At 42.2% G+C, this 72,089-nt stretch overlaps 2 long non-coding RNA genes, 1 other non-coding gene and 1 pseudogene across 3 annotated transcripts; all 4 read right to left on the reverse strand.

Moving 5' to 3' along the window:
- Positions 1-531: 531 nt before the first annotated feature.
- Positions 532-4,722, reverse strand: LOC134481816 (uncharacterized). The gene is made up of 2 exons (XR_010057660.1): positions 1,880-4,722; positions 532-1,399 (listed from the first exon to the last, which is right to left on the reverse strand). It is a non-coding gene; the product is annotated as an uncharacterized LOC134481816 (long non-coding RNA).
- Positions 4,723-12,855: 8,133 nt separating this feature from the next.
- Positions 12,856-24,070, reverse strand: LOC134481815 (uncharacterized). The gene is made up of 3 exons (XR_010057658.1): positions 23,845-24,070; positions 14,377-14,466; positions 12,856-12,975 (listed from the first exon to the last, which is right to left on the reverse strand). It is a non-coding gene; the product is annotated as an uncharacterized LOC134481815 (long non-coding RNA).
- Positions 24,071-36,004: 11,934 nt separating this feature from the next.
- On the reverse strand, positions 36,005-36,111 carry LOC120096739 (U6 spliceosomal RNA). The gene has a single exon (XR_005493577.1). It is a non-coding gene; the product is annotated as a U6 spliceosomal RNA (small nuclear RNA).
- A 29,033-nt stretch (positions 36,112-65,144) lies between these two features.
- The window catches only part of Gbp6-ps1 (guanylate binding protein 6, pseudogene 1), a 17,220-nt pseudogene continuing 10,275 nt past the window's right edge, over positions 65,145-72,089 (reverse strand).

Genomic DNA, 72,089 nt, shown 5'->3' on the forward strand with positions numbered 1-72,089 from the left:
AAACCCTTTCCTCCCCAACTCGCTTTTTGCCATGGTGTTTTGTTTTAGCCACAGAAACTCTGAGACACTTCCCTTAAATCTCACTTCCTCAATGAGCTGACTGGGAATGTTTTTATAGTCACTCAGTATGTGTGGGCTTTGGCTTGTTTGTTTTGACATAGTGTCTTTTGTAGCCCAGGTTAGCCTCAAGCATAGTATGGAGCTGAGCATAACCTTGAACCTGATCTTCCCACCGCCAATCACGGATCATTGGCCATTTCATTCTCACTGTAGAGATGGAACTGATACCAATGGATGTAAAATTTTCTAGGACAAATTCTCCTTTTCCAGGTTAATTAAATTGATGAATTATGTCTCATGATTTTTATGGGTGAGACGAACTAGCATGCAATACTTCCTAATGTTAGTTTGGGGCTTGGACTCTGTAGTTTATCTTGTTGTTTTGTCAATTTTTAAAAACCATCGCTGATTTACAGAATGAGATACCAAAATTTTAAAAAGGAAAACTTCATTGGATACTTTACACGAAAGTTGCTTTTCTATAATTTTATTTTTAAAAATATACAATTCCATATATAATGCATTTCAGCCATTTCCCCCTCCGTCCCACCTCTCTCATTTTCCTTACACTCCCTTCAAATACTCTTCTTTACAAGTCTCTTTCTCACATCCACATCTTTGTCTTATGACCCACAGAGTTTAAACAGGGCTGTGTGTGGGATCAGAGTGTTCCGGACTTTCCACTGGAGTCTCTAGGCTCAAATGTGAACATACATGTGAAATCAATGACTGCCTCTCCCCCATGATCTGCCAGTAGCCAATAGTTGAGCAGAATGGGGGATGGACCCATTGAGTTCTCCTCTGCTCCTTCTGTGCTGATGAGGGATCCAGTCTTCTGTAGGTAGCCGTAGAGTTGAGACACAGACCATGGTTGCCTTGGCTGTGCAGGACCACAATATTGCATTTCCACTCCTTCTCATATTCTGGCTCTTGCACTCTTTCTACTCTACAATGCTCTGAGCTATAGACGGCACGCAATAGGTGTCCTGTTGGAGATAAGCACTGGAGTGTCCCTTAGCCCTGTACTGTGAGCAGCCATGAGTCTCTACATTCATCAGTGTTCACAGCAGAGGGATCCTCTCTGGGTCAGGCTGGATGTAGCATTTGTCCAGGAATACAATTACAGACATACAGAAGATACTTTGGTATTTAGTTAAACAACTGAAGAAAATTCCTCCCCCGCGATCTAAGAACTTCTAATGTCTTAACCTGTAATAACTGCACATAGGTAATTGTTAAGAGGATAATCATTATACAAGCTAAAGCCAGGTGATTCTCCCAGAAGCCCCACGATGAGAGATCGATGCCCTGGATCGTCAAGAATTCTTCACCAGCACATCTGTAATTCAACACACACAAAGGTAATGTCAGAGTTTATTCAATATATTTATTGTTGCTTCCCTTAAAAACTCATAATTTCAGCACATTAAAATTTTCATGAAAATTTTCTCCCTTTTATTTAAATGACAGTCGTCATGATATGCTTAGGAATTTGTTATGTAATAAGACAATTAACTGAAACTACTTGAGTCAGGCACCTGAGTTAATTTCAAAAACTATCCAGAGAAGAGTAGCTACCATATCTACTTGAAAGCCTGTAGGATGGAGACCTAATAACCACGGCAGCTTTACACAACTGCACTGTGATCCAACTCTGTTCACTTCATGGTGTTATTTGTTTCTAAATCCATAATGCTGCTCTCTACGAAGGGGAAAAGCATGGCAAAAGGACAGATTGTTAACCCTGGTCTTACCGGCAGGTCCCCTCTAAGTCTAATGCTAATTCTATGCCCCATCATGACCCTGAGCTCAAGCTTACATTACATAGTTATGGCATCTACTGAGTTCTTCCATCCTGTCTTCTGGACAGAAGTTTTGTCCAAGGAACTCATTGTGCAGCAAAGCCTGTAACAAAAGCAGGAGCAGGGAAAGGAAAACAGACTTATATTTCATTTTCATATGTTTCCAAAGAATAAACACAGCTATATCTTCAAGTACAATCTTTACCACTATTTGTAAAACATTAAAAAACAAAAACCTCAACCACGTTCACAGTCCGCTCAGTCCACCAGTGTCCCCATCTGGACTGCTCCAGAATCCAAAGGCTTATGATTGAAATAATGATGTTTCCCGTTGACTAAAATGTGAAATCTCTAACTAAATTACCCCACGCATCCTCCTTCTTTGCCCTCTAATTTTGCAACCATAAGAGCTATGATTAAAACAATACTATTGGGTTATAGGAGGAATATGTTCTTGCTTGTTTTCATCAAAACCAGCTGTAATTATGGGAGTAAAAGAACATTAAGATGCACTCCACTGCAGAGAAAGCGTGAGAGCCAATATAGCTGTGAGTATTACATGGTTTCTGTTTCCGGTAATTTCCTGATATGAACTATACATCGTACTCTCTGACCCGGTCATCAATTCTTCACTGGACAGAAATACTGTGGTTCCTTTTTAAAAATTGTATTGTCTATCTTTCCTCTTTGCTCTGAACTTTCTCTCCCCCTTCAGTTCTCAAATAACACGTGACATGGGAAAGGCACAGGTGACTTACTGACCTGAGGCCAAGTTAAACTAACAGGAAATTGTTCCTCTTTTGCTCCTGGAAGGACATTCCTAGGCAGGAACTGGTTAGAGATTATTGCTGATGGAAGGACCGGGTGGGACTCATTTTGGTTACTATAATTGGAGACCCCAAGTAGAGTGACAGAGAGGACAGCTTACCTTAAATCCATAATGAAGAATGCTAAAGTACTGAATCCATGAGAGCTGAGGCAGGAGGCTTCCGGAATATAGTGATAAGCCTGAAAAGATCTACAAAGAGCAGAACCAGTCCAGTGACTAAGAATCCTAGACAGTAACTTCCTCTTCAAGACCCCCACATCCTTCTGACCATCGCTGCTCTTGGCCTTCAGACCAGATCTTTAAAAACATTCTTTCAGTTAACTCTAATCCAAAGCCTGCACTCTTGGCAAAGCCAGGGTTCTCTGTGGTTTTTGAAGGAAGACCCTGTCACCCCACTCTGCAGAATCCAAACCATAGAGATGCTTATGCTGTCTTCAAGATGGCATGTAATCCGCACACACCCTTAACGCTTTAAATACCTCCATGCAACATACTTTTAATCATCCCAGATTCCTTATTAGATGTAATTCATGTAGCTACGTAGTTTATATTGTGTAATACTTGGAGTGGCGATATTCAGAACAGAAACATTATTTGATATATAGTTTAATATATTGTTAATATATGATTAGTTGAATCTCTGACAATATTACAAGTCAAGTGTAGTTACTTTTCTAATAAAACTAGGGACAGTTAGGAGCATATCCTGAAAGAATGCTTTCTTGGCTCATTTTATGTCAACTTGACAAAAAACTAAATTCAGTAGAATGGAGGGAATCTCAATTAAGAAAATGTCTCTATAAAACCATTTGGAGTCAAGTCAAAGGGACATTTTTTATTATTGATTAATAGGGCAGAGTCCAGCCCATTGTGGGTGTTACCATCCCTAAGCTGTGGTCCTGGTTTCTATAAGAAACAGGCTGAGCAAGCCATAGGGAGCAATCCCATAAGCAACACCCCTCCATTGCCTCTATATCATCAGTTCCTGCCTCACTGTTCCTGCTAAACGTGAGTTTCTGCCATGACCCCCTTTGCCAATGAACATATACAAGTATAACCTTAATAACCCTTTCTTCCCTAACATACTTGAGGCATAGTGTTCCCTTCCAGTAGTAGAAACCCTCACTAGGATGAACACTGAGCATCCTACACGCACTTCCACTTCCACAAACCAACAAGACGTTATTTATAAGAGTGTTGACTCTGTTCATGACCAGGAGTAATTTGGTATTCAATTAATCTACAGCCTTAAGACAATTTCAAGCCTAGAACTGATAAACTATGCTGATGAAGAACAGCAGAAAAAGTGCCCAATCCCTCATTTTAAAAGGCTACCAAACAGAATCATACAGAGTTGCCAGAAAGGACTGATGGGGATAAACAAGAGACAGTTCATACTTGTCCTGTCTCATCTTCAGTATACCAGAATAGTCAGAGGAATGACAGTGTGTGTGCATTCAGACTTGACCTGAACAAATGCTTATGTATAAAATACGACATTCAGCTTCAGAACTAGTTTTTAAGGTCACATATAGAAAATGTATACAATGACCAGTTGTCCTAATGTCTTAATTGCTGTGATAAAACACTGTGACAACACACACAGAAGTCAGAGCCTTTTCTAAACACAAATTATAAACATAATGGGAAAGAAATGAGGGGGGAAATTTCATTTACAGTAACTTCAAAAATGGGGAAGTGAATATCTTGGAAAAAATCCAACCAAGTGAAATATTTCTACAATAAAATGTTAAGAAACTGAAAATAAATAAATCGAAGAAGATACTAAAAGACAGAAAGACGTCCTATGCTTATATTCTATAAGATAAATATTATGAAACCTGCATCCAAAAAAAAGCAGTCATTAGATTCAATGCAGTCCCCATCAAACTTCCAATATAAATCACAAAAATTGAAAAAAAACCCTCAAATCTCACATAGAAATACAAAGAAAACCCCCAAACAAACAAACAAACAAACAAAACAAACAAAAAAAACAGATTAGCAAGAACAATGCTGAATAATAACAACAACAAGACTGCTGGAGATATCACTACCCACTAGGGGGGTCACCACCCACTGGGGGGATCACCACCTACTGCAGGGATCACCACCCACTGCAGGGATCACCACCCACTTGAGGGATCACCACCCACTGCAAGGATCACCACCCACTGGAGGGATCACAACCCTTTGGTGAGAGGATTCATCCCCCGCTTGTATGAGGAATAATTCATCTTCTCCACTGATAGGAGTGTTTCTGGAGGTTTGCCTGGACATCTGGGAAAAAGAGCAGCAGACTCTAGCAAGCTTTATCACCACATGTGCCCTTCTCTTATAAAGAATCGTGCATGCCCTTTGCTCTGTAGGATCAGTGTCCCATTCAAATCGAAGGATGCCTGAACCAGTGATTCCCTGCCTCACAAGCTTAACAAAGTGAACTCTAGCAACACTAGAGTGCTGTTAGGATGCTCCTGAGAATTAACTTTAAAGGCTGCCTGCATGATTCAAAGGGGAAAACTTGGGACATGTGAATTTGTCCCAAGAAAGCTTTCGGCTTTTTTTCTAAGTAAGTCTAAGACTTGATACTCACAGTTGAATACTTAGTAGAAAAGCTGCTTTAGTTACAATGAAAAATTTTTATTATCATTTCTAAAAATCATAAACAAGATTTTTAAATTATTAAGGCTTTTCCTGTGTGAGACCATCCGTTTCCCTGAGCATCGTTATGTTGAGACCCCCTCTGGAACCTTCTGAACGGTGGTTTCAGTTCACATCTCAGGAAAGGGGCCCTCACAGTTTAGCTTCATTTTGTTTTCTGTTTTGTTTTGTTTGGTCCCCTAGCAGGAAATGATGGGCTGGTAATTTTAGCAGAGAAATCTTGGCGAAACTGTAATCTAAGAGAGTTTCCCTGGGGAGAAGGCCTATAGATCTGCTGACATGCAGGAGGGCATTGGTTTCCCTTCTTTGATGGACAGAGACCCACAACATCAGTAGAAGGTGATGGATTGACGCAGAGACCCCCAACATGCAGAGGAAAGAGACTGCAAAGGATCCAACCCTGAACAGGAAATCTGCATCGCATCTCTCCTCCCAAGGCTTACGGATCACGGTGAGGTCAGGTGAAAGATTGTAAGAGCCAGAAGCAGTGGGTAACTACAGTGAAGCAGGGCCATCCAGTCACAATTGTGCAGTGACATATGTGAATGCAAAACAGTTGTGACAACATGTGAAACACTTGACCTAGATCAAGGCAGCAGCATCCCAGCATGGAAGTGAGAGGTGGACATGAAGTCCCACCCTTAGCTGGAGAGCTATTGGTAGCTGCTGGCTGCTGGGAATTGGGAGCCATTTTTCTTTAAATATGAAGCCTCTGGAAGCCAGACTTTGCTTCAGTATATGGCCCTATACACAGGCACCCGTAGACAGTCTACGGTGGCCCTCTTTATAAAAAGAGAAACAAAGCATGAGGCGGGATAGGAGGAGAACTGAGCGTGACAGGAAATGGAGCAGCTGCTTTTCAGATGCTCATACGGCGCCACTTGTAGAAGTTTGTTCAGCCTTCACTTTCCAGAGTGATGAGAGTCCATCTTGGCAGGGGGTTATGGCAGCAGGCGGCAGGCATGGATGTGGGATGAGGAAGCCGAATGCTCACGTGTTCCCATGAATGCACAAAGCAGGGAGAGATTCACAAGTGGGGCAAGACTATGACCATCCAATGCTGCCCAGTGACATACTTTCCCTATCAGGTCTCTACCTCACACAGCACAAGCAATTGTGAACCCAGCATCCCCTAAGGCTCAGGGACATTTCTCATTCAAAAATCCCCACGGAAGAGGAATTTGGTAGCAGGGAGAAGAATAGGGGTGGACTGGATCACCACACCTTACTTATATTTATATACCTCAAACAAGATTTAAATAAAAACATATTTATTGAAGATTTACGTCACTGGATGGCCATATGTATATGACCATATAGATAGGAAATAGAAACAAACTGAGCACTTTCTCAAAGCCACGCATCTCCCATTGCCAAGCTACAGGATGTCCTTGCACCAGAAGAAATGATGCAAATTGTAACACATTCAGTAGTTCTGTTCATCTGCTCTGCTTGGTGGGAAAGTGTAGAATCTGGTTCGCTTGTCTGTTGATTCCTATACACTAAGGGTATCATTTATGGATCTAAGACTGAACAATCATTTCTACAGAGATGAGCAGACATATGCTAACACAGAAGTCTGACTTACTGCTGAGGACTCTGGAATCTCCCGCTGTTTCTAATGCTTTTCAGGACACAAGGGAGCCCTGAGAGAGCCTCCTCCTGATGAACACTTACATTATCTTGACCCTTGCTTTCCCATTAGAGACCAATGAATAAACCAGGTCATCTCTGCTGTAGCTAACATGGCAGCAAATCTCTTACACCAGCATGAAGCAAGGCAGCAATCTGCTCCCTCAGTGAGGGAATCGGCCAACCGCAGCCTTTACTGAATTCCAAATTATTATGGTTTCTAATACAGTCCCAGGAAATGTCTTTTAAGAACCCACTAGAAATGGCCTGTTAGCTACATCCTAGGACTGACATTAGAGCAACAGTCACAGAAGAGGAAGAAGAGGAGGAGGGGAAGAGGAGGAGGAGAAGGAGGAGGAGGGGAAGAGGAGGAGGAGAAGGAGGAGGAGGGGAAGAGGAGGAGGAGGAGGAGGAGGGGAAGAGGAGGAGGAGGAGGAGGAGGAGGAGGAGGAGGAGGAGGAAAGGCAGCTCCTCCTCTATGACAATAAGCTTTAGCATGTGGCTTCATGTCCCAAGTACTGATTTATCAAGCAGGCTACATGTTCAACAAGAACAGAGGAAGTTTTTTTTCTCTTAGGAAAACATTCACCAAGATCAAAAACTCAGGTGACAGCAAATGCTGGCGAGATGTGGAGAAAGAGGAACACTCCTCCATTGTTGGTGGGATTGTAGACTGGTACAACCATTCTGGAAATCAGTCTGGAGGTTCCTCAGAAAATTGGACATTGAACTACCTGAGGATCCAGCTATACCTCTCTTGGGCATATACCCAAAAGCTGCCCCAACATATAACAAAGACACATGCTCCACTATGTTCAAAACAGCCTTATTTATAACAGCCAGAAGCTGGAAAGAACCCAGATGCCCTTCAACAGAGGAATGGATACAGAAAATGTGGTACATCTACACAATGGAATATAACTCAGCTATCAAAAACAATGACTTTATGAAATTCATAGGCAAGTGGATGGAACTGGAAAATATCATCCTGAGTGAGGTAACCCAATCACAGAAAAACACACATGGTATGCACTCATTGATAAGTGGCTATTAGCCAAATGCTTGAATTGCCCTAGATGCACAGAACACATGAAACTCAAGAAGGATGACTAAAATGCGAATGCTTCACTCCTTCTTTAAAAGGGGAACAAGAAGACCCTTGGGAGGGAATAGGGAGGCAAAATTTAGAACAGAGGCAGAAGGAACACCCATTCAGAGCCTGCCCCACATGTGACCCATACATATACAGCCACCCAATTAGATAAGATGGATGAAGCAAAGAAGTGCAGGCAGACAGGAACCGGATGTACATCTCTCCTGAGAGACACAGCCAGAATACAGCAAATATATAGGCGAATGCCAGCAGCAAATCACTGAACTGAGTACGGAACCCCCATTGAGGGAATCAGAGAAAGGACTGGAAGAGCTTGAAGGGGCTGGAGACCCCATATGAACAACAATGTCAAGCAACCAGAGCTTCCAGGGACTAAGCCACTACCCAAAGACTATACATGGACTGACCCTGGGCTCCATCCTCATAGGTAGCAATGAATAGCCTAGTAAGAGCACCAGTGGAAGGGGAAGCCCTTGGTCCTGCCAAGACTGAACCCCCAGTGAACGTGATTGTTGGGCGGAGGGTGGTAATGAGGGGAGGATGGGGAGGGGAACACCCATATAGAAGGGGAGGTGGAGGGGCTAGGGGGATGTTGGCCTGGAAACTGGGAAAGGGAATAACAATCGAAATGTAAATAAGAAATACTCAAGTTAATAAAGAAAAAAAAAAGAAGAAAAGAAAACACTCACGTGCATCAACACAAAGTAGATGGGCTCAACCAATTTTGGGACAGCCTCTGCATTCTTCCCGGTTCTTATAGACAGTGGCAGGGAGCTGACAGAAAAAAACAGCATCATGACGGTAAATAGCATAGCAAAGAAAGAGCTCATGCTCATTCTTCCTCCTTAAAGAAAAAAAATGAATTAGTCCAGCTACCCAAGTCAGGAGAACTGTACATTGTTCAAATAATACTTTAATAATCACAGGAACTGGTAACCATTCTAAAGCCACCCAACTACTCTGGGTCTCCCCTTTCATTATGTCCTTTCATGTGACCACAGAGAGTTATTAGACAGGTTTTTTATTCTATTTTTAAATGTGTATTTATTGTGTCTGTGTGGAAGTATGCCACACGTGTGCAGTTTCCCTATGGTGGCCAGAAGACAGCATCAGATCTTTCACAGCAGGAGTTCCAAGCCTTTGAAAGCTGACCAATGACGTGTGTGCTGGGAACCAGATGTGGTGACCCTGGAAGAGCAGCAAGTAGTCTTATCTGATGAGTCACCTACCCAGCCCCCATATGGCTTTCCTTCCTGACTCACCCGAAAAGTACCTTTCCATATAACACATGTTCTCATTTATACATAGTTAAGAACATCTTACGAGATCCCGACCTGGAGAGCTACAGGTACCACAGTTAGCCAAATTCTATGCCTTCTCTCACAGGAGACTCACCAGAGAAAACACTCCTGTCCACGTCCCCCTGTGTTTATTATAATTCCATTCATAAGGAAATTGAGATCAGGATTGTGCTGGTTAGTTTTTACCCATCTATTACAAGCTAGGGCCATGTGGGAAGAGGAACCTCAAGGAACAAATGCTTCTGGCCTTTATCACAAGCACTTGAGAGGCGGAGGCAGGTAAATCACTGTGAGTTCAAGGCTACCCTGATCTGCAGAGAGAGTCCAGACAGCCAGGGCTTGATACAGAGAATCTGTATGTTGGAAAGGAAAAGAAGAATAAACTACTCTGGGTTCCAATTTCATCAGTTCCTTCCACGTGACCACAGAGAATTCATATGCAGGGTTTTTAATTCTATTTTAAAATACGGGGTGCATGCGCCGTGCTGTGCCCCTGTCTTTAGGAGCAAGCCAGCTAGTAGGAAGCATTATTCTGTGGCCTCAGCTTCAGCTCCTGCCTCCAGGTTCCTGCTCGAGTTCCCACCCCGACTTCCTTTCTTGATGTGTGGTAAGTCGTCTAAGGCAACGATTTGAACAACCTTGCAGCTGGTGGTTTTCACACCTAGCGACGGGAGGGTGCCTCCAGCTTTATTTTTCTCTAGGAAATGGCACAACTACAGAGGAGGGCAGTAAGCTTCATAAGCTGATTCATAATCTTTACAGAGCTGATGCATGAGTCATAAATAGTTGTTTTTTTTATAATAGTCACAGGGAAACAAGATGGAATCTGGGGGAGCTGAATTCCATCCCTAATTGTTTAGAAATTATTCTTATTATTATCATGGTGTGGATATGGGTGTGTGTGTGTGTCATGGTGTGTGTGTTGTTTGTGGGCCATGGTGTTCATGCACCAGGGTGTGTCTATGGGACTGTGTGCATTTGCAATGGTGTGCATATGTCAGTGTGTGTGTGTGTGTGTGTGTGTGTGTGATGGTGTTCATGTGCCATGGTATGAATATGGGACTGTGTACACGTGCCAGGGTGTGCATATGTCATGGTGTGCATATTTGATGGTGTTCATGTGCCATGGTATAGATACAGGACTGTGTGCATGTGCCAGGGTGTGCATATGACATGCCATGCATGTGTGATTGTGTGTATGTGGCATGGAGTGCATATGTCATGGTGTGTGATGCGATGGTCTACAAGTGTCATGGTGTGTTCCATGGTGTGCATGTATCATGGTGTTTACTGTCAGGTTTGTATGTGCCACTGTACGCATGTATCATGGTGTGCAGGTGCCATGGTGTGCATCTGTCATGATGTACATGTGTCACAGTGTGTGTGTGGTATGGTTTTCATGCGTCATGGTGTGCATTTGGCATGGTATACATGTATCACGATGTGCATGTGTCAGAGAGTGAACGTGTTAGGATTTTCATGTGCCATGGTGTGCATTTATCATAGTGTGAATGTCATGGTGTGTATGTGCCAGAGTATGCACCTATCACTATACGCATGTGTCATAGTATACATGTGTTATGGTGTGCATGTGTCACGGTGTGCAAGTATTGTGTTTATGTCTCACACTGTGCTTATGCCATGGTGTGTATGTGCCATAGTATACATCTGTCATAGTGTGCGTGTGACATAGTGTGCACGTGTAATGGTGTGCATATGCCATGTTCTGCATGCATCATGGTGTGCACATGTGTTGATAATCATGTGTCATGGTGTTCATTGGCCATTCGTACATGAGCCATGGTCTGCATGTGTCATGGTGTGTGTGTGTCATGCTTTACGTGTGTCAAGATATGCATAAATACTGGTGTGATTATGGCTGGTATGCATGTGTCTGGTGTGCATGTGTCATAGTGTACATGTGTAATAGTGTACATGTGTCATGCTGTGCATGTGTCATTCTGTGCATGTGCCATGGTATACCTGTATCCTGGTGTGTACATGTGTCCTGCTGTGCTTGTGTTATGGTGTGTGTGTATCATGGTGTGCACATGTGTCAGGCTGTGTATGTGCCATTGTATATGTGTATCATGGTGTGCACATGTGTCATTGTGCACATGTGTCATGCTGTGCTTGTGTTATGGTATACGTGTATCCTGGTGTGCACATGTGTCATACTGTGTTTGTGTTATGGTACAGGTGTATCATTGTGTGTACATGTAATAGTGTACATGTTTCATGCTGTGCATGTGTCAGGCTGTGCATGTGCCATGGTATACGTGTATCATGGTATGCACATGTGTCATTGGGCACATGTGTCATGCTCTGCTTGTGTTATTGTATACATGTATCATGGTGTGCACATGTGTCATGCTGTGCTTGTGTCATGGTATAGGTGTATCCTGGTGTGCACATGTGTCATGATGTGCATGGTCATGGTATACATGTGTGCTGGTGTGCTTGTGTCCTGGTGAGGATGACTTTCTGGAGTGATTTCTCTTCTACTTTGGATTCTGAGTATCAGATTAAGGTTGTCAGGCTTGCAGGACAAGAAAATTTATCCAGAAGCCATACTATGGCCTAAATGACTGATTCTAGATGATGAATATTTTATTAAATGAACTCTAAGCTTTATCTGCAGTCATTTAGAAATGATGTATGTGTATGTTAAAAATTTGGAAATTCTAGAGTCGAGGATGAAGCCTAACCATAAAACACAAAAATGTGCACAAGTTCTAAGTAACTATCTCTATCATTTCCTTTCAACAAACCCCATCCACTGTCCTCCTTCTTGGCAAACTGGTACCATAAAACAGTGTACACATTAGTCTCCTTACACACATACATGTGTATGAGGTATTATCCACTTTTCAATATTTTACTCACATAAAGACACATACAAAAACAAAAATATATGACTTAGCTAGAGATGTGTCTCAGTGATTCAGAGCATGTGCCATTCTCGCAGAGGCCCTGGATTCAGTGCCCAGCACCCACATGGTAGCTCACATTCCCCTGTAACACCAGTTCTAGGTGATTTAGCATCCTCCTCTGGTCTCCCAGGTGCTGCATTCAGTTAGGACACACACACACACATACACAAACACACACACAGAAAAAGAGGAGGGCACAAACACACAAAAGAAAATTAATCTTTAAAATACATATGGAGAGATAACTAATAATAAATGTTGGTCCATTAGCTCTGCCTCAAATTTGAGAGCTATTTCTACATTCGTCATAATGTACAAAATCAGTAAGAACAAAGTTTCATAAACAGCTTTTGGTGTTTTTTTGTTAAGGAGTCTTGGAGACTGTACTCACATCAATCACCTATTGTAGACCACACACAGTGGAGAAACCATTTCTCACTTTAAGACATATCACGGTTGTACAAAGCAAAACATGCTCATCAAAGCCTAAAGATGCATTCTCTGGTTTTGTTGCTCACCTGCTATGAAGTATGTTATAAGAGTAAATATCATATTTGACAACAGTCTTCTGGGTATTAGCTCAGCCAGCAATTTCCCAAAGAAATAGGATGACACTCTGTAGTATCCACTGGTGTGCTCATATCTATAGAAACAAAAGTCCTCGTTATACATCCATAGATTGATCCAACAAGCACAGGTGAGGTGATGGGTAGTCTGACCTCTGATACTACAGGGAGACTATGAAGACAGTGTCCTTGTGCTCCAGGCTGACTCCCATACACCTCCCATTCTTTGAACCAGCATCTCTAGGCCACCACCCTTGTGGCATTCTCACTGTGACTCCCATCAAAGAAATCCCATTTGGTCCACTAGGCCACAGAGCAGCCCCCATGGGGAAACAGTCTGATGTTTGCACTCTCCTCAGAGACTCTGCTCCTCTGAGGCTGGCTCCCTGAAGTACTTCAGCTCTCAGTACCTCACTTCAGGCAGTAGTCATGGAGACTCCTCTCCATGCCCTTCTTATGAGGAAGGTGACACTGGCCCTCTGAGGTCACCCTACAGCCTCTACATCCTTCTCTTCTGCATCTCTCATTTAAGGAAAGACTTCTTCCTCCAATAATCTCACTTTACAACCATGAAAACTTACCAGTTACCACACCTAGTCCTTCCCCTTCCTAGCAGCTACCCCTAAGCCATTCCAAACTCCAGGCTCGTCCCTGCCGGTGTCTTCATTACATCTCTGATTTTGTTTTGTTTTGTTTTTGAGAAAGGACCACTAGTGCAGGCTGACCTCAAACTCCATGTGTAGCTAAAATGGCCATCCTCCTGTCCCATCCCCAAGTTCTAGAATTATGAAATATCTCCCTGCTGAGGCTAATGTGGTACTGTGAGTCTTCCCCAGGGTTTCATATGCTAAGCAAGCACTCTACCAACTGAGCTATGCCCTCCGCTCCTCTCTGATGATTATTTTCTTGGCATGCGCTTGTAGGCAAATGTGAGTTTTTAGCATAGACCACACGGGAAGTCTTCTTCCATGTTTGACAAGCACAGGAGAGCAGACAGCTGTTCACTATAGAGCATCTCTCTGGCTCTTTCTTACCCTTCGTCCAAGGACGGTACACACCCTCGTTCCTGTGCAGGTTTAGCTCTCCAGCTCCAATTTCCTGTAAACCACTACTCTAAAGCTCTATCAGAAATCTGACATCATTTTAGGGATGCATGAATGATTTTCATCTTCCTACTGCTGCTTTGTCTACAGCACTGAGACCTGGTGACCACACCCCAACTTCCAACTTCCACTGAGCTGCAGATACCTCTGCTCTTGAATACCCACCCATTTCTTCAGTTAATATTAGTAATCTCTATACATACTTTGAAACACATGGTACCACGTGATAAACACACAATTTCATAATTTATTTTTTCAACCAAAACAAACCAGGAGAAATACCGGTAACTCATGAGATAAAGCTCAAGGTCCAACTGTGAATGTAGTGGTTTTGATCACCAGTGGCTGATGCCTGTTGCAGCAGGGGCTACTCACAGAAAGTGATCCCTGTCAATCACAAAGAGCTCCCCTGAAGCCAAACTTGTGATTCACTGGAAGATTGTGAGCAGGTAAAAGAGGCCGGCTCTGTTGAGAGAGAATGGAGGAAAAGCAAACAGCAAATTCAACATTAAGACAGTTTCCTCCCAACACAGCTTGCTCTGTACATTAAATGACATTGCACAGATATTTCTTTTAGATAGGTGATAGATAGATAGATAGATGATAGATAGATAGATGATATCGATATATAGATGACAGATAGATATGTTAGATCCATAGATAGATGATAGACAGACAGACAGACGGATGGATGATAGATGATTGATATCAATAGATTGAAGACAAAGTTAGATGATTGATAGACAAATAGATTAGATCCATAGATAGATGATAGATGATTGATATTGATGGATGATTGATAGATGGATGGATAGATAGATAGATAGATAGATAGATAGATAGATAGCAGGCCGGCCTGGAGAGGTGACTTCACAGTAAAGAGTGCTTGCAACAGACCCAGGTTTGCACCCACAGGGAAGGTCACAACCATCTGTCACTAGAGTTGCAGGGGATCCTGTACCAGCTAGTTTCATGTCAATTTGACAAAGCTAGAATTATCTGAGAGGAGAGAACTGAGAAAATGCTTCCAAAAGATCCAGTTGTAGGCAAGCCTGCAGAACATTTTCCTAATTAGGGATTGACATAGGAGAGCCCAGTCCACTGTGGTTGGTACCATCCCTGGGCTGTGGTCCTGGGTTCTATAGGAAAGCAGGCTGAGCAATTCATGGAGAACAAGCCAGGAAACAGCACCTTCCATGATCTCTGCCTGAGTTCCTGCTTCCAGGTTGCTGCCCTGTGTGAGATATTGTCTTGACTTACTTCAGTGATGGACTACAATGTGGAAATAAAAGCAATCAAACCCTTTCCTCCCTAACTTGGCTTTAGGTCATGGTGTTTCAATGCAGTAAGAGTGACCTCAGCTGAGACGGGATCTGATGCCTTTATCTGATCATCATGGCACCAAGGCACACACATAGTACACAGAGAGATGTGCATGTAAACACTATACGTGTAAAAAATTAAATAAATAGTTTTTAAAAGAAAGAAAGGAAAAATGTAGAACTGTTCTGATTTTTAAAATTATCCCTCAGAAAGTGTGAGTCCCATGAAGTATCTATGGGTTGAAGTATGTCTTCTAAAAATTCAACCATTTGATAATGTTCCCTGATATAATGACCTTTTAGTGTGTCTTTTGGGAATTAATTAGCTTTAGATGAAATGACAAGAGTAGAGCCCCACAGTGTGGTCTGTGTCCTCATTAGGGGAAGACTCAGCAATGCCGCCTCTGCCATGATAGGACCCTGAGAGAAAGTGCCCAGACAGGAAGAGACCATGGCAGAAGCCTCCCCTTAGACTCTCACACTGCAATGTACGGACACATTTAGTTTTAAATCCCCTGAGCCTGTGGTATTTAGACATGGTACCCCAACCCTCCACTTCAGTTTGACTAACAAAATTTAAGTATCATTCCTAATATACAGAAAAAGAAAGCAAAATAAAACTCCAAGGGGTTTTCACATTCAGTTAGCCACTTTGCTTTCACAGATGAAGAAGAATGAGACAGCGGAGGGAATCTCCTCTCAAGAGCTGGGGACATCACCACAGAGTTGACATAGGTGATTATTAAAGATGATCCTTAAAGATGATTATTCCTAAAATAGGACAACCATCTTCCTGAAAAGTTTCAAAGTCTCCTAAGAGTGCAAAAAAATGAATTCAGGCATGCATATTTATGAAGAAATAATTTGAGTTCATATAATACTGAATAGAAGGGAATAAAACCCCCCTGCTGTCTTGTGTTTACTGGACACACGTGTCAAGTTCCTCTAAGACAAATGGTGTGATTGGGGTCCTAACATCCTGGCACATATGATAGTCAGGGGTCAGTGACTCTCCTTACACAGGTACATAGTGGATGGATACCCAGATCAGATAAGGAGACCTTATTAGAGACAAGAACTTGGGAGGCAGGCTGCTGTAGACTGAGGCTAGCCTGGGCTACAGCACAATTCTGGGCCTGTCAGGTTACAACTTTGGTCCTGCTTTAAAGGATCAAATAAGAGCAGAGGACCCAGGCACCCATGACAGAACACAGCAGCAGGCCTGGGCTCTTCCTTGTCTCCTCAGGAGCCAATTCTGCTTTTCAAGGCTCATTCTCTCTCTCTGTCTCTCTCTGTCTCTCTCTGTCTCTCTCTGTCTCTCTCTGTCTCTCTCCCTCCTTCCCTCCCTCCCTCCTTCCCTCTCTCCTACTTCCCTCCGTCCCTCCCTCTCTTTCCCCACCCTTCCACTCCCCCACACATGTGATCTCAGGTGGCAGGTATCCCTCCCCTCCAATAAATTTTCCTCCAGTTCCCATCTGTGTTTTCATTTTTTATTGACAAAACCAAGAATTTAGAAAGGAAACCGTGTGTCCCTGGCTACAGTTACCTATGTGCCACATCTACCTAGTGATCTGATTTTTAAAATATTTTAATTATACATTAACAAATTATAGTTAAATGTATAAGGTAAAAAAGAAATATAATACATGAAAACTTCTGTGAAATAATTTAATCAAACTAAATGACGTGATACCCACCTCTACATCTCTATGGTACTACTTCATTTGAAATATGTTCTCAGAAACTTTGAGGTGTGTATTGTGTTTGCTGGATTGAATGTGCCATACAATTTGTTTCAGTGGAAGAGAATGTTACTTCTCCAGGTAAATGGATTTTGTACTCTCAGCCCACATGTGTCTCTTCCATGCACACCTCTGGCAGTTGCCACTGTCAACCAGGCTGTCTGGAGGTGAATTGCTTACAGTCCACATGTATGTGAAACGTGTGCTTGCCTCTCTGTGTCCTTAGATTACTTTACTTTGCATGATTTCTTTAAATCTTCAATTCTATCCTTTGCTGTTGAAATTCCCATTTTGAAGATAAGCACACTACAATTCTCATTTTCTTTGCCAGTTTTCTGTTGGCAGACGCTTAAATCCCTTAACTTGGTTACTGTGTGTAATGCTCCAATGTACATCAGACTACAGATGCATTCGGGGAAAATAATTTCAGATGTTTGTTAATATGCTGTGATGGTTTGTATATGCTTGGGCCAAGGAGTGGCACTATTAGGAGGTGTGGCGCTGTTGGAATATGTGTGTCCCTGTGGGTGTGACCTTTAAGACCCTTATCCTAGCTGCCTGGAAGTCAGTCTTCCACTAGCAGCCTTCAGATGAAAATGTAGAACTTTCAGCTCCTCCTGCACCGTGCCTGCCTGGATGCTGCCATGCTCCCACCTTGATGATAATGGACTGAAGCTCTGAACCTGTAAGCCAGCCCTAATTAAATGTTCTTTTAAAACTTGCCTGGATCATGGTATCTGTTCACAGCAGTAAAATCCTAACTAAGACCTATGCAGAGGATGAACTTCTGGGTCTAATTATTGCTTTTAATGCCACTGTTTCCCTATTCTGTTGCCATCTCAACCCTATAAGGCTGTGGAGCCAAAAGTGCTCATATGCCACAAAATTAAGAGCCAGTTCTGAGTTATACCAATTGAACGAAGTGCAAAGGCAGCCCTAGATCCAAACATGAGAGGTGACTAGTGATGGTTTAAATAGTAATATTCACCCTGAAAATAATTCAGTGGGTGGTGCTGAGGAACTGTTTCTAACTGTCCTGCTTGGGTTTCTTTTGCTGTGGTGAACACTATAACCAAAGCAACCTTGGGAAATGAAATTTAATCTGCGGTACATATCCCAAGTAATAGTTCATCCCCAAGGGAAGTCAGAGCAGGAATTCAAGGCAGGAACTTGGAGGCAGGAATGGAAGCTGAGTCTATGGAGGAATCTTCCTATTACATTGTTCCCTATGGCTTGCTCAGCCTGCTGTCTCATACAACTAAGAACCACAAGCCCAGGGTTGTCACTGCTGCCAATGGGCTGGCCTCAACCACGTCAATGATCAATCAAGAAAATGCCCCACAGACGTGCCTACAGTCAATCCAACAGAGGCATTTTCTCAATTGTCGTTCATTAGCCCCACATGACTCTCTAGCTTGTGCCAAGTAGACAAGCAACTGACAAGCCCACCAACTGAAAGCAAACAAACAAAAACACTACTTAGGAAACATGAAACAAACCACACACAAAGGCCATTTTCACGCAGTCCAATTTCTTCTTAAACACTGTGAGAGAGGAAGTGAAAAATACAAATTGAGAGTATTTAACTCTTTTTAAAAATCTTTGGAGAAACAGCTAGTAAAGGTCTTCCTTATGGCTTCATTTTCCAAGAGCATTTCCACTTCAGGTTTTTCAGGGTTTATTTCTGAACGATTTCTGTGACAGTGTCTACACCTGTGACCTAAGCTGTGTTGGACTGAGGTGTGCCCTCTACACAGTCATAAGCCAAGTCCTAGCAGGACTAGAAAGTGTTCAGACTTCAGAGAGGATGCCTGGAAATAGCTGTAACAATTGTCTCTGTGCAGACTGATGACCAATTCACAGAGGAGGAAACTCACTGAAGAACTGGTTTTCTTCTTCTTTCTTTCAAAACTCATTGCCTTTTTCTACACGTCAAACTGATTTGTGGGGCTGGGCAGGTGACCTGTTCAGAAGTGTCTGCCATGCAACCACGAAGACCTGAGTTCAGGTCCTTGAGCCCATGTAAAAGCCAGGCACACACTTACACCTGTACTACACAGATGTAGGATACAGAGGTGGATCTTTGAGCTCATTAGCAAGTCAGCCCAGCCAATCATTGAGCTATAAGTTGAGTGAGAAACATGTCTTGAAAGAGACAGTATAGAGTCATCAAGGAAAACAAGCCTCAACCTTCTGGCCTCCACATAGAGACACGCGTATGCTGACCCACATGTACATGTATACACACCTACATGAACAGGGATGAAGCATACACTAGAGTATATGTAAAACTTGCAGCACTACACACTTACACTCATACACACAATCATGCACACTAACACACAGTCTTTCTCACACATACACATTCTCATACACACACACACACTCACTAACATTCTCACACATACATAATACACTCACACATTGACAGATACCTCACATACACACGCTCACACAAATCTTTTCTATCATACACACACTCATACACATGAACATACATGCACACACATGTATACACACACACACACACACACACACACACACACACACACACCAGAAGCTTCCTGAAGTTTCTTTAGTTTTCAAAACTCTCTGGCCATTGTGAAGTACCTTGCTCTGTTTTGAGCACAGTTTTGAGCAAAGCATTTACCTTACATAAATTTCAGTGAGAATTCTGAGAAGGGTACTGCTGCTGACAAAATATGTGTGGAATATGCTATAGTTTAACATAAAAGGACACCTTTTTGTGCAGATCTTTCACTTGCTTGGTTAGAGTCATACCAAGGTATTTTATATTATTTGTGACTATTGTGAAGGGTGACGTCTCCCTAATTACTTTCTCAGCCTGTTTATCCTTTGAGTGGAGGAAGGTTACTGATTCATTTGAGTTAATTTTGTATCCAAGCATTTTGCTCATTTTGCTTAAGTTATTTATCAGGTTTAGGAGTTCTCTGGTGGAATTTTTGGAGTCACTTAAGTATACTAGCATATTCTTCACAGAGTTAGAAAAAGCAATTTGCAAATTCATTGGGAATAACAAAAAACCCAGGATACCAAAGACTATTCTCAACAATAAAAGAACTTCTGGGGGAAATCACCATCCCTAATCTCAAGCTGTATTACAGAGCAATAGTGATAAAAACTGTATAGTATTGGTATAGCAGGTAGATCAATAGAATAGAACTGAAGACCCAGAAATGAACCCACACACCTCTGGTCACTTGATCTTTGACAAATGAGTTAAAACCAAACAGTGGAAAAAAGATAGCATTTTCAACAAATGGTGCTGGTTCAACTGGAGGTCAGCTTGTAGAAGAATGCAGATTGATCCCTGCTTATCACCCTGTACAAAGCTTAAGTCCAAATGGATCAATGACCCCCACATAAAACCAGATACACTCAAACTAATAGAAGAAAAAGTGGTGAAAAGCCTCAAACACATGGGCACTGGAGAATTGCTACTGAAGAGAACACCAATGGCTTATGCTCTAAGATCAAGAATCAATAAATAGGACTTCATAAAATTGCAAAGCTTCTGTAATGCAAAGGACACTGTCGTTAAGACATAATGGCAAACAACAGATTGGGAAAAGATCTTTACCAATCCTACATGTGATAGAGGGCTAATATCAAATATATAGAAAGAACTCATGAAGTTAGACTCCAGAGAATCAAAGAACCCTATTTTTAAAAGGGGTACAGAGCTAAACAAAGATTTCTCAAATGAGGAATATTGAATGACTGAGAAGCACCTAAAGAAATGTCCAGCATCTTTAGTCATCATAGAAATAAAAATCAAAACAACTCTGAGATTCCACGACACACCAGTCCGAATGGCTAAGATCAAAAAATCAGGTGACAGCAGACTCTGGCAAGAATGTGGAGAAAGAGGAATACTCCTCCATTGTTAGTGGGATTGCAAGCTGGTACAACCACTCTGGAAATCAGTCTGGAATTTCCTCAGAAAATTGGACATAGTACTCCCTGAGGACCCAGATATACCACTCCTGGGCATATACACAAAAGATGTGCCAACATATAAGAAGGACACATGCTCCACTATGTTCATAGCAGTTTTATTTATAATAGCCAGAAGCTGGAAAGATCACAGATGCCCTTCAACAGAGGAATAAATACAGAAAATGTGGTACATCTACACAATGGAGTTCTAGTCAGCTATTAAAAACAATGACTTCGGGGCTGGGGATTTAGCTCAGTGGTAGAGTGCTTACCTAGGAAGCGCAAGGCCCTGGGTTCGGTCCCCAGCTGCGGAAAAAAAAACAAAACAAAACAAAACAAAAAAAAACAATGACTTCATGAAATTCATAGGCAAATGGATGGAACTAGAAAATATCATCCTGAGTTAGGTAATCCAATCACAAAAGAACACACATGGCACACACTCACTGATAAGTGGATATTACCCCAAAAGCTCAGAATACTCAAGATACAATCCACAGACTACATGAAGCTCAAAAAGAAAGATGACCAAAGTGTGGATGCTTTAGTCCTTCCTAGAAGGGGGAACAAAATATTTATAGGAGGAAATATGGAAACAGTTTGGAGCAGAGACCAAAGGGAAGGCTATAGAGAGACTCCCACACTTGGTCCCACAAACAGTCACAAGACCCAGACACTATTGCAGATGCTAAGAAGTGCATGCTGACAGGAGCCTAATACAGCTGTCTCCTTAGAGCTCACAGCCAACCATTGGTTCCCAATGGAGAAGTTATAGAAAGGACTGAAGGACATGAAAGAGTTTGCAACTCCCTAGGAAGAACAATAATGTCAACCAACCAGAGCTCCCAGGGACTAAACCACCAACCAAACAGTACACATGGAGGGACCCATGGCTCCAGCCCCATGTGTAGCAGAGGAGGGCCTTGTGGGGCATCAATGGGTGGAGAGGCCTTTGGTCCTGTGAAGGCTTGATGCTCCATTGTAGGAGAATGCCAAATGGGCAGGTGGGAGGGAGTGGGTGGTTGGGTGGGCAAGTACCCTCATAGAAGCAGGAATATGGGGTTTATGTAGGGGAAACCGGGAAAGAGGATAACATCTGAAATGTAAATAAAGAAAATGTCCAATTAAAAACAGAGGATATCTTTAAGACCACATGATAACTCAAACTAGACAACAACCATAATAATGACAGCTATATGCGAAGTCAGCCTAACTGAATCCCATCTTTTACCCAGCACTCACATTCAAACAAACCAAATGTATTTAGGAAAATGGACCCGAAGCCACAAATGCAGAATAGATAGGTAAGCTAAAGGCATCCCTGCACCAAGGGCACTAACAACAGACTAAAAAGGCAACACACAGAAGGGGAGAAAATGTGTGTGCATCATGTATGTGGTGAGGGGTTCATATTTCAGGAGCAAAAATAACTATAACTTAATAGGAAAGTATAATCCAAGTCCAGTGAGATGGTTTAGAAGGTAAGATAACTATGCCAAGCTTGATGACCTGCAAGCAATCCCTGAAGCCCAAGTGGTGGGCAGATCAGCTCTTGTAAATTGCCCTCTGTCTTCCACATGCATACTGTAGGACATACATGCCCACACACATACACACACTAAATAAATAAATAAGCAAACAAATAAATAAATAAATTTGGAATGAAAAGAAAATATTCTAATTTAAAATGGGAAAAGGGGTTCTACAAAGAATTCATAAAGCATCCAATTCCTTCTTCTAAGCAAGAAAGAATATGTTTATGTGAGAATGTAGACATACTTCAGCCCTTGTGTTCTGCCGGTAAGAATATAAAACAGTACAGTGGAGTGGAGACAGGATAGCAGTACCTCAAATAACACAATGGCTGTACAGTATATCAACTCTTGCCCTCTACCTTAAGGTCAAAATTCCAGGGCCTAAACACATGTATTGCACACTTGGCAGCATCTTTCCTAGCACACAAAAGTAAGAAAAAACAGCATTTCCAAGCACAAACGAATGAGAAGCAACAGCATGTGCACACAATAGACAATTATTCTGCCTCATAGAGTCCGAGAAATCCCTACACATGCCCTTTTAATGAGCCCTGAAGACTTTACACTAATGGAATCAAGTCGACCAGAACAAACAAGGACCTTATCAAACCGATAACAAACCACAAATGCATCATGACTCCAATTCAGGGTCCCATATTAGTCAGATTCAAAGGCAGAGAATAGAGTGGTGGTTGCCAGGAATTGAGAGTAATTTGTTTTGCTGTGTGTGTGTGTGTGTGTGTGTGTGTGTGTGTGTGTGTGTGTGTCTTCTTCCAGAACTATGGGACTCCATGTAGGAAGGTGAAGAATTGCCCTTACGTTTAGATTGTGGCTAGAGTTACATACACCAAAACCGTTTCCTCTTTTTGGGCTGCCTTATCTAGCCGTGAGAGGAGGGTATATGACAAGTCTTCTTGAAGCTTTTTATTCCATGTTTGGTTGGTGTCACTGGGAGGCCTGCTCTTTCTTTGGAGAAGAGATGGGGGTGCATCTGGGAGAGAGAGGAGGTAGGGTGAGAGCCTGGGGGGAGCAGAGGGAGGGAAAATGTGGCAGGGATGGAATATATAAGATGAGGATTTAAAAATGTGAACAATGGCATGGTATGTATAGGATCCACACACAAATACAGGAAACATGAGCTCTCCCGCTCGGCCTTCAATATACAGCACACCCGACCACCTAATGAATGCCTACTTGTCACGAATTCCAAGTCTCAGTGGATATATAAATAAGCTTGACAAAAAAGACAGCACTGTCTCAAAATCAGGACCCAAATTTGCTTACCTTATCTGGACTTCATTACAATCATTTCTCAGGACCTGGGATGCGATGCCTATCACTGCTGCCAGTATGGCTGTCATAACAACCTATCAAAGAGAAAATGAGAAAAAAGGGAAGTTTCCATTAGGAGTAGAAAGTACTCAACACGTTGTCCATTACTTTAAGATACATGGTTTCTAATCATATCTGACAGTATATTTTGACCAGAATCCTGGGAGAATACAAAACGCATATGTTTATAGACTGATAGCATGTTAAATGGAAAGTTGAGGGCCCTGCAATCTGAAGCCCAAACAGTACAGACTCTGGAAAAGTGAAGGTTTCTCCCTATACACCAGGAGGCTGGTGAGTGAAGGTAAATAATAAAATTAAAATCCACTCATGACAGTGTCTAACACTGCATTTGTGTGCTGAGAGGGGGTGAGCTTGTCCTGACGTGTGGAACCTCTGGGAAGTCTGTGCCTGTACAACAGGGAGCATTACAGCTGCCAGCCTGTATTCCCATGGCCAGCTCTGCAGCACCCAGTGCTTCTGCTGTCCATCATCTCTGTCAGTGCTGCTCTATCACATCAGCAGAGGGGGCCTGTGCTCAATGAGTCTCACTCCTCTCCTCCTAACCCTCAGCTCCCCATGTACTCTGTGCAGACAGCTCATAGAAAGGCTGCACAGCTTCTGGTCTGAGGGTCAAATGGCTTTAAAACAGGCTTCACTTAGCTAAGGTGTGAGGTGACACGATGCTGCAACTCATTTGAGATATTCTGTTATTTATTTCGTTCCTTTTTAAAAACAAGAAATTATAATCTAAAGGAAAATATTCTTTCATGAAACATGATAACTTAAATTGAAAACTCAAATCCAGGGCTTGGAGGTCTGGCCCAGCTGTTAAGAACATTTGTGAGACACCAACCGGACCAGAAGGGACCCGTTCAACAGTTCTCTGCACCCAAATCCAGTGGGAGGGAGAGCTAAACCTTCAGAGGGGCAGACACACCAGGGAAGCCCAAAGAGACTACACTCTGCCCACATTTCTGACTCCAGAGGAAAATACCTAACATCTGGGATCCTGGTGCATGGGGGCATAGGGAAAAGGCAGCGCAGTCCCTCCTAGTTGCCACCCTCACAGAGATCTCAAAAGCAGCCCCCCCCCACGAGCAACTTCAGACGTGGAACCATGGGAAAGACCAACTTTTCTGCTCCAAGTGACCTGCCTGGTGGACTAAGGACACAGGCCCACAGGAACAGCTTGAAGACTAGAAGACAGGAAACACTACACAACTGAAAACAGAACACTCTGTTCCCATAACTGGCTGAAAGATAACAGGAAAACAGGTCTATGGCACTCCAGACACACAGGCCTATAGGATGATCTAGCCACTGTCAGAAATAGCAGAACAAGGTAACACCAGAGACATCCTGATGGCGAGAGGCAAGCACAGGAACCCAAGCAATAGAAACCAATACTACATGGCATCATTGGAGCCTAATTCTCACACCAAAGCAAACACTGAATATCCAAACATGCCAGAAAAGCAAGATCTAGATTTAAAATCACATTTGATCATGATGATGGAGGACTTCAAGAAAGACATGAAGAACTCCCTTAGAGAAACACAGGAAAACATAAATAAACAAGTAGAAGCCTATACAGAGGAATCACAAAAATCCGTGAAAGAATTCCAGGAAAACACAATCAAACAGGTGAAGGAATTAAAAATGGAAATAGAAACAATGAAGAAAGCAGAAAGGGAAACAACCCTGGATATAGAAAACCAAAGGTAGAAACAAGGAGTCATAGATACAAGTATTACCAACAGAACACAAGAGATAGAAGAGAGAATCTCAGGAGCAGAAGATTCCATGGAAATCATCGACACAACGGTCAAAGATAATGTAAAACGGAAAAAGCTACTGGTCCAAAACATACAGGAAATCCAGGACTCAATGAGAAGATCAAACCTAAAGATAATAGGTATAGAAGAGAGTGAAGACTCCCATCTCAAAGGACCGGTAAATATCTTCAACAAAATCATAGAACAAAACTTCCCTAACCTAAAGAAAGAGATGCCCATAAACATACAAGAAGCCTACAGAACTCCAAATAGACTGGACCAGAAAAGAAACTCCTCCTGTCACATAGTAGTCAAAACACCAAATGCACAAAACAAAGAAAGAATATTAAAAGCAGTAAGGGAAAAAGGTCAAGTAACATATAAAGGCAGACCTATCAGAATCACACCAGACTTCTCACCAGAGACTATGAAAGCCAGAAGATCTTGGACAGATGTCATACAGACCCTAAGAGAACACAAATGCCAGCCCAGGTTACTGTATCCAGCAATACTCTCAATTAACATAGATGGAGAAACCAAGATATTCCATGACAAAACCAAATTTACACAATAACTTTCTACAAATCCAGCCCTACAAAGGATAATAAATGGCAAAGCCCAATACAAGTAGGCAAGCTACACCCTAGGAAAAGCAAGAAACTAATAATCTTGGCAACAAAACAAAGAGAAGAAAATCACACAAACATAATCTCTCATCCAAATATGAATATAACAGGCAGCAACAACCATTATTCCTTAATATCTCTCAACATCAATGGTCTCAACTCCCCAATAAAAAGACATAGATTAACAAACTGGATATGCAATGAAGACTCTGCATTCTGGTGCCTATAGGAAACACACCTCAGAGACAAAGACAGACACTACCTCAGAGTGAAAGGCTGGAAAACAACTTTCCAAGCAAATGGTCTGAAGAAGCAAGCTGGAGTAGCCATTCTAATATTGAATAAAATCGATTTTCAACTAAAAGTCACCAAAAAACTTAAGGAAGGACACTTCATATTCATCAAAGCAAAAATGCACCAAGATGTACTCTCAAACCTAAATATATATGCTCCAAATACAAGGGCCCCTACAAACATAAAAGAAAGCTTACTAAACCTCAAAGCACACATTGCACCCCACACAATAATAGTAGGAGATTTCAACACCCCACTCTTATCAATGAACAGATCATGGAAACAGATATTAAACAGAGACATAGACAGACTAAGAGAAGTCATGAACAAAATGAACTTAACAGATATTTAAAGAACATTCTATCCTAAAACAAAAGGATACACCTTCTTCTCACCACCTCATGGTACTTTCTCCAAAACTGACCATATAATTTGTCATAAAACAGGCCTCAACAGATACAAAAAGATAGAAATAATCCCATGAGTCCTATCAGAACACCACGGGCTAAAGCTGGTCTTCAATAACAATAAGGGAAGAATGCCCACATATACATTGAAGTTGAACAATGCTGTACTCAGTGATAACCTGGTCAAGGAAGAAATAAAGAAAGAAATTAAAGACTTTTTAGAATTTAATGAAAATGAAGGTACAACATACCCAAACTTATGGGACACAAGGAAAGCTGTGCTAAGAGGAAAACTCATAGCTCTCAGTGCCTGCAGAAAGAAATAGGGGAGAGCATATATCAGCAGCTTGACAGCACTCCTAAAAGCTCTAGAACAAAAAGAATCAAATACACCCAGGAGGGGTAGAAGGCAGGAAATAATCAAACTCAGAGCTGAAATCAACCAAGTAGAAACAAAAAGGACCATGCAAAGAATCAACAGAACCAAAAGTTTTTTCTTTGAGAAAATCAACAAGATAGATAAACTCTTAGCCAGACTAATGAGAGGACACAGAGAGTGTGTCCAAATTAACAAAATCAGAAATGAAAAGGGAGACATAACTACAGAATCAGAGGAAATTCAAAAAATCATCAGATCCTACTACAAAAGCCTATATTTAACAAACTTGAAAATCTGCAGGAAATGGACAATTTCCTAGACAGATACCGGTACCAAAGTTAAATCAGGAACAGATAAACCAGTTAAACAACCCCATAACTCCTAAGGAAATAGAAGCAGTCATTAAAGTTCTCCTAACCAAAAAAACCCCAGAACCAGATGGGTTCAGTGCAGAATTCTATCAGACCTTCATAGAAGACATCATACCAATACTATCCAAACTATTCCACAAAATTGAAACAGATGAAGCGCTACCGAATTCCTTCTATGAAGCCACAATTACTCTTATACCTAAACCTCACAAAGACCCAACAAAGAAAGAGAACTTCACACCAATTTCCCTTATGAATATCAACACAAAAATACTCAATAAAATTTTGCAAACTGAATCCAAGAGCACATCAAAACAATCATTCATCATGATCAAGTAGGGTTCATCCCAGGCAGGCAGGGATGGTTTAATATATGGAAAATCATCAATGTAATCCACTATATAAACCAACTGAAAGAACAGAACCACATGATCATTTCATTAGATGCTGAGAAAGCATTTGGCAAAATTCAACACCCCTTCATGATAAAAGTCCTGGAAAGAATAGGAATTCAAGGCCCATACCTAAACATACTAAAAGCCATATACAGGAAACCAGTAGCTAATATTAAACTAAATGGAGAGAAACTTGAAGCAATCCCACTAAAATCAGGGACTAGACAAGGCTGCCCATTCTCTCCCTACTTATTCAATATAGTTCTTGAAGTTCTAGCCAGAGCAATCAGACAACAAAAGGAGGTCAAGGGGACACAGATTGGAAAAGAAAAAGTCAAAATATCACTATTTGCAGATAATATGATAGTATATTTTAGTGATCCCAAAAGTTCTGCCAGAGAACTATTAAAGCTGATAAACACCTTCAGTAAAGTGGCTAGGTATAAAATTAACTCAAATAAATCAGTAGTCTTCCTCTACACAAAAGAGAAACAAGCCGAAAACGATATTAGGGAAATGACACCCTTCATAATAGTCCCAAATAATATAAAGTACCTCGGTGTGACTTTAACCAAGCAAGTAAAAGATCTGTATGATAAGAACTTCAAAACTCTGAAGAAAGAAATTGAAGGAGATCAGAAGATGGAAAGATCTCCCATGCTCATGGATTGGCAGGATTAATATAGTAAAAATGGCCATTTTACTAAAAGTGATCTACAGATTCAATGCAATCCCCATTAAAATACTAATCCAATTCTTCAGAGAGTTAGACAGAACAATTTGCAAATTCATCTGGATAATAAAAAAATCCAGTATAGCTAAAACTATCCTCAGCAATAAAAGGACTTCTGGGGGAATCACTAAGGATGAACTCAAGCAGTATAACAGAGCAATAGTGATAAAAACTGCATGGTATTTGTGCAGAGACAGACAGATAAACCAGTGGAATAGAATTGAAGACCCAGAAATGAACTCACACACCTATGGTCATTTGATTTTTGACAAAGAACCCAAAAACATCCAATGGAAAAGAAGATAGCATTTTCAGCAAATGTTGCTGGTTCAACTGGAGGTCAGCATGTAGAATGCAGATCGATCCATGCTTATCACCCTGTACAAAGCTTAAGTCCAAGTGAATCAATACCTCCACATCAAACCAGATACACTCAAACTAATGGAAGAAAAAGTGGGGAAGCATCTCAAACACATGGGCACTGGAGAAAATTTCCTGAACAAAACACCTATGGTTTATGCTCTAAGATGAAGAATCGACAAATGGGATCTCATAAAACTGCAAAGCTTCTGTAAGGCAAAATACACTGTGGTTAGGACAAAATGGCAACCAACAGATTGGGAAAAGATCTTTACCAATCCTACAACAGATTGAGGGCTTATATCCAAAATATACAAAGAACTCAAGAAGTTAGACCGCAGGGAGACAAATAACCCTGGGTCAGAGCTAAACAAAGAATTCACAGTTGAGAAATGCCAAATGGCTGAGAAACACCTAAAGAAATGTTCAACATCTTTAGCCATAATTAAAATGCTAATCAAAACAACTCTGAGATTTCACCTCACACCAGTGAGAATGTTAAGATCAAAAACTCAGGTGACAGCAAATGCTGGCGAGGATGTAGAGAAAGAGGAACACTCCTCAATTGTTGGTACAATTGTAGACTGGTCAACCATTCTTAAAATCATTCTGGAGATTCCTCAGAAAATTGGACCTTGAACTCCCTGAGGACCAAGCTATACCTCTCTTGGGCATGTACCCAAAAGCTGCCCCAACATGTAACAAAGACACATGCTCCACTATGCTCATAGCAGCCTTATTTATAATAGCCAGAAGCTGGAAAGAATCCAGATGCCCTTCAACAGAGGAACGGATACAAAGAATGTGGTACATCTACACAGTGGAATATTACCCAGCTATCGAAAACAATGACTTCATGAAATTCATAGGCAAATGGATAGAACTGGAAAATATCATCCTGAGTAAGGTAACCCAATGACAGAAAAGCGCACATGGTATGCACTCATTGATAAGTGGCTATTAGCCCAAATGCTTGATTACCCTAGATGCACAGAACCCATGAAACTCAAGAAGGATGACCAAAATGCGAATGCTTCACTCCTTCTTTAAAAGGGGAACAAGAAGACCCTTGGGAGGGAATAAGGAGGCAAAGATTAAAACAGAGGCAGAAGGAACACCCATTCAGAGCCTGCCCCACATGTGGCCCATACATATACAGCCACCCAATTAGACAAAGTGAATGAAGCAAAGAAGGGCAGGCCAACAGGAACCAGATGTAGATCGCTCCTGAGAGACACAGCCAGAATACAGCAAATACATAGGCGAATGACAGCAGCAAACCACTGACTGAGAACAGGATACCCGTTGATGGAATCTTAGAAAGGACTGAAAGAGCTTGAAGGGGCTTGAGACCCCATATGTGTGTGTGTGTGTGTGTGTGTGTGTGTGTGTGTGTATGTGTGTGTGTGTGTGAGAGAGAGAGTGTGAGTGAGTGTGTGTGTGAATGTGAGTATGTGACTTTGTATGTGACTGTGAGAGTGTGTGAGTGTATGTGGGAGTGTGAGTGTGTGTGTGAGTGTGAGTGTGTGTGTACACATCTTATCAAGGGTAGGAATTGAGGACTACATTTTTAAATTTGTATTAACTCATTTTTATGCATGGCAGCATTTTATGTACATGTATAACTGTGTCATTTGCATGCCAATGGAGGTTAGAAGAAGGCGTCAGATCTTCTGGAACTTGGGTTTCAGGTGGTTGTGAGAAGTCTTTACAGTGCTCTGCAAGAGCAGCAAATGTTCTTTTTTTTTTTTTTTTACTTTATTAACTTGAGTATTTCTTATTTACATTTCGATTGTTATTCCCTTTCCCGGTTTCCGGGCCAACATCCCCCTAATCCCTCTCCCTCCCATTCTATATGGGTGTTCCCCTCCCCATCCTCCCCCCATTACCGCCCTCCCCACAACAATCACATTCACTGGGGGTTCAGTCTTAGCAGGATCCAGGGCTTCCCCTTCCACTGGTGCTCTTACTAGACTATTCATTGCTACCTATGAGATTGGAGCCCAAGGTCAGTCCACGTATAGTCTTTGGGTAGTGGCTTAGTCCCTGGAAGCTCTGGTTGCTTGACATTGTTGTTCATATGGGGTCTCCAGCCCCTTCAAGCTCTTCCAGTTCATTCTCTGATTCCTTCGACGGGGGTCCCGTTCTCAGTTCAGTGGTTTGCTGCTGACAATCGCCTATGTATTTGCTGTATTCTGGCTGTGTCTCTCAGGAGCGATCTACATCTGGTTCCTGTTGGCCTGCCCTTCTTTGCTTCATTCACTTTGTCTAATTGGGTGGCTGTATATGTATGGGCCTCATGTGGGGCAGGCTCTGAATGGGTGTTCCTTCTGCCTCTGTTTTAATCTTTGCCTCCCTATTCCCTCCCAAGGGTCTTCTTGTTCCCCTTTTAAAGAAGGAGTGAAGCATTCGCATTTTGATCATCCATCTTGAGTTTCATGTGTTCTGTCCATCTAGAGTAATTCAAGCATTTGGGCTAATAGCCACTTATCAATGAGTGCATACCATGTGTGTTTTTCTGTGATTGGGTTACCTCACTCAGGGTGATATTTTCCAGTTCCAAACATTTGCCTATGAATTTCATAAAGTCATTGTTTTTGATATCTGAGTAATATTCCATTGTGTAGATGTACCATATTTTCTGTATCCATTCCTCTGTTGAAGGACATCTGTGTTCTTTCCAGCTTCTGGCTATTATGAATAAGGCTGGTATGAACATAGTGGAGCACGTGTCTTTTTTATATGTCAGGGCATCTTTTGGGTATATGCCCAAGAGAGGCATAGCTGGATCCTCAGGTAGTTCAATGTCCAATTTTCTGAGGAACCTCTAGACTGATTTCCAGAATGGTTGTACCAGTCTGCAATCCCACCAACAATGGAGGAGTGTTCCTCTTTCTCCGCATCCTCGCCAGCATCTGCTGTCACCTAAGTTTTTGATCTTAGCCATTCTCATTGGTGTGAGGTGAAATCTCAGAGTTGTTTTGATTTGCATTTCCCTTATGACTAAAGATGTTGAACACTTCTTTAGGTGTTTCTCAGCCATTCGGGATTCCTCAGCTTTGAATTCTTTGTTTAGCTCTGAACCCCATTTTTAATATGGTTATTTGTCTCTCTGCGGTCTAACTTCTTGAGTTCTTTGTATATTTTGGATGTAAGGCCTCTATCTGTTGTAGGATTGGTAAAGATCTTTTCCCAATCTGTTGGTTGCCGTTTTGTCCTAACCACAGTGTCCTTTGCCTTACAGAAGCTTTGCAGTTTTATGAGATCCCATTTGTCGATTCTTGATCTTAGAGCATAAGCCATTGGTGTTTTTTTCAGGGAATTTTTTCCAGTGCCCATGTGTTCCAGATGCTTCCCTAGTTTTTTTTCCTATTAGTTCGAGTGTATCTGGTTTGATGTGGAGGTCCTTGATCCACTTGGACTTAGGCTTTGTACAGGGTCATAAGCATGGATCGATCTGCATTCTTCGACATGTTGACCTCCAGTTGAACCAGCACCATTTGCTGAAAATGCCATCTTTTTTCCATTTGATGGTTTTGGCTCCTTTGTCAAAAATCAAGTGCCCATAGGTGTGTGGGTTCATTTCTGGTTCTTCAATTCTGTTCCATTGGTCTATGTGTCTGTCTCTGTACCAATACCATGCAGTTTTTATCACTATTGCTCTGTAATACTGCTTGAGTTCAGGGATAGTGATTCCCCCTGAAGTCCTTTTATTGTTGAGGATAGTTTTAGCTATCCTGGGTTTTTTATTATCCAGATGAATTTGCAAATTGTTCTGTCTAACTCTTTGAAGAATTGGATTGGTATTTTGATGGGGATTGCATTGAATCTGTAGATTGCTTTTGGTAGAATGGCCATTTTTACTATATTAATCCTGCCAATCCATGAGCATGGGAGATCTTTCCATCTTCTGAGGTCTTCTTCAATTTCTTTCTTCAGAGGCTTGAAGTTCTTATTGTACAGATCTTTTACCTGCTTGGTTAAAGTCACACCGAGGTACTTTATATTATTTGGGTCTATTATGAAGGGTGTCATTTCCCTAATTTCTTTCTAGGCTTGTTTGTCTTTTGTGTATAGGAAGGCTACTGATTTATTTGAGTTAATTTTATACCCAGCCACTTTGCTGAAGTTGTTTATCAGCTTTAGTAGTTCTCTGGTGGAACTTTTGGGATCACTTAAATATACTATCGTATCATCTGCAAATAGTGATATTTTCACTTCTTCTTTTCCGATCTGTATCCCCTTGACCTCCTTTTGTTGTCTGATTGCTCTGACTAGAACTTCAAGAACTATAATGAATAAGTAGGGAGAGAGTGGGCAGCCTTGTCTAGTCCCTGATTTTAGTGGGATTGCTTCAAGTTTCTCTCCATTTAGTTTAATGTTAGCAACTAGTTTGCTGTATATGGCTTTTACTATGTTTAGGTATGGGCCTTGAATTCCTATTCTTTCCAGGACGTTTATCATGAAGGGGTGTTTAATTTTTTTAAATGCTTTCTCAGCATCTAATGAAATGATCATGTGGTTTTGTTCTTTCAGTTTGTTTATATAATGGATCACGTTGATGGTTTTCCATATATTAAACCATCCCTGCATGCCTGGGATGAAGCCTACTTGATCATGGTGGATGATTGTTTTGATATGCTCTTGGATTCGGTTTGCCAGAATTTTATTGAGTATTTTTACGTCGATCTTCATAAGGGAAATTGGTATGAAGTTCTCTTTCTTTGTTGGGTCTTTGTGTGGTTTAGGTATAAGAGTAATTGTGGCTTCATAGAAGGAATTCGGTAGTGCTCCATCTGTTTCAATTTTGTGGAATAGTTTGGATAATATTGGTATGAGGTCTTCTATGAAGGTCTGATAGAATTCTGCACTAAACCCGTCTGGACCTGGGCTCGTTTTGGTTGGGAGACCTTTAATGACTGCTTCTATTTCTTTAGGAGTTATGGGGTTGTTTAACTGGTTTATCTGTTCCTGATTTAACTTCGGTACCTGGTATCTGTCTAGGAAATTGTCCATTTCCTGCAGATTTTCAAGTTTTTTGAACATAGGCTTCTATAGTAAGATCTGATGATTTTTTTAATTTCCTCTGAATCTGTAGTTATGTCTCCCTTTTCATTTCTGATTTTTCAATTTGGAAACACTCTCTGTGTCCTCTTGTTAGTCTGGCTAAGAGTTTATCTATCTTGTTGATTTTCTCAAAGAACAAACTTTTGGTTCTGTTGATTCTGTCTATGGTCCTTTTTGTTTCTACTTGGTTGATTTCAGCTCTGGGTTCGATTATTTCCTGCCTTCTACTCCACCTGGGTGTATTTGCTTCTTTTTGTTCTAGAGCTTTTAGGTGTGTTGTCAAGCTGGTGACATATGCTCTTTCCTGTTTCTTTCTGCAGGCACTGAGAGCTATGAGTTTTCCTCTTAGCACAGCTTTCATTGTGTCCCATAAGTTTGGGTATGTTGTACCTTCATTTTCATTAAATTCTAAAAAGTCTTTAATTTCTTTCTTTATTTCTTCCTTGACCAGGTTATCATTGAGTAGAGCATTGTTCAATTTCCACGTATATGTGGGCATTCTTCCCTTATTGTTATTGAAGACCAGCTTTAGGCTGTGGTGGTCTGATAGCACGTATGCGATTATTTCTAACTTTCTGTACATGTTGAGGCCCGTTTTTTTGACCAATTATATGGTCAATTTTGGAGAAAGTACCATGAGGAGCTGAGAAGAAGGTATATTCTTTTGCTTTAGGATAGAATGTTCTATAAATATCTCTTAAGTCCATTTGGCTCATGACTTACATTGATGGATTTTCTGTATATTAAACCATCCCTGCATCCCTGGGATGAACCCTACTTGATCATGATGGATGATCTTTTTGGTGTGTTCTTGGGTTCTGTTTGCAAGAATTTTATTGAGTATTTTTGCGCTGATATTCATAAGGGAAATTGGTCTGAAGTTCTCTTTCTTTGTGGGGTCTTTGTGTGGTTTAGGTATAAGAGTAATTATGGCTTCATAGAAGGAATTTGGTAGTGCTCCACCTGTTTCATTTGTGGAATAGTTTGGACACTATTGCTATGAGGTCTTCTATGAAGATCTGATAGAATTGTGCACTAAACCCATCTGGTTCTGGGCTCTTTTTGGTTTGGAGACTTTTAATAACTGCTTCTATTTCTTTAGGAGTTAGGGAGTTATTTAGATGGTTTTCTGTTCCTGATTTAACTTTTGTACCTGGTATCTGTCTAGAAATTGTCCATTTCCTCCAGATTTTCCAGTTTTGTTGAATACATGCTTTTGTAGCAGGATCTCATGATTTTTTTAAAATTTCCTCAGATACTGCTGCTATGTCTCTCTTTTCATTTCTGATTTTGTTAATTTGGATGCACTCTGTGTGACCTCTGGTTAATCTGGCTAATGCTGATTTTCTCAAAGAACCAACTCCTGGTTTTAAAAGTTGAATCTTTCTGTAGTCCTTTTTGTTTCTACTGGGTTCATTTCAGCCCTGATTTTGATTATCTCCTGCTGTCTACTCCTGCTGGGTGTATTTGTTTCTTTTTGTTCTAGAGATTTTAGGTGTGTTGGCAAGCTGCTGATATATGCTCTCTCCTGTTTCTTTCTGCAGGTACTCGGAGCTATGAGTTTTCCTCTTAGCACTGCTTTCATTGTGTCCCATAAGCTTGGAAATGTACCTTCATTTTCATTAAATTCTAAGAAGTCTTTAATTTTTTTCTTTATTTCTTCCTTGACCCAGTTGTCATTGAGTAAAGTGTTGTTCAACTTAAAAATACGGAACTCTTCATGAATTTGCATGTCATCCTTGAGCAGGGGCCACACTAATCTTCTCTGTATCGTTCCAATTTTAGTATATATGCTGCCGAAGTGAGCACTGAGTTTTTCTAATCAACGCTTCATCTCACTTGTTTTATATACATGAGAAAAAAACCAAACCCCATGTTTCTATTTCAAATTCTAGAATTTGTTAATATGTGAAACATCAGTTGTCCACAGTCCACCAGAGTTTTATTGACACTGTAGACCTCCAGGCAGTGTAGACCTCAGAGTGAACTGGATCACTAACAGGCATACTGGCTGATCTGGAGGTTCACCCAAGATTGAGAAACAACAACAGAGCAGGTATTCAAGGTATGATTATACTGGACAATTTCCTTTGAATACTGACAGTTTCTGCCTCTTCAGGAATTGGTTTTGTTTGTTCTGATCTTGTGATTCACATTGCTAACCACTTGATCTCCCTGCTAAATGCTTCAGTGATGACCTCATTTTAATTTTAATAATATTGGCATAAGGAAAATTTAAGATAATGAGCTCTTTCTGGATATAAGCATTAAAATGCCAAGCAACAGGTTAAGGGATCACAGTTAGTGAGGGCCAAAGCTGAGATTTCATCGTTAGTTTAATTCCATGGCAGGGAAAAATGAGCTAAAAGGGTGGTTTTAGAGAGTTGCGTCTTCTGGTAGGAGAGCCAGTAACCAAAAGAATGTTTCAAAGTGCTATTAAAATGCTTCTATAAAAGCTGGGTATGGTGGTATGACTGCAAAATCCAGCCGGTAGGATGATCTAGGGAGCCAAATTAGTCAGATTCCAGTTAAAAAATACAGAAAGAGATAGACAGAGAGAGAGAAGGAGGGAGGAAGCAAGGCCCAGGATCAGCCAGCACAGCAGCGTCTGCTCTCACAGCTCAGTTAAGAATCCTGTCCCTGCCTTGCAGGACAGACAAAGGTGAGTTTTTGTTGTTATTGTTGTTGTTTTTCCTTGTGGTATTAGTGCTTTGCCGGAACGCCTGTGAGCACGTGTCCCTGGTTCATGTGGAGGTTAGAAAGATAAATTAGATGCCCTGGGACTGTAGTAAAGATGGTTGTGGGCTACAATATGCATGCTGGGAATTTAACATGAGCTCTCTGGAAGAGCAGCAGTGCTGACCAATCTCTCCATCCCTGTCAAAGAATTTTATTTAAATTTTTTTTATTTTAAAATATGAATCCTAGTAGAAGTAAAGAATAGGATTGAAAAATATTGTATGAAATTCTCAAAGAATTATGAGAAACATAAAAATCCTCCCAGTGAAGGAGCTTCCACTAGCCTGGCGACTTATTTACACTTAAAAACGAAGACTAACGTATTATAGCCCATGGTAGAAAATGGGAAGTAAGGAGAGACCTAGTTCCACACAGAGAGCCATGTCACCCTGTGAAGTAATTAAATCAAGAGGGGAATTACAAGTTCACATGAAACTAGTGAGACCAGATAAGGTGCAGATTAATGGCATAATTTCCCTGACTGACCATTAATAATTCACGAGAGGAAAAACTGTAATTCATATCACAGAATCCAGCAACCACCGGCATGATTAGATGAGAAAGTTTCATATAGATTGTGATTAAGGATTGCCAGTGTTGCATTGACTAACTCAAACTTATTTAAAATTGAGAAAAAATCAAACAGGTAGAGATTGTTACAGGATTTACAAAGGATTGATGAGGTTTTCGAACTTGTGAGAACATTACAGCCAGTTTGCTTACTCCAACTGCCGTTTCAAGACAGATTTAGAGGATTGATTTTATACAATTTGTTTACGTCATAGCGATTGTGAGTTTTCATTTTGTGAGCTTGCTTATAATTTTAGAGAGCCCATAAAGTGATATCATTAAAAATTTTACAAAAGAATGGCTAATAGCCATGTATTATGTAATTTTGTTGCTTCTTCAATGTAAGAAGTTAGAACCTTGAATCTTTCAGTGTATATGGAAATTTTTACTACAAATCTTTGCTCTCAAAATGAGCTTTAATATTTGGTGAGTAGCTGTTACACTACCCCAGAAAACAATATTTGAAACTCATTTTAAGCTACTAAGGATATGTTAATTGGCTAAGTACCTCACCTTACCAGAGGACTTAGGTCTTTCTTTGTTATCCACATTGGAGATAAAGCTTCAGTTGTGTTAATACAGAATTGTAGGCTAGAGTCATGGAAGTATTTTAAAAAGAAACTGTATATTTGTGCATGCAACCCATAGGAAATGCGCTTACTGTATTTATAGGTGGTTCATCTAATGAAAAGGCTACATGTATGATTGGATCACTTGTTTATTCTCTTGAGTTCACCCTGCTTCAACACAGACTATTAAATTACGTGCTGTAGCCACTGTTTTTTAAATGTTAAAAAATCAAGCTTTCAATTCATATACTGATAGCCAATGTGTGGCTTGTGGTTTACAACTGATTTCAATTACTTAATGCTTTACTAGAGACAAGTTTTCTACATGAAATCAGTGAGTGATGATTTCAGTGTGAATTGTCTGACAACTCACTGTCCTTTCAGTGCTCTGGCTCAGACAACTAAATTAAACCTTAGACTCATACCTAGCTTTAATAATGGTAATGGAGTTGATATGAAAAGAGGAAGACTCCATTTGCTTACTTTAAATTACCAGCCTCGCCCTGCCAGCTCAGGGATTTCTAGTACAACTGAATCTGGACAATATTTACAGGATTTGGCATTTCTAATTAATGCTTATGTTTAGGTAAATAAAGTTTGTGAGGTGCTAGAGAGATGGCTTAGTGGTTAAGAACACTAAGTACTGTTCCTTTATAGGACATTTAAGAATTCAAACTGGATTGCCTGGACCCCTTAATGAGGGAGGACAATGATACTGGACAGTTTATATCTTAATAAATAAAAGGGGGAGTTATCCCTCTATGCTATACAATTATTTAATAATACTCTTTTTATTTCCAATTTTAAAATTTGGATGCCAAGAAACCCTTGAGAGTTTATGACACCCTACTACTAGGGATACTTCTGCCTAGGTGAAATAGAAAGGTCCACATATTGACATGATCCTCTCCAGGTATTTTTATGGGGAAGAGGGAATGTTTGTGTTTTTTCTACAGGATGCTACAAGAGTATGCCAGCTGCCAGAGGTGGTTGCTGAGACTTGCTGATCCTGGTTACATGAAGATTAAGCTCTCGTGGTTCGGGTCCCTGGAGTCATTCCTCTGCCCTGAGAGGAAGATAGAAGATCCCCCCTCATTCCCCTGGCGACTCTTGATGCCTTAACTGGTGTTGTCATTTTGCAGTCTATAGCTTCACAAAAATGCCATCGGTGTGAAGCTGCTGTGGACTGGGGAACTCTGCCCTGGCTGTACAGATCTCAGACATGGTTCCATTGCCTGCTGGTTGTTCCAGAGAAGAATGACTGATCCTAAACTGTCCTGGGAAAGACCTTGTTACTTTCGCTGCTATTGTAGCAGACATTACTGCTGCAGCCATTGTGTCTACAGTGTCTAGAGTTACCCTCCCCCAATCTATTGTTAGCCAAGCACAGTGGGTGAACTCTCTGGAGTAGTTGCTAACAATTGGGAATTCTAAATTTTATTATAGGAGCGGCTTGACTACGGCCCTTGGTGGTAGCAGCTGAGGAGAACCAGATGAGGTGCCCACTACTTATCGGGGGTGGCTCTGTTTGGTGCAGCCCTATGCTGTGGATTAGTGTTCATGCTATGGTTGGTTTGCAAACTCAGATCTCAACAGAAACGTGACAAGGTCGTTATAACTCAAGCACTTATGGCCATTGAACAAGGGGCCTCCCCTAGAATTTGGTTATCTATGCTCAGGAATTAGTCAGCATCTGAGTTCTCTGCTCTTGCACCCCATGGATTTGTGGATCCATTGTACTGGGATGAGAGAGACTCAATGATTCTTTGATCAGCCCTTCTACATCGCTGAGGTTTCCTCATTGCACGCGATAGGGTGATCATGATTTCCCCACTAACTCATTTTCTGGCTGGCCTCTTTTGTAGAGTTCGCCCTAGGTCGTTTAGCAGTTACTGTCACACAGCACTGTGGTATCCAGAGACGGGCAACTTTCCTCATGCACAGACCAATCTAAGACATGGGGCCTGGTGGCGTTAGGGTTACCCTATGATGGATAAGGCTGTGACATAGAGGAACGACCTAAGACAGGAGCCACAGCAGATGGACATCACTGCAGGGACCTAGACCAGCCTCATTTAAGTAAAACAAAAAGGGGGAGATGTGGAAATCCGCAATAACATTCGCCACCACAAGATGGCGCTGGCTTCCGCCGTGCCAGCCCGACTTCCTTTCAGGAAGCTAGATGTGTGCGCATGTGCAAGAGTGTGTTCGTGCCAGGTCTTTGCCCACTCTGGGGCATGCCTATGAGATCATGGGTAAGCGACCAATCAGGTGTGGATGCGCCGCGCTAGGGTTTTATAAGCAGCGCCTTTCTGGGCCCTGGCGCTCTCCTCTTCAAGATGTAATAAACGCTTTGCTGCAGAAGGATCCTGTTGTCCGCGCGTGCATTCCTGCTGGTGAGACGATAGCGTGGGACATCTGGGGATGACACATATCTCACACAGGAGACAGAGGAGTCGACCCCAAGCCCAATTAGGGGAAGGTATTTATAGGGAAAATTACATAGGCAGTTGACAACAGTTACACAAAGCAAAGCAATTTCACTAGTTTGTTTACATTGGTGCACAGGACCTAGCTTGGGCTCAGTCCAACTCTAGGCCACGCTGCCTCTGGGGCAAGCTGACCCCAACTCTTTTCCTCAGGACTGTTAAGTAAGGCCTTATCGAGGCCAGATGGCTTACATAGAGTCAGGCCTTTTCGAGTCTGGATGGTTTATCCTGAGCCAGGCCTTATTGAGGCCAGGTGGTCCATGACTGGACTACTTCCTCATAACATGTAATGTTATTCTTTTGTGAGGTACACTGGACCTCACAGCAGGGTTAGTGGGGGATAGTTTTAAAAATCTTCATTCTTTCATTACAAGCCTACATCTTCTGGTCTGGTAGGAAGACAGTATCATTAAGTGAATCTTCTCACTTTCTTGGAATAACTGCTAGATGACAGTGTGTCAAAAAGCATCCTCAGTTGTGACAGAGAGGTACTAAGGATCCGTGTTACGAGCTTGAAAATAAAAGCTACGAGATGGCTTCAGAACTGACATTCAGTCTTTACAATTATCATTCTTCATTATTGTGACTGTGTGTGTGTGTACGTGTGTGATGTGGGTGTGTATACATGCTGTAGCATGCCTCTTCTGGTGCTGTCTGTTTGGTGCTCTGTGTGCTTCCTGTGAGTGTCTTTCCTTAGTCTGGGGAAGTTTTCTTCCATGATCCTGTTGATGGTCTGGTCTAGGCCACTGACTTGGGGTTCTTATCCCTCACCTGGGCCTGTAATTCCAAGGTTTGGTTTGTCTATGTTGTCCCTCGCTTCCTGGGTGTTCCTGTCTGGTGTTATTTTTTTCTCCATATTTCTTGATTATTTGCTCTAGGTCTCTGCTTTAACCTTGAGCCCTGATATTCTATGCATCAGGGTTTCCTGTGGGCTCAGGATGAGTCACTGGACTCTCCATCTCCATCTCCATCTCAGCTTGAGTCCTCCTCAGTTTTTCTGTCTCCTCAGTGAGTTCTGTTCTCATGCCCAGGGTCCTGTCTTCCTCATTTCCTTCAGCCTGGTTTGTGTTCTCTTGGGCATCCTTCAGGCACTGAGACTCTTTCTCCTCCATTCACTGAGCAGTCTCTTTGCATCCTCTTTAAACCTCTGAACTCTTTAATGTGATTAGAGAGGCCCTTGTGGGGCTGGAGAGATGGCTCAGAGGTTAAGATCACTGGATGCTCTTCCAGAGGTCCTGAGTTCAATTCCAAGCAACCACATGGTAGCTCATACCATCTATAATGCGGTCTGACTCCCTCTTCTGGCCTGCAGGTGTACATACAGACAGGGCACTCACATATAAAATACATGAACAAATAAGTCTCTTTTTCTTCTTTTTTAAAGAAGCACTGTAAAAACATAGTAACTATCTCTAATAAGTGTGTTCTATTCTATGGCTTTTCCAGAAGACAGTGGCTTTCCTTACTTGTGCACACCTAACAATATTTACTAAGAGAATACCAAAAAGAGTTCAACTGAAGTCACTATGTTAAATCCCTGAGATTCCCAAAGCTGTGACTGCAGACATATGATCTCTGAGGTAAATCTTTTTGAGGTCATTTGACAGCTTAAGTTTAAACCCTGGGGTTCCTACCCAAAGAATAAAACCACAGCCCCAACTCTCTCATCTCCCATCGCTAATTGTGACCCGCAGCTCTCCCCACAGCAAGACATCCTCCTAGAGTGACCCAGAGGTCAGAGTTTGGGCTGTCTGGTTTTTAGCCCCAGTTTGGGGATCTTGTGTCTTAGAACTGATTTAGCTCACAGTAGAAGATATCCTTTCCTCCACAGTCTTCACTGGAGTCTTCCTGCTAAAACTCTATCCCAACCAGCACTCGCTTCAGACCTTTCCAAGGAAAGATTCCTCCCTTAGTGAACTACTCTGATTGGCTGTCTCTTGTCAGTCCTGTCTTTACAGCATGCTCCCATTCCCTTTGTTTAAAGGTTCACCCTCTCTTTTTGTCTCTATTTACTTGGATGTTTGCCCACATGCATGTAAGTGCACCGTGTGTGTGTGTGGCGACCACTGAACCCAGAACAGGGACTCAAATCTCCTAGAACTTAGGTTAGAGAAAGCTGTGAGCCACCATATCGGTGCTGTGAATCAAACCCAGGTCCTCAGAAAGAGCAGCCAGTGGTCTTAACCACTGATTCATCTTCCAGACCAATCCGGGTAAGTTTTTATTCACAGACAGTTATCAGGTTATAATGAACTCACATCCATTCTTGTAAACACACAGTAATATGAAAATGATGGAAGTGGGAAGTTTACCTGACCTATGGGACATCTTCCTCGTTTTTCCTTTTTTTTTATTAAATTATTTCTCATATGCTGGGAATGGGTGTGCACACCTTTAATTCCAGCACACAGATTCTTTCTCTATAGCCTTAAAGGTAAATGGTGTGCCATAAATTTCATGATTGTACATGCCATCTCCATGTTAAAAACTTTTTAGGAGTAAGACCCATCTTACTGGCTTTCATACTCTGTGAAAAATCGGTCCTTGGGACAGAAGCAAACCTGTGACACAGACAGTCCCTGGCTTGTGATGGTTGACACAGCCGTTTCCCAGAGATGATGTGGTAGCCGTGTATACTGTTTAGAAACTGTACTCCCACTTTTTAAAAGCTTGTGATTGTTGTTGTTCCTGTTCCTTGTTTGTATGTTTAAGCAAGACCTCTGTGTGACCTAGAACCAGAGAGTTGCTCTGTACTCCAGGTTGCCCTCGAACTCACTGTCCTTACACCTTACTACCTTAGCTCCTCCCCCAAGCTTCTACCACCACACCAGGCTGCACTCTGAACTGTGAATTCTGATACTTGCTGTGTTGAACAGCTGCAGGAAGCTGTGGCCCCCAGCCAGTCAAAAGATCACAAAGTCAATCAATCCAGTGACCCATTTCATCATGCTGCCAACAGTTGCCTTCTGATGTCCCATGCTTGGGGTGTGTGCAATGCATGTGTAAACTGTCAATATTTCCAACTTACAATGGGTTTATAAGGGTGGGTTTGATATCCTTATAGGTAGATCTGTGTTTAGAAACATAGTCGGACTACACGCCCTTCCAGTGGATGGAAGTCTGTGGTGTGAAGAAAGGACTGGCAACATTCTGCAAAGTGACAGAACTCAGCATTAACTCACAAAAAAATCAGTAGCTTTCCCATACACAAATGACAAATGGCACAGGGAAGAAATCAGGCCTCCTCCCTGAAATGGAGTATACACATGGCATTACACAAGAGACCAAGAAACTGACTGTTATGCCATGGGCCTATGGAACCCAAATATTGGTGTTCCCGACAGTAGAACATAGCAATAAAGTGACCCCTTATGACATACGACTTTATCCGTGGATCAGCACCCTGCTCAGTCCACATCAGTAGAACTTCCTCTTGCAGTGGACAGAAATCAGCACAGAGACCTACAACTGGCCAATGTGCAGACTGTGAGAGACTTTGGAACTCTCAGTCTTAAATGGGACATCTTTATCAAACCCCTCTCCTCAGGGTTCAGGGAGCTATGTGGAAAGGGGGGGGGGGCAGAAAGATTGTGAGATCCAGAGGTGATGGAAGACATCGGGAAAACAAAGTCTATCAGACGCAAGACTCACACACATAAACTCACAGAGACTGTGGAAGCATTTGCAGGGCCTGCACAGGTGAATGTCAGAGGGGATCCCAGTGCTGAGGTGGGAAGTGAGCACAGGCTCCATGCCTAACCAAGACGGTATCTCCAATTGACAACCGCTTTCAAAGAAAAAGAATCTGTTTTCTCCAAAGGATTCAGTGGGTAATAAACCACACTTAGTGGTAGTACCCATGCCCAGCATATGATGGCCCGTGCAAAAGGTCAATGGTATTTGTGTAGACATTTCACTTCATGTTGCTTTGTTTCTTTGTTTGCTTGTTTGTTTTTGTTTTTATGGGGCGGGTGTGTGGGGTGTGTGTGTGTCTGTCTGTCTTGTGTGTGTGTGTGTGTGTTTGTGGTGTGTGTGTGTGTGTCTATGTGTGTCTGCGTATGTGTGTGTTTCTTCTCTCTCTTTTTTTATTCTGTTTTGTTTCTAAGGAATTCTGTGAGAACACAAGGGGACTAGCAAAGCATTCGCCCCTCACACACACACACGGGCAACTTCACCCCATATATAGAGGCCAATTCCTAGCAGAATCTAGCATCCCTGCAATAGGCTCACCCTCCCCTTCCTGGGATGTTGCTCTCAGAGGTCCACTAACACACTTGTCTCCCATGGACTCATTCATCTACTGAGACCAAGTCGGTTCTAACTCGAACATGCAGTTTCCAAGTACATGCCCACCAAAAGAAGGGCAAGTCAAAGTCTCCCTCATTTTCTGATGTTGCTCCAGTGAGCTCAAAGGCAGACTTGGAGGCTTCTGGGCCTCTGTCTGAAGGCTACTGCAGCAGGAACCTTGCTCTGCTCGTGAGTGTGGCCCTGGGCATGGGAACAGTTATTTCACCTGACACAGAGCTGGGGTCAGCATTTTATGGGAACCCCACTCCCAAATGGCAGACCCAAAAACTCAAAGGCCAGTGTGGGAATCTCACTGAAAGTCTGGAATGCCGTTTTTCTAAAGACTCTGATTGCCACAATTGAGGGACCACAGGCTCTCACCCCCTTACACCCAGCTATATTCTCCCTTTACCTTATTCTCCCACTCTTGCTGACCATGAAAACACTCCCTAATGGGACTTTGGTGACACCCTCTCATTGTTCAGATCTCTTCTGGTATTTATGTTCTTCTTTATGCCCCTGTCCTGCTCTGAAAGTATGTCTGTCCAGAGATTTTATAAATCTCTTTTTAGAACCCTTTCTATCAAGAATTTTCAATGTGTCTTAAAATAATAAGCTTCTGTTTTTGCCTTATTACTATGTTCTCCCAGTAGCTATTCTACAATAGAAGACAGGGAGACTATGTAAGAACACGGACAATTGAAGATCACACAGCCACGCTGACTGGAAGCCCTGTGGGGCCATGCACTATGGAGGTCGGGGAGACAGCAGACACTGAAGAGTCACACGGACAGCTGTGAGACTTTGGGGAAGTTTTCAGCCAAATCCACAATCCATGCCAGGAGGCCTTTCTAGACTCTGATACATAGGTATGACAGCAGGAAATGCAGTGCCTACAACCACTTTGGACACATGGTTCACATTCTGTCCCCCGCCGTTCAAGCCTGCGAAATGCGTTTAGACCCCCATGTGAAAGCCATGTGCTGTGGTGTGCATATGTAGCCTCAGTGCTAGTGTGGCAAGCTGGGTGACAGAGGCAGAAAAATACTGAGGAGCAGAAGAAGTGTCCTGCCTCACACAGCATGGAGAACAAGGAACTCCACCACAGTGTGGTGTACGCGAGCATGCACTCACTTGTACAAACATGTATGCACACAGCACACAGCATGCACACACAGAGAGAGACAGAATCAGAGAGAAAGAGAATGAGAGAGAAGAGAGACCTTTTAAAAACAAGAAATACTGCAAGAATAAGTACTTTAATTGCCTTTGTACTTTAATTTTGTAGTTGGATACCTCTTAGATCCCTAAAAATAATCGCTTTCCTACTTTGCTGACACAAAAAGCAGCTGAGTTCCTAGAAATGCCTTGGTTAGAGATGAGCTCAGTTGCTTTCAGTTTTCATCAGTTATGTTCCAGGAAACGCCTTTCAGGGCTGTGCTTTTTCAGGGCTGTCTCTCTGTCGCACAGCAACCCTGCTAAGCTGAAGTCCGTTCAGTTGGGAGGATGAATCATCATGGGTCAAACCCCCAAACTCATGACTTCATTAAAGCATATGTATGGCACTCTTAAAGTCTTTCTATACTTCAACTGCATGTATAGGCCTGCTGCATACACAAGCATGAACATTCAACACACTCACACACACACATGCACACACATGCACAGTCATTACAGTGCACATACATGTGCACACAAATGCACCTGCATTACATGTGCACAGACCCACAGGAAAGGTCAATCTGGGGTGACATAACAGGCCATCATCACAGGTCCCTGAGTTTGGTTCCCAGCACAGGAAAAGGGCTAAGGTGCCTTGTTTCCTCGGGTCTTTCAAGTGCTAGAGTGTGCCCCCACCATCAGATACCTCCTCATGCTCACCTCAGAGCTTCCATGCTCCCTGCTCCTCACCCTAACTCCTCTCCCATGCTCCCAGCCCTTTACCTTCACTCCTCTCCCGTGCTCCCTGCTCCTCACCCCTGCTCCCTGCTCCTCACCCTCACTCCTCTTCTGTGCTCCCTGCTCCTCCCATGCTCCTAGCTCTTTACCTCCACTCCTTTCTTGAATACCCTCCAATAGTCATACTCAATCTTCTCCCTCTTGACCTCCAGACACTGAAACCATCGGGGCTGAATACTCCCTGTTAGAGCCCCTGATGCTGACCCAGCTCTCCCTCAGTGTTCACAGATGTCTCTTTATTCTTGTGTACATATCCCCTTCTTATTTGCTACTGATTCCTGCCAGAAAATGCACAGAGATGTGACCAAATGGAAAAAACAGAGAATGGAACTGTACTGGCTGGTTTTGTGTGTCAAGTTGACACAAGCTGGAGTTATCAGAGACTAAGGAGCCTTCCTTGAGGAAATGCTTTCATGAGACCCAGCTGTAAGGCATTTTCTCAACTAGTGATCAAGGGGGGAGGGCCCAGCCCCCTGTGAGTAGTACTATCCCTGGGCTGGTGGTCCTGGGTTCTCTAAGAGAGCAAGATGAGCAAGCCACGGGTAGCAAGCCAGTAAGAAACATCCCTCCATGGCCTCTGCATCAGCTCCTGCTTCCTGACCTGCTTGAGTTCCAGTCCTGACTTCCTTTGGTGATGAACAGCAATGTGGAAGTGTAAGTTGAATAAACCCTTTCCTCCCCAACTTGCTTCTTGGTCATGATGTTTGTGCAGGAATAGAGACCATGACTAAGACAGGAACTTTCAAAGAACCCAGTAAAAAGTCAATTTGACTTTCTCTCATGAGAAGCATATTCTGGTTTATTAAGACTTGGAATAAGTCAAGAATAAAAATGTGGCGTATTCGCAACAGGTTTCCTTCTCTCAGGCTGTGTGAGCATGAGTAGCTGCTGCAGCGTGTCTGTGGGAGCCTCAGTCGCTGGGCCTTTGGCTCACTGGAGTGGTCGGCTGCCTTCTGCACAGCTGCTGCGTCGTTATGTGGGGTCAGAGTTGTCACCAGACAAGACACTAAGTACAGTGTGTGCTGCCCATACACTCTTGACTGTATAGCATTCAATGGAGAGCAGTGAGCCCACCAGGGACTGCAACATTAAAATATAAAATCCCTATTTCACCCAACTCCCCACCAGTACCTACGACCTCTAGAAGTGGAACTGTGTGTCCCCTTCCATCTAGCCTGGACCAACAACAGTGATATTTAATAACTTCTCTATCGACATAACTTATCTATCACAACCGGGCCACTGTTGACTGCATCCACCCAGGTTGTCACCTGAGTCTTTGTGACCTTTGTAAGAAGATATATAAATATCAAGTCTCCAACTCAGTAAGATCCACGGCTCTGAGATAGAGTCTAAGATCACAAACACTGCAATGGAGTAAACGTTTGCCTTCCTGGAAAAATCAGTCCTTGGGCGCTTCTCTACAGAATGCGGGACCTTTCGTGAGATGGTTAAGTGGCAGGTGCAGAGGTCTTGTGGCTTGTGCTGTTCTTACAAAGTGTTCCCCCAGACAATTCACTGGCCCTCCCAAACTGTGAGGAAGCACCGTAAGTCAGTGGTCATTAACCCAAGTGACATCTCACCAGATACCAGCATGCTCGGAATCTGATGTTGAAATCCACGGGTCCAAAGGTAAGAGACAATTTTCTATTGTTTTTACGTTTATGTTCTTTTTTTTTTTTTTGTGGGATTTTTAATTCTAGCACCAAAAGATGCGAAACATGTATGGCTGTATTTATGCTGACCCTCAGAGCCTCCATGTTCACGTTATACTGCATTCCACTTTTCCCTGGCCTCTGACAATAAACAGAAGATTATCACCTCTGTTGGTCCAGGCCAGCATGGAAAGGAAACAGGAACACACAGTTTCACCCCTAGCTAAGGAGTTACAGCTATTGGCGGCAAAGAGTCAGCTTTTTAATTCTTTGATGTTTGCAGCCCCTGGTGGGATAACCACCCTTCAGAGAATGCCATACACCCTGGAGAATATGGTCAGTACAAACTGTCCTTAATGGGTTTGAGTGAGAAGATCTGAAATTGGATGGGTCGGATGGGTGGAGATGGGATCAAAATCGACTGAATGAAATTCTCAGAGAACTAGTAAACTAGTAGAAAATAAATGATCAACTTCCTAGAACCATCGAAGTTATGCACACCAAAAAAAATACCTTCACATTAACATAAAATATCAGGGAAAAAGATACTGGCTTGGCAGGTCAAGCCACACTACCCTCACCTAAAGTCATGAAGCATATGAATATTTTCAGGAACTCTTAAGTTGGCACTTCCTTTGGCCTGGTTAAAACTCCCAATGGTCTTCTTAAGAAATAATTTCTCTATTAGAGGTACATTGTTGATGAAAGGTTAAGAGGTCTTGCAGAGGACATGGGTTCTGTCCCCAGCACGCACATGGAGGCTCACAACCATCTATAATTCCAATTCCAGGACAATGAAGCCCTCTACTAGACTCCAAAGGCACCAAACATGCATGTAATACATATATATATATATATATATATATATATATATATATATATATATATATATATGTGTGTGTGTGTGTGTGTGTGTGTGTGTGTGTGTGTGTGTGTGTGTGTGTGTAAAATCAGGCCCATATACATACTATATATATATGAAAAGCACCCATATACATAATATAAAAAGCAAATCTAAATAATGCTTTAAAACGAAATCACGTGACTTCACTGAAGAAAACAGTTCTGATACTATTTTGAGTTGATCCTATTTCATCAAAGATGGGCACCTTCATACATCTGGATACGGTGGAGATGCAGGATACCACCAACATATCTGAGGAAGTTGTAAGCATGAACACACACATTTCAATATGGTATACGAATTGTGGTGATTTAAGTGAGAATGGCTCCCTTAGGTAATGGATTTGAATGCTTGGTCCCCTGGTTAGAAAAACTGTTTGGGAAGGATTAGGGGGTGTGGCCTTGTTGGAGCAGGTGTGTCACTGCGGTGGGTTCCCATATACCTCTTTCTCACTGCCCTGTGCTTGCGGATTACAGGTAAGCTATCAGCTATTGCTTCAAGGCATGCCTGCTTGACTGTATCCATGCACCCTGCCATCATGGTCATAGACTCACCCTCTGAAATCATAACCCTTCAATAAATTCCTACTTCTGTACATTGTCTTGGTCATGGTACCCTAGTACAGTACTAGAACAGTTACTAGGACATGAATATTATCACATACCTTTTTTTCTTTTATTTTTTTATTAATTGAGTATTTCTTATTTACATTTCGAATGTTATTCTCTTTCCCAGTTTCTGGGCAAACATCCCCCTAATCCCTCCCACTCCCCTCCTTTATGGGTGTTCCCCTCCCCACCTTCCCCCCATTGCCACCCTTCCCCAAACAATCACATTCACTGGGGGTTCAGTCTTAGCAGGACCAAGGGCTTCGCCTTACACTGGTGATCTTACTAGGATATTCATTGCTACCTATGAAGTCAGAGTGCAGGGTCAGTCCATGTATAGTCTTTAGGTAGTGGCTTAGTCCCTGGAAGCTCTAGTTGCTTGGCATTGTTGTTCATAAGGGGTCACGAGCCCCTTCAAGCTCTTCCAGTTCTTTCTCTGATTCCTTCAACGGGGGTCCTATTCTCAGTTCAGTGGTTTGCTGCTGGCATTCGCCTCTGTATTTGCTGTATTCTGGATGTGTCTCTCAGGAGAGATCTACATCCGGCTCCTGTCTGCCTGCACTTCTTTGCTTCATCCATCTTGTCTAATTGGGTGGCTGTATATGTATGGGCCACATGTGGGGCAGGCTCCGAATGGCTGTTCCTTCTGTCTCTGTTTTAATCTTTGCCTCTCTATTCCCTGCCAAGGGTATTCTTTTTCCCCCTTTTAAAGAAGGAGTGAAGCATTCACATTTTGATAATCCGTCTTGAGTTTCATGTGTTCTAGGCATCTTGGGTAATTCAAGCATTTGGGCTAATAGCCACTTATCAATGAGTGCATACCATGTGTGTTTTTCTGTGATTGGGTTACCTCACTCAGATGATATTTTCCAGTTCCAACCATGTGTCTATGAATTTCATAAAGTCATTGTTTTTGATAGCTGAGTAATATTCCATTGTGTAGATGTACCATATTTTCTGTATCCATTCCTCTGTTGAAGGGCATCTGGGTTCTTTCCAGCTTCTGGCTATTATAAATAAGGCTGCTATGAACATAGTGGAGCATGTGCCTTTTTTATATGTTGGGGCATCTTGTGGGTATATGCCCAAGAGAGATATAGCTGGATCCTCAGGAAGTTCAATGTCCAATTTTCTGAGGAACCTCCAGACTGATTTCCAGAATGATTGTACCAGTCTGCAATCCCACCAACAATGGAGGAATGTTCCTCTTTCTCCACATCCTCAACAGCATTTGCTGTCCCCTGAGTTTTTAATCTTAACCATTCTCACTGGTGTGAGGTGAAATCTCAGGGTTGTTTTGATTTGCATTTCCCTTATGACTAAAGATGTTGAACATTTCTTTAGGTGTATCTCAGCCATTCAGGATTCCTCAGCTGTGAATTCTTTATTTAGTTCTGAACCCCATTTTTTAATAGGGTTATTTGTCTCCCGGCGGTCTAACTACTTTTTTTTTTCGTTTTCTTTTTTTCGGAGCTGGGGACCGAACCCAGGGCCTTGTGCTTCCTAGGCAAGTACTCTACCACTGAGCTAAATCCCCAACCCCCACGGTCTAACTTCTTGAGTTCTTCATATATTTTGGATATAAGGCCTCTATCTGGTGTAGGATTGGTAAAGATCTTTTCCCAATCTGTTGGTTGCCATTTTGTCCTAACCACAGTGTCCTTTGCCTTACAGAAGCTTTGCAGTTTTATGAGATCCCATTTGTTGATTCTTGATCTTAGAGCATAAGCCATTGGTGTTTTGTTCAGGAAATTTTTTCCAGTGCCCATGTGTTCGAGATGCTGCCCTAGTTTTTCTTCTTGACCAGGTTATCGTTGAGTAGAGCATTGTTCAACTTCCACGTATATGTGGGCGTTCTTCCCTTATTGTTATTGAAGACCAGCTTTAGGCTGTGGTGGTCTGATAGCATGCATGGGATTATTTCTATCTTTCTGTACCTGTTGAGGCCCGTTTTTTGACCAATTATATTGTCAATTTTGGAGAAAGTACTATGACGGCTCAGAAGAATGTATATCCTTTTGCTTTAGCATAGAATGTTCTATAAATATCTGTTAAGTCCATTTGGTTCATGACTTCTCTTAGTCTGTCTACGTCTCTGTTTAATTTCTGTTTCCATGATCTGTCCATTGATGAGAGTGGGGTGTTGAAATCTCCTACTATTATTGTTTGAGGTGCAATGTGTGTTTTGAGCTTTAGTAAGGTTTCTTTTATGTATGTGGGTGCCCTTGTATTTGGGGCATAGATATTTAGGATTGAGAGTTCATCTTGGTGGATTTTTCCTTTGATGAATATGAAGTGTCCTTCCTTATCTTTTTTGATGACTTTTAGTTGAAAATTGATTGTATTTGATATTAGAATGGCTACTCCAGCTTGCTTCTTCTGACCATTTGCTTGGAAAGTTGTTTTCCAGCCTTTCACTCTGAGGTAATGTCTGTCTTTGTCTCTGAGGTGTGTTTCCTGTAGGCAGCAGAATGCAGGGTCCTCGTTGCGTATCCAGTTTGCTAATCTATGTCTTTTTATTGGGGAGTTGAGTCCATTGATGTTGAGAGATATTAAGGAATAGTGATTATTGCTTCCCGTTATATTCATATTTGGATGTGAGGTTATGTTTGTGTGCTTTCATTCTCTTTCTTTTGTTGCCAAGATGATTAGTTTCTTGCTTCTTCTAGGGTATAGCTTGCCTCCTTATGTTGGGCTTTACCATTTATTATCCTTTGTAGTGCTGGATTTGTAGAGAGATATTGTGTAAATTTGGTTTTGTCATGGAATATCTTGGTTTCTCCATCTATGTTAATTGAGAGTTTTGCAGGATACAGTAACCTGGGCTGGCATTTGTGTTCTCTTAGGGTCTGTATGACATCAGTCCAGGATCTTCTGGCCTTCATAGTTTCTGGCGAGAAGTCTGGTGTGATTCTGATAGGTCTGCCTTTATATGTTACTTGACCTTTTTCCCTTACTGCTTTTAATATTCTTTCTTTATTTTGTGCGTTTGGTGTTTTGACTATTATGTGACGGGAGGTGTTCCTTTTCTGGTCCAATCTATTTGGAGTTCTGTAGGCTTCTTGTATGCCTATGGGTATCTCTTTTTTTAGGTTAGGGAAGTTTTCCTCTATGATTTTGTTGAAGATATTTACTGGTCCTTTGAGCTGGGAGTCTTCACTCTCTTCTATACCTATTATCCTTAGGTTTGATCTTCTCATTGAGTCCTGGATTTCCTGTATGTTTTGGACCAGTAGCTTTTTCCGCTTTACATTATCTTTGACAGTTGAGTCAATGATTTCTATGGAATCTTCTGCTCTTGAGATTCTCTCTTCTATCTCTTGTATTCTGTTGGTGAAGCTTGTATCTACAGCTCCTTGTCTCTTCTTCTGGTTTTCTATATCCAGGGTTGTTTCCATGTGTTCTTTCTTGATTGCTTCTATTTCCATTTTTAATTCCTTCAACTGTTTGATTGTGTTTTCCTGGAATTCTTTCAGGGATTTTTGTGACTCCTCTCTATGGGCTTCTACTTGTTTATTTATGATTTCCTGATATTCTTTCAGGGATTTTTGTGTCTCCTCTCTATGGGCTTCTACTTGTTTATTTATATTTTCCTGGAATTCTTTCAGGCATTTTTGTGATTCCTCTCTGTAGGCTTCTACTTGTTTATTAATGTTTTCCTGTGTTTCTTTAAGGGAGTTCTTCACGCCTTTCTTGAAGTCCTCCAGCATCATGATCAAATATGATTTTGAAACTAGATCTTGCTTTTCTGGTGTGTTTGGACGTTCCATGTTTGTTTTGGTGGGAGAATTGGGCTCCGATGATGCCATGTAGTCTTGGTTTCTGTTGCTTGGGTTCCTGCGCTTGCCTCTCGCCATCAGATTGTCTCTAGTGTTACTTTGTTCTGCTATTTCTGACAGTGGCTAGACTTCCTATAAGCCTGTGTGTCAGGAGTGCTGTAGACCTGTTTTACTGTTTTCTTTCAGCCAGTTATGGGGACAGAGTGTTCTGCTTTCGTGCGTGTAGTTTTTCCTCTCTACAGGTCTTCAGCTGTTCCTGTGGCCCTGTGTCTTGAGTTCACCAGGCAGGTCACTTGCAGCAGCCAAATTGGTCTTACCTGTGGTCCCGAGGCTCAAGTTCGCTCCCGGGGTGCTGCCCACGGGCTCTCTGCGGTGGTAGCAACCAGGAAGATCTGCGCCGCCTCTACCGGGAGCTTCAGTGCACCAGGGGTCCAGATGGCCTTTGGTGTTTTCCTCTGGCGTCCGAGATGTGTGTGCAGAGAGAGGTCTCTTCTGGTTTCCCAGGCTTCTCTGCCTCTCTGAAGGTTTAGCTCTCCCTCCCACGGGATTTGGGTGCAGAGAACTGTTTATCCGGTCTCGTGTTGTGTGTTCTTTCATATGGTAATTTAAGTTTAAGAGAGTTTGTGGTGGTGGAGACACTAGGCCACCATGGAATTGAGATGAGTGTTTCTGGCATGGTGGCAACCTGCCTTGGGAACTAGATGGGTAGAGAGATTGCTGCCAGGCTCAGAGAGAAGCCATCAACAGTGTAATATGGGATGCAGCATAGAGGGTGGGATGCTTTGCTGACTGAGTTGATGATATCTACCAGATATCGTGGGGCACTACAGTGCCAGATCTAGTGCGGGATAAAAGACAGCATTTTTTAAAATAGTTTTACAGCAACAACCAGGCACGGACTAAACCAAGCAAAATTATCCCTGAACCTAAGGCTTCTGCCTCTAGTTAGAGCTCACTGGAGCCAACATTCAGAACTTGTCCTGCAATTGCAGGCCAGGGGACAGGCTCCTGCTTCAGCTTTTGCTGCTAATCTTGTTGTGCACAGATAAGAACTTATTTAAAGATCCAGACCTCCTGTGTCAGAGAACAGGAATGCCACCACACTTCTTAGAGTTGTACTGGATGTCTGCTAACAGCTACGACTTCTAAGAGATCAAATCCACTCCATATGAATTGTTGAATCCCAGAGGCAATCAGTTTTATCACATTTAAAGATGTTAAACCTGAGTTAGTAATCAAACACCTTTGCCCGACTGTCTATGAGTCTGAGGTGAGGGCATTATCATCCCATGTAGCATAGCTCAGCTTAATATATACATATATCCCATGACCAAGGTGATGACTGGTCAAATAGGACATCCTCAACTCCAGTAAGTAGCACTTATGTCTTGAGGTGGCAACAGATGCTTAATTGGATTTGATGTTCACAGAATAGTAACAAAATAAAGTTAGAATTTGCTTTGCTGTTTGTCTACTTCATTCTTAGAGAGGGTTGCTGAGAATCCAGTTGGAGATACTCTAAGCTTACTAGGCCAGTCAGACAAGAACTGGTAATATCTCAGTGGGTACACTGGTCTTCACAATGTGTCCACCTCCTGCGTTTTAGACGATATGTTTGAAGTCAGGATAGATCTTCACGGTTGCCTTCTCTGTGCCTTGGGGAAAATGCCCATCACCAGCACACTTCTTCCTTGTAGACTTGGGCACAATAGAAACTTCTTCATCCTTTGATGGCTTTGTTTTCTGAAAATGATCTAAAAGGGACCCTGGATATTCCACCTTCCTTCCATCTAAACACGTGGTAGAAAGAGCCCTGTAACAGAATTGAAGACCCAGAAATGAACCCACACACCTATGGGCACTTGATTTTTGACAAAGGAGCCAAAACCATCAAATGGAAAAAAGATAGCATTTTCAGCAAATGGTGCTGGTTTAACTGGAGGTCAACATGTAGAAGAATGCAGATCGATCCATGCTTATCACCCTGTACAAAGCTTAAGTCCAAGTGGATCAAGGACCTCCACATCAAACCAGACACACTCAAACTAATAGAAGAAAACCTAGGGCAGCATCTGGAACACATGGGCACTGGAAAAAATTTCCTGAACAAAACACCAATGGCTTATGCTCTAAGATCAAGAATCGACAAATGGGATCTCATAAAACTGCAAAGCTTCTGTAAGGCAAAGGACACTGTGGTTAGGACAAAACGGCAACCAACAGATTGGGAAAAGATCTTTACCAATCCTACAACAGATAGAGGCCTTATATCCAAAATATACAAAGAACTCAAGAAGTTAGACCACAGGGAGACAAATAATGGGGTTCAGAGCTAAACAAAGAATTCACAGCTGAGGAATGCCGAATGGCTGAGATACACCTAAAGAAATGTTCAACATATTTAGTCAAAAGGGAAATGCAAATCAAAACAACCCTGAGATTTCACCTCACACCAGTGAGAATGGCTAAGATCAAAAACTCAGGTGACAGCAAATGCTGGCGAGGATGTGGAGAAAAAGGAACACTCCTCCACTGTTGGTGGGATTGCAGACTGGTACAATCATTCTGGAAATCAGTCTGGAGGTTCCTCAGAAAATTGGACATTGAACTTCCTGAGGATCCAGCTATACCTCTCTTGGGCATATACCCACAAGATGCCCCCACATATAAAAAAGACACGTGCTCCACTATGTTCATAGCAGCCTTATTTATAATAGCCAGAAGCTGGAAAGAACCCAGATGCCCTTCAACAGAGGAATAGATACAGAAAATATGGTACATCTACACAATGGAATATTACTCAGCTATCAAAAACAATGACTTTATGAAATTCGTAGGCAAATGGTTGGAACTGGAAAATATCTGAGTGAGGTAACCCAATCACAGAAAAAAACACATGGTATGCACGCATTGATAAGTGGCTATTAGCCCAAATGCTTGAATTACCCTAGATGCCTAGAACACATGAAACTCAAGACAGATGATCAAAATGTGAATGCTTCACTCCTTCTTTAAAAGGGGAACAAGAATACCCTTGGCAGGGAATAGAGAGGCAAAGATTAAAACAGAGACAGAAGGAATAGCCATTCAGAGCCTGCCCCACATGTGGCCCATACATATACAGCCACCCAATTAGACAAGATGGATGAAGCAAAGAAGTGCAGGCAGACAGGAGCTGGATGTAGATCTCTCCTGAGAGACACATCCAGAATACAGCAAATACAGGGGCGAATGCCAGCAGCAAACCACTGAACTGAGAATAGGACCCCCGTTGAAGGAATCAGAGAAAGAACTGGAAAGCTTGAAGGGGCTCATGACCCCATATGAACAACAATGGCAAGCAACCAGAGCTTCCAGGGACTAAGCCACTACCTAAAGACTATACATGGACTGACCCTGGACTCTGACCTCATAGGTAGCATTGAATATCCTAGTAAGAGCACCAGTGGAAGGGGAAGCCCTGGGTCCTGCTAAGACTGAACCCCCAGTGAACGTGATTGTTGGGGGGAGGGTGGCAATGGGGGGAGGGTGGGGAGGGGAACACCCATAAAGAAGGGGAGGGGGAGGAGTTAGGGGGATGTTGGCCCGGAAACGACAAAGGGAATAACACTCGAGATGTAAATAAGAAATACTCAAGTTAATTAAAAAAAAAAAAAAACCCAGAAAGAGCCCTGTTCTGCTTACTCAGTTCCGGGCTCTTCTCCTCTCCCCCTTGAAGTGTCTCAGTCATTGTAGATATCCATTTTCCTTCTCCGTGTTATCCTCAGTAACGCTACCATTCTTCCTTTCCGAATTGGTAATTGACATTAGACTTGTCCCACTTTTCTTCCCATAACTATTACTGTCATTTACAGTGACTTCAGTATCCATGTATTCACCAAAACAGCACACTGATGCCTCAGCTCCTGTAGTTTCACTCTTCCAAAATTATTTTTAGGCATCAGACTGAAATTCCAAATATTATCAAGGGTTGATGTTTAATTTTGTGCATTAAATTGTCAGGATCATGTCTGTCACAATATTTGGTCAACCTTTCTTTTCTGTTTCTGAATGTTCCTGGGCCACCTCAACTAAGTCACTAGAGTACGCCCGTCCCACTGTCACAAAGTTGAGCAGCCTCTGAAGGGGAAGTGGGGATGATTATAAGAAAGACAGAAAGAAGACTCAGAGACAAGAATTAGAATTGGGAAGGCTATGGGTCAATACTACATCAGCCTTGAGTTTATTTTTCTTAGTCTTTTTTATATCCCACAGTACCAAGGGAAACAAAGTCACAAGGTAACAGAAACCATGTCTGATGTACACACTGGATATCTTTTCCCATCCAGAGACCTCCTTCTTCCTTCCACCAAGATTAAGAGAACATTCAGCCCCTTGTCTTGAGCCTCAAGTGCATTTCCTCTTATCATTCCATGAGTCAGCAGGGCAGCAAATTTGCCAGCATACCCTGACCTACCTTGACTGTCCCCGGAAGGCAGGCTTTCACAGAAGTGAACAAAATGGCTCCCAATGAAAGAGCGCCAAGATCTGTCCTTTATAAAGTTCATTCTTTTGAACATGACTGTCCCACGCTATCATCTCGCCAGCAAGAACGCACGCGCGGACACACGCATCCTTCTGCAGCAAAGAGTTTATTGCATCTTAAAGAGGGGAACGCGGGGCCCCAGCATGGCATGGCTTACATACACCCTAGCGTGGTGCATCCATACCTGATTGGTCGCTTACCCATGATCTCATAGACACGCCCCGCAGTGGGCAAAGACCTGGCATGAAGACACTCTTGCACATGCACACACAGCTAACTTCCTGAAAGGAAGTCGGGCTGGCGCGGTTGAAGGCATCACCATCTTGTAATGGCAAATGCTATCCCGGCTTTCCACGTCGGGCGCAGTGGAAGCCAGCGCCATCTTGTGATGGCGAATGTTATTGCGGATTTCCACATCTCCCCCTTTTTGTTTTACTTAAATGAGGCTGGTCTAGGTCCCTGCAGTGATGTCCATCTGCTGTGGCTCCTGTCTTAGGTCGTTCCTCTATGTCACAGACTTATCCGTCATAGGGTAACCCTATCTCCACCCGGCCCCGTGTCTTAGATTGGTCTGTGCATGAGGAAAGTTGCCCGTCTCTGGATACCACAGTGCTGTGTGACAGTAACTGCTAAACAACCTAGGGCAAACTCTACAAAAGAGGCCAGCCCGAAAATGAGTTAGTGGGGAAATCATGATCACCCTATCGCGTGCAATGAGGAAACCTCAGCGATGTAGAAGGGCTGATCAAAGAATCATTGAGTCTCTCTCATCCCAGTACAATGGATCCACAAATCCATGGGGTGCAAGAGCAGAGAACTCAGATAGCGACTAATTCCTGAGCATAGATAACCAAATTCTAGGGGAGGCCCCTTGTTCAATGGCTACAAGTGCTTGAGTGACAACGACCTTGTCACGTTTCTGTTGAGATCTGAGTTTGCAAACCAACCATAGCATGAACACTAATCCACAGCATAGGGCTGCACCAAACAGAGCCACCCCCGATAAGTAGTGGGCACCTCATTTGGTTCTCCTCAGCTGTTACCACCAAGGGCGGTAGTCAAGCCGTTCCTATAATAAAATTTAGAATTCCCAATTGTTAGCAACTACTCCAGAGAGTTCACCCACTGTGCTTGCCTAACAATAGTTTGGGGGAGGGTAACTCTAGACACTGTAGACACAATGGCTGCAGCAGTAATGGCTGCTACAATAGCAGCGAAAGTAACAAGGTCTTTCCCGGGACAGTTTAGGATCAGTCATTCTTCTCTGGAACAACCAGCAGGCAATGGAACCATGTCTGAGATCTGTACAACCAGGGCAGAGTTCCCCAGTCCACAGCAGCTTCTCGCAGGTGGCATTCCTGTGAAGCTATAGACTGCAAAATGACAACACCAGTTAAGGCAGCAAGAGTCGACAGGGGAATGAGGGGGGCAGGGGTAACAGCTGGAGTCCAGTCTTCTCCAGCAAGCAGCAGTGTACAGAGGGTCTGAGCGTAGGCCACAGTGGGACGGGAACAGGCAGTGGTAACTCTGACTGCAGCAACGCCAAAATCTCTGTGATGACAAAAGATGAGGGGGAATCTTCCATCTTTCTCTCAGGGCAGAGGAGTGACTGCCCGAACCAAGAGAGCTGAATCTTCATGTAACCAGGATCAGCAAGTCTCAGCAACCACCTCTGGCAGCTGGCATACTCTTGTAGTATCCTGTAGAAAAAACACAAACATTCCCTCTTCCCCATATAAAATATCTGAACAGGATCATGCCAATATGTGAATCTTTCTATTTCACCTAGGCAGAAGTATGCCTAGTTGTAGGGTGCCATAAACACTCAGAGTGTTCCTTGGTACCCAAATTTTAAAATTGAAATAAAAAGAGTGTTATTTAATAATTGTATAGCATACAGGGATAACACCCCCTTTTTATTTATTAAGATATAAACTGTCTAGTCTCATTGTCCTCCCTCGTTAAGGGGTCCAGGCAATCCAGTTTAAATTCTTAAATGGCCTATAAAGGAACAGTACTTAGTGTTCTTAACCATGAAGCCATCTCTCTAGCACTTCACAAACTTTATTTACCTAAACATAAGCATTAATTAGAAATGTCAAATCCTGTAAATATTGTCCAGATTCTGTCGTACTAGAAATTCCTGAGCTGGCAGGGTGAGGCTGGGAATTGAAAGTAAGCAAATGGAGTCTTCCCCTTTTCATATCAACTCCATTACCATTATTAACGCTAGGTATGAGTCTAAGGTTTAATTTAGTTGTCTGAGCCAGAGCACTTAAAGGACAGTGAATCGTCAGACAATTCACACTGAAATCATCACTCACTGATTTCAAGTAGTAAACCTGCCTCTAATAATGCATTAAGTAATTGTAAAATTTGAGGGCTAGTAGTATCTAAAAAAAAGAAAACTATTTAATCAATTGTAAACCACAAGCCACACATTGGCTTTCAGTATATGAATTGAAAGCTTGATTTTTAACATTTTAAATATAGTAAGCTCATTTCCTATGGGTTGTAAGCACAAATATACAGGAAGTACAAAAGCATGTAAAGAGTAAAATTATCAACTTTGTCTGAAAATTTTGTATATGTAATAGGCCAAATATCAGTGTTTTGTAATAACCAATTTGATTGTTATTTGGAATAAGGTATGTTTTATCAGGTTTCTTTTTAAAATACTTCCATGACTCTAGCCTACAATTCTGTATTAACACAACTGAAGCTTTATCTCTAATGAGGATAACAAAGTTAAGTCCTCTGGTAAGGTGAGGTACTTTGGCAATTAACATATCCTTAGAAGCTTCAAATTAGTTTTAAATATTCTTTTTTGGAGTAGTGTAACAGCTACTCCCCAAATATTAAAGCTCATTTTGAGAGCAAAGATTTGTAGTAAAAATTTCCATACACACTGAAAGATTCAAAGTTCTAACTTCTTACATTGAAGAAGAGACAAAATTACATAATATAAGGCTATTAGCCATTCTTTTGTAAAATTTTTAATGATATCACTTTATGGGCTCTCTAAAATTATAAGCAAGCTCACGAAATGAAAACTCACAATCGCCAGGATGTAAATAAATTGTATAAAAACAATCTTCTAAATATCTTGAAATGACAGTTGGAGTAAACAAACTGGCTGTAGTGCTCTCACAAGTTCTAAAACCTCATCAATCCTTTGTAAATCCTGTAACAATCTCTATCTGTTTGATTCTTTCTCAGTTATAAATAAGTTTGAGTTAGTCAATGTAACACTGGCAATCCTTAATCACAATCCTTAAGTTCTCCTTGTAACACCAGAGCACAGCCACAACTTTGGAAAGTCACCTGAGTTCTTAGTATGTGACTAGGCAGCTGTCCTTGGGGCAGTAGAATTAGTATCAAAATACAGTAACTTCAGGGCAAACCACAACTTTGAAAAGCAAAACTCAACCACTAACAACCTAGTCTCTAAAATCCAGTCTCCAAAACACTGAGTCTATCCTTCATGTTACAAAGTTTGACTATTAATCCCTACATATGAATGCACGATGTTGTAGTCTCTAGTACCTTAACAAAGAGACATTGTCCTAAATTCTTTTAGAAGCCTGGTCTCTAGAGTAAGAATTCCATAAAAATATTATCTCAATTTAGACCTGTTTCCCTAGGTTGGCCCATGTCACATGTTATCTAGAATGACTTCATCCAAATTACCAGTTTTATGTCAACTTTCTGTTACCAATATCATACCTTTTTAACCATATCTAATAACTTAAAAGCAAATAGTACATAACCAAGGCATGTAGAGCATATTTATACATTTAGAACCAGTGAGAAACAAAATTGAAGTGACTACACATATCTTTAATATTTAGACCAAGCACCATTATGACTTTTCTAGCTGGGATTTTAAGAGAAGCACTTTGTTACCTGTTGAGTTTAATAATCAGCTCATGCAGACGCTCACCCCTGGGCAGCTTCCCCAGCTGACCTAGACACCTGGCTACAGGTACAGGGCTCCAAGGACTGATTGAAACTGCTTTTTATTCATTTGTTCCTTTTTTGAAATGAGTTAAAACCAAATGAAGGTGTGAATGACCAGCAGATAAAGTTTTTACCATTTTTGCTTTTGAACATGAAACATAAAACATTTAAGCAAGAGAAACACCACAGACATAAACTGACATACATGGACAGCTTGGTGCACCAAGGACAGACAATAGACAAAGGGGAAAAACTAGATGGTGTCCCAGCAAAGGGACCCAGATTCCAATAGGAGTCAGCAGAGAGGTAGGGTTTCCCCTTTCCCACCACTTCCACGGTGACCATCCACTTGAGTGGAGTTGATATGGACGATGGATTGTCTCAATTCCTGGACTAGTCCATCAACGTGTTGAAACCAAATTCCTGTAAGATACTGAGATATATTACGGGATATCTGAGCAGCACAACTGACATTCACAAATGGTATGGAAGTGAATCTTTTTGTTTGATTCTCCTGAATAAGTTTTTCAGGCAGTCTACCTCTATCAAATCTGATCAGTATGACTCTGTGAAGTTTAAACAAAATTACCAGCCCTGCCCACAAAGGATCCATAACTTTCGGTTTCTTCACAATGGCTCTCCACCTAGGCCCATATCTTTCTTCTTCATAGCAAGCTGCCTCATCTTCTAAATCCTCTTCCTCAGAGGGGCTAAGCTCGTCTGTTTCTGAACTATCAAGCCCTAAAGCCTCTAACTCCTTTACCGGATAAAGGCTTTTCCTTTTCAAAGCTTTCTCCGCCTTTCCCTGTTTCTCTCCCGGGGCGTTCTTTCCCCTATCTCTCGCTTCCTTGGATCTAAAGTCTTTGGAAGGGTCTGTTTTCTTACGTGCACCTTTTCTCTTTGAGCTCTTTAATCTTTTATCCCACTCTGTTTCTGACATGCTGTCTTGTAAGTCCCCTAACACTCTCTTTCCTGCTATCACTGTTGGGCGGCATTTCCCATCTTCTAGGCATGACCTCTGACTGTGCCTAGCGGCAGCCGCAAAATCAAAAACCAAAAGAGAAAGAATGAGGGCCGCTAAAACGATAACAAAAGCCTCCGCTGTATCTTCTAATGGGGGAGAGAAGTGAAAGAGATCAAGACCAAACATATCTCTCAGAGCTTACCAGCGTCCTGCAGCTTTTGGATTCTCTCCGCGAACGGAGGGTCCCCTCAGCGCCTGGCGATGGTGTGGCGTTTCTCCCGGGTTTCGGCACCAGATGTCCCGCGCTATTGTCTCGCCAGCAAGAACGCACGCGCGGACACATGAATCCTTCTGCAGCAAAGTGTTTATTGCATCTTAAAGAGGGGGACGCGGGGCCCCAGCATGGCGCGGCCTATATACACCCTAGCGCGGCGCATCCACACCTGATTGGTCGCTTACCCATGATCTCATAGGCACGCCCCAGAGTGGGCAAAGACCTGGCAGGAAGACACTCTTGCACATGCGCACACAGCTAACTTCCTGAAAGGAAGTCGGGATGGCACGGCGGAAGCCAACGCCATCTTGTAATGGCAAATGCTATCCCGGCTTTCCACGTGGGGTGCAGTGGAAGCCAGCGCCATCTTGTGGTGGCGAATGTTATTGCGGCTTTCCACACATGACATCTTACAAGGCATTAAGAGAGAGGAAGTAAGCATCTCCAAGATTCCAGAAATCATAGGTATGTCTACACTTTAATTTGAAATAACAAAAATATTTTTAAAAATCATCATATTGTTCTAAAATAATATCTTCTGGATATGAAGGGGCTATGACAGAGAGTATGGTTGTTGTCATAAGATATACACTATCAAGTCAGTCAATATCTGCATGAAGAGGCAATGAGCTCACAAGATCCCAACCTTAGCTGAGGAACTACTGACAGTTGATATCTGGCCAGTGGGAGAGGGAGAGTATGTTTCTATGGGGGTATGTGTCATGACAAATTGCCCATGGTCTGGTAGATGGTATCTAATACCCAGGGACATGAGACCAGCATTAATTTATTCAGAGTAAGAAGAATGAGGAAGAGGGGGAGAAGATCAGAGGATAATCTGAGGATGTCTTCGAGGAGCCTGGGGTGGGGATAGTCTAAATACATTGTGTTCATAAAGGCACTAATAAGGGTCCTTATGTTTCCTGTTTTGTGTGGATGTTGTGAACCGAGTTTTTCTAGATGAGCATGATGCATTCTTAACCACTGAGCCATCTCTGGCTGTCTACCTCCCATTTGCCCCACAGATTCTCTTACACCCTATGCTATCGTTTCTTTTAACACAGTTTCCCTGTTTAGTTTGCAAACAAATAAATATGATGTAAAAATGACACACATAAATTGTTTTGACTGCCTATGGGAATAATATTTCGATATATTGGTTTACATAAGTTGTATTGTTTAAATTACTTTCAAGAAAGCAAAGCCACAAAGGAAAACATCATTAAGATTCAAATGTTATGTTCCCTGGGACTCAAGTCTTGGTCTTGGGTACCTTCTAGCTGTTTCTGCCATTCATAGAAGTAGAAACATCATCTTGCAGTGGTGATTTTTAACTCATTGTCCCTCTCCTAAATGTAAAAACACTTTCCCAGCATTCTTCATGAAACATGTAAGGCTAAGTATATCATGGAACACGTGTGCCCTTCAACTTTTCACTCCAGCTTGTTCTCGCTAGATGAAGCTGGTAGATCAGGCTTTTCATTAATCTTCCATAAGGCAGTTCATTTGTGTTCAATATGTTAGCACGGGATAGTAGCATTTGTAATAATAATCACATGGTTGTATGGTATTTTGACCTTATTTTTAAAGACATCCTTACTTTTAAAGCTCAGTTTAGATCATTATACAGATTGCTTGACTGACATTGTTTCTTGACTATATACTACCCCAGGATCAAGTCATATTAAAATCCATTAGCAATCTGACTCAGCAATGTTTAAGTACTTAGTTTCCAGGCTTATCACCGTTACGATATCAATGGCTTTTCCTCTTGCTGTGATTAAAATACCCTCACAAAAGCAACTTCATAAAGGGTTTGTTGTGGTCCATGTATCACGATGGTACATTCTGTCAAGACTGGAGAATGCATTCTGATAGAAGTCAAGGCTGGCTGGTTGCATGACATCCACAGTCAGGAAGCCACAAGTAGAAGGGCCAGTTTGCTTTCCTCTTTCTACTGTGTCTTCAGTCCACAGGAACGGTGCTGCTCACACTTAGGATGGCTTCCCTAACATACTAACCTGAGATAATCCCCCACAAGCTAATCAGGCTACATGGTCCTCATAGGAGTGGGGAACACCTTGTCACCTAGCTGATTCTATATCCAGTCAAATTAGCCGACAGTAATCGCATGTAATGACTAATTGCATCGCTTCCACAGGAATGGTTTAAAAAGTAAATGTGTGCTCTCTAAAGGCAAGCATTGTCTGTGCAGACATGTTTGAGTATGTTCTATCTCATGTGGGTGGGGCACAGATGTCCTCCAATCAGCACTTTTTATGTTTAAACATCAATGAGTGAAAATGGAAGACAGGCAGCTTTAAAATAGAACAAAGTATGTATCAGTCTATCATTTCTTCAAAAGTAGAGTCCATCCTATTTAAACAGTGAATCAATGCCTCTTACAGCCTACACAACCACTGAAACAGGAGCAAAAAATCACTGAAGCAAATCCTCTTATGATACGGTCCACGATGGAACCACTGTTTTGCTTCATATCCTTGCCACTCATTTCCTCAGCTTTCTTCTTAAATCCTTCCTCAAGGTAAGCCTTCTGATCCTAAAACAGTGAACATGACAGAGAAGTAAGCATTGCAAGTCCCAACATTATACAAATTAAGAGTTTCAAAACTTTAGCAAGCCATCCTTAGCGTAGTCCTAAAAACTTTCCCTTACCACGAAGATGCAGCAGAGTTAGACCTACCATTGTGAGGAAGCAGGGTTGAAACTATACTTATCTTCACCCACCATGTTTGTTATGGCTGTGATGCTAGCAGGGGTGTGAAGATGTGCTTACACAAAAATGCCACTGGCCTGATTGCACAGGGCTCAATCTACAAAGACAGCATGACAACTATATCATGGAGATGATGGTGATCATTGGATGATTAAGAAGGTGATTACCATTTCACTTGCAGATGGACAATGGGAATCCAATGACATGTGCTTCTTCAAGCACACTGCCTACCCTGGGGACAGCCACAGAACCTGCAGAAGCTGCCAGTTCACTGTGCCTTTCAGATTGGAATTTCCTTCAGTTTAATATCAGCATACATCATCCTGGGGAGGTTGGGGTGGGGCGGGTGTGACTGTGGTGCCTGATGATCTGACAGCCCAGACCAGTTGCTGGCATTATTATTACAATGCCCGGTTGGGGAATCTGTTTAGTGAACCGTCATAAGATCATTTTTAAATATCCCAAATCTCTAAGCCAAACCACTGTAGTCATTAAAACCATGAAGGAGCAAAAGGAAACCTGATGTCTCCGGAGTCTATGTAAGGAGTGAAATTCAAAGACTACATGGAAAATAACACATAAGAGAGGGGACTCCTTAGCAATAATATGTTATCACGGTGTTTCTCCATGACCTGGTTGCCAACCTTCTCCCACTACCTGGGGTGTACCACCAGGGGGATGAGGAGTCCCACCTTCAGTTGCTTCTCCAACACCATTTTATATTCTTTGATGAGCTGCTTTCTCTCCTGCACCAGCTTCGCTCTCAGTTGATCTAGGTTTTCCTTGTTACTTTTCTCTTGAACCTCCATTAACTCTTGCTGCTCCCTCTGCTTCTGTCTTAGCAGCACCTGCTCCTTCTCAGCTGCCTCTTTCTGGGTGCGCTCCTCTGTCCCAGGGAGATACAGGGAGAGAAGAAAGAGAAGGGTCCAGTAAAATGTCAACATTCCAGAACCCAGAGAGCAATTCACATCTGAAAGGGAACATAGGAAACCAGACTCCACCCTGGTCCACACCAAGGAGAGCATGTTTCTGAGGGTAATGGAGGAGACCCTGCCGATTTGGCTGAAACACAGCCAGAACAGCCTGTGGCTTCTGGAGTGGGCATCCATAGAGAGATAGCAAGCTGCTGACCTTGGTATGAGTTTACTATGGTGTCTATCAGGAAGCCAAAGTAAGAATCGGACCTCTCCTAAGAGCCAAGAGACATATATGTTCCTGTACCTGCAATGGCCTTCTCCCCTGCAGTGAGGTCTGTATCTGCCTGCAGGATTGAACGCTCAATGATGACCTGTGACTTCAGAGAGCTCTGGAAGACTTCACTTGCCTGCAGGAGCAAGAGGGAGCAAAGAACCCTGATAAATCCTGAGAGAGTACCCAAGAGACTCAAGAGAGTCCTAGCTGTGCCTCATTGTTAAGTGCTATGGTGAAGCCTGCAGAGTGCCAGGCTCCTTAGTGGCACTGGATACTTCCTGCTGTGTGGCTTGCTCCAGTAACCTCTCTAGAGACACCTGCCTCCTCTCTGATGTAGCCAGTCCTGTGCAGTTGTGCATGCTGCAACATAGGATGCCTTCAGAGATTCCTTCCCAGTGTAAAATACTGCACGATGGGAGCCGCTGGATGTATTCACAGGCAAGGCATTTTAGCTGACCGGGGCCTCCTGTTACCAATGTGTGACTGTCCTCGGAGTATGGGGTGGGGGTATTGCTCAGAGCATTTAAATAACTAAAGAATGGTCTAAAGGCAGTACTTACAATGGCATCACTGGCAGTTAACAGAGTAATGTTTTAGCTGTGTTATTACACTTACTACTCCACAGGCAGACCATCCTGACAGACTTACAGTTATCCCTCAGAGTGTGTTATATGAATATTTCTAAGAATCTGGAATGAATGGCAGCTCTTTTGTACCAAGCGTGGCTCTGGTAAAGGAGTTTGAAGGTAAAGCAATTGCCTTGCCTTGCAAAGCCCTGGTTATGGTCACCAACACAAACATAAAGCTAAAGGCTCCAGGTTAGCCTCGTGTTTTCTTGTTCCTCTTAAGCAATGCTGTGTGTCTATGCTCTATGGCATGCCCTTCCCTCCTAGCTAAGCTTCCATGCTCCGTGCTCCTCACCCTCACCACATTCCAGTGTTCCCCGCTCCTCACCCTCACCCTATTCCTGTGCCCCCTGCTCCTCACTTTCATCCCATTACTGGTTCCCTGCTCCTCATCTTCACCCCTTTCCTGGGCACCTGCCAGTAGTCACGTTCAATCTTCTCCCTCATGTCCACGTAGAGCTTGTGTCCCCCAGGAACAGAAAATGTCGAGATATTTTCCATAAAATCCTTCGAAAGTCGTTCCAGCTCTTCTTGGCAGTATTTATCCGATGCTTCTTCATTCTTCAACACAAAAAGCCCTTTCTTCTCACCTATTAATTTCTACAAGGGAAGTGACACAGTTGAAGGAATAGAAGGGATAAAATTCTAAGAAACATCCTGGAAGAGCCAACCTATTTCCCAAGAGAAAGCACATAATGAGACCGCGAGGGAGTGTGAAGTGCTAGGACCTGAATCTGGATGCTAAAGAGGCCGTGGAAGATCACACTAAATGTTCTTGAGGTTCCTGGTCCTAAAGGCCTTCTGTAAGAGGTGGGGCTGCATTCTACACTCTCCCCTTCCTTGTGGGTGTCACATCCTGGAATTCCATGTTTAAGAACACAATGATGTAGCAAGGAACACTAGAAAAATGGTGGGTTGTAGCGAGACTTCGGTGAGAAACAGTGTCTTAGGAACAGAAGAATATAGCAAGTTCAAAGATGCACTGTAGATGTCCTGGGCAGGACCGCAATCTACAAACATTAACTGGGTAAAGGATTTAGGACACTATACACTCCCTATTCCATTTGTTAGAAATCTCTAGATTAAAAGCACCTGAAATGTTGGGAAGGGGTCATTCACTCTTTCATAACTATATCCATCATGGTACGCTAAAGCACATATCTTTGAATGATAAATGCACCTATGGCCAGTGAAGGCTCATCAACACTACAGTCTGGAGGGGTAGAGTCTTGACAGTTAATGACAAGCAGATTACCACCAGCTTCAGGAACAGCTGATTCTCATCCTTGAAGGAGTGCTCGATGAAGACAGAGATGGCTTCCTTCTCACAAGCTGTGTGCTCATCCAGCAGCTCCTGGAGCATGTCTGTGGGGAGCCTCAGGCTCTGGGCCATCTGCTCACTGTAGTGGTCCACTGCCTTCTGCACAGCTACTGAGTTCTCATGCTGGGCCAGATTGTCACCGCATCATCCAGACAAGGTACTGTTCCACTGTTGATGGCATCCACATAGGTTGTCACCAGATCCCCAGTCCTAGGTGATCCAGGAGTTTTAAGGGATAAATAAGTGGTTATTAGTGAATAGGATTCAAGATTTTAAGACTATATTTCTAAATCTTTCATAGCTACACATGCAGTATAAACACACACACACACACACACACACACACACACACACACACACAACCTCCTTCAGCAAACAATCAGTTTCTTCTTCCTGTTGTCAATTTATTTCTTTGGTTTTCTAGTTCAGAATGTTAAAAAAAATTAATATCCATCTCACCTAATAAATTCAACTGTCTATGAAAGTATAATTTTTCATTTAAAACTTTGAAGGGAAATAAATGCATGACCTAACAAGGAAAGGCATAATGCTAATTCTAAAAAGTGTAGGTTTGTTTAAATACTAGCATTTATGTTGGAACAATTTAAATTTCCAAATTGCCTTCCACATTGTGATTCCAAAATGTAACTAACGTGCAGAACATCCCCCATGAAAAGAGAAGGCATCGCCTTTAGGGGTTGAAACACTAATTCTATAATACAGTAAGTACCTTTACACTGTTGATTTTACTATCAGTTGATAGTTTTATGCAGGTATGTTGCAGTCATGGATACTAATGATGTGGTCTGCATTTTTAAAGAAGGATTTCTAATCTACAGTTATAAAATTTAAAAAGTTAGAGTAGGGACACATGCATAGTACCATTGTATATATAATTTTTAAAAAAGTGCATGCTAATAAGTTCAACATAACTACTCTATAGAGAAGTGTGATTTAAAAACAAAAACCAAAAACTCACGATTCCCTCTCTGAGGGTCTTCATCTTGGCATAAGGGAAGATGTAAGAAACAAAAGCCTTTGTTCCTTCACAGAAGTTAGGATCCAGCTGGTCTTCTGAGATGGTCTCAAGTTTTTGTAAGAGTTCTTTGTCATGTGTTGGCCGGTCAAAGACAAAACACTTCCGGTTAGGAAAGAATTGTCTGATGCATTCCCTGGGCAAATTGGATGCTTGGATTCTGGGACTGTTGCCTAGTGTCAGAGGAAACACAACACAACAGGAGTCTTCTTAGCTCAGAGGACAGCTGAAGGAGGCCCTGGCCAATGGAAAATGTTCAGCACTTACAGGACTCTTCACCGTACCATGCAACACTTCTTTGCATGTCAAAAGGGCACCAAGTTTGTACTTGGTAGAAGTCTGATGAACTGTTTTGGGAGTTATTCAGTGGAGAAGCATATGGCTGAAATCCACAGACCTGAATGAACATGGCATCAAGCATACTGTAGCTGTGAATCCTGTTGACTGAACAACAGGAGGCTAAAGGTGATTTTTAGCCTAATCACTTCTTATAGAAAAAGAGTTGTGGGACCCCCACCAAAAGCTACAAAGAAAGGGTAATCAAGTATTAGAAATAGCAACATTGGCAAATCTAAGATCAATGCCATGGTTACTGAAGGAGAACTACTTTGAGGCTAAACAACTAATTTTTGCAAAAGTCAAATATATACTCGTAGAAAGTAAAAGTGAGGAGGGAAGGAAGGGCTATGGACACACACAGGATACTCAAGTCTAGAGAGCTAACGAATAAGGAACATTAAGACAGAACGTCATGAAGTTCTGTATGTATGTGCTGTGTGTGTGTTGTGTACATATGCATGTTTGCTTGTATGTGGGTGCATGTTATTTATGTGTGCTATGCATGGATGTATTGTGTATGTATGCATGTGCTTGTGTGTGGGTGCATGCTATGAATGTGCTATGTATGTATGTGTGTGTTGTGTATGTATCCATGTTTGCTTGTGTGTGGGTGCATGGTGAAAAGGGACCACTTCACTATCCACTTTATTAGTGAAGGATCTCTCAGGTGAAGTGGAACATTCCTCTACAGCTAGTCTGGCTACCCAGCATGCTCCAGAGCTTTATTGTGTCCTCAGACTGTACACTGGATTGAAGAGAGACTATCATACCCACCCAGCACTGAGGTAGTCCTAGAAATCCCACCTCCAGTCATCATACTTGGCTGACTGATTTATGTCACCTCCCAGGCCAATATCTTGGGGATTTTTCCTGAATCAATTTTAGCTGTTCAAGAAAGTTAGCAATGTGAGGTGATAGCCGTATCGTCTGTTACACTGAGTAACCATTGCCTTATTACCTATATGTCTTCTACAGTGTCCAGTTACAAAGTTCAAGTTCAACACGGAAGTGTTTTGTGAAAAATCATACACAGTGCTGGTAACCTTCTCATTAAAAATTGTAAAACGATCTCCATCAGTTTGAGGCTACCATGGTCTACATAGGGTATTCCAAGCTAGCAAAGTCTACACTGTGAGATCTTGTCTTCCAAAAAGTCAGAAAGAAGGAGAGAGGGCAGGGAAAGGGGAGGGTAAAGGAGGGAAGGAGGGAGGGGAGGGGAGGTGAGAGGGGAGGGTAGGAAAGAAGTGGAGAGGAG

Source organism: Rattus norvegicus, chromosome 14 (assembly GCF_036323735.1).
Source record: "Rattus norvegicus strain BN/NHsdMcwi chromosome 14, GRCr8, whole genome shotgun sequence".
NCBI classification, from domain to species: domain Eukaryota; kingdom Metazoa; phylum Chordata; class Mammalia; order Rodentia; family Muridae; genus Rattus; species Rattus norvegicus.